At 50.7% G+C, this 66,558-nt stretch overlaps 2 protein-coding genes across 4 annotated transcripts; one reads left to right on the top strand and one right to left on the bottom strand.

Annotated features, from left to right (window-relative positions):
- The first annotated feature begins 6,151 nt into the window (after positions 1 to 6,151).
- Sphk1 (sphingosine kinase 1) lies at positions 6,152 to 11,752 on the top strand. 3 transcript variants are annotated; one of them, XM_028752879.1, is made up of 6 exons: positions 6,152 to 6,444; positions 9,220 to 9,423; positions 9,949 to 10,101; positions 10,180 to 10,274; positions 10,351 to 10,466; positions 10,696 to 11,752. In XM_028752879.1, exons 2-6 carry the CDS (start codon positions 9,414 to 9,416, stop codon positions 11,468 to 11,470), a joined length of 1,149 nt encoding a protein of 382 aa, XP_028608712.1. In that variant the 5' UTR covers positions 6,152 to 6,444; positions 9,220 to 9,413; the 3' UTR covers positions 11,471 to 11,752. The 3 variants fall into 3 exon arrangements, with proteins under 3 accessions (XP_028608712.1, XP_028608713.1, XP_028608711.1); XM_028752880.1 differs by lacking the exon at positions 6,152 to 6,444 and adding an exon at positions 6,982 to 7,323; XM_028752878.1 differs by lacking the exon at positions 6,152 to 6,444 and adding an exon at positions 7,704 to 8,629.
- A 1,174-nt stretch (positions 11,753 to 12,926) lies between these two features.
- Ube2o (ubiquitin conjugating enzyme E2 O) lies at positions 12,927 to 61,218 on the bottom strand. The gene is made up of 18 exons (XM_028752929.1): positions 60,780 to 61,218; positions 25,415 to 25,474; positions 25,148 to 25,258; positions 23,230 to 23,327; positions 22,837 to 22,900; positions 21,414 to 21,557; positions 20,899 to 21,008; positions 20,615 to 20,765; positions 19,913 to 20,385; positions 19,387 to 19,541; positions 19,070 to 19,182; positions 18,858 to 18,986; positions 18,191 to 18,280; positions 16,687 to 17,386; positions 16,401 to 16,537; positions 15,161 to 15,364; positions 15,028 to 15,085; positions 12,927 to 14,924 (listed from the first exon to the last, which is right to left on the bottom strand). Exons 1-18 carry the CDS (start codon positions 61,188 to 61,190, stop codon positions 14,257 to 14,259), a joined length of 3,876 nt encoding a protein of 1,291 aa, XP_028608762.1. The 5' UTR covers positions 61,191 to 61,218; the 3' UTR covers positions 12,927 to 14,256.
- Between the last annotated feature and the right edge of the window lie 5,340 nt (positions 61,219 to 66,558).

Raw genomic sequence — 66,558 nt, 5'->3', positions numbered from 1 at the left:
CACACACACACACACACACACACACACACACACACACACACACACGATAAAACAAGGGCCAGCCATGGGGTCACACGAGTGTGTTCCTAGCAGAAAGAGGTAAAGGAAGAGGTTCAGGAACTCAAGGTCATTCTTGGCTACATGTGATCTTGTCTTAAAAAAAGAAAAGTAAAAAGTAATAATGTTTTTAAAGGCGGGGTGGGGGTGGGGGAGGAACAAAAAGAAAGAAGACAAAAGAAAGAAGAACAAAGAAAAGAAGAGAAAAAAGCAGGAAGAAGAAGGCGGAGCTCCTCAGCACCTAGACAGGTGCTCCCTTGGTGACCACACTCCGTGCTGAACTGGGGGGAGGAAGCAGCTGGCATCATCCGACAGTGCCTTGAAGGAGAAATGACATCTCAACTCACACTCAGATGCCAGTCACGTTGCTGTGGTCAGGACTTCGGGGCATTGAGCAGAGGGAACGAGGAACACACCGCTTCTGGAAACTGGCTCCCCGACTCATGGGTGCAGTGTCATGCTCTGCTGCATGAAGCCCTTGTCCAGAGCCCCAGCTGTCCAGTGCATCCCGTGTAATCATTACTTAAATTGCTAGGCTCGTGTCTGCAAAGAATTCGAGGCTTTGACCTTCAGGAACAGAGCCTCCAGGGAAGGGGAAGTTCTATTTTGGGGATGTGGATAATGAGTGAGAGGAGCAGGCAAGCCTCGCTCCTGGCTTTGTGGTGTCTTTTCCAGTTTGGTGAATCAGGACATCTGACTCCCTCTCCCTCTATTGCCCCAACCCTCAGTAATTTGGCTACAACTGTGGCAGCCCAATAGGTCTGCATTTACACAAGAGATGTACACCCTAAGGGCAGCATTCCCAAAGTCTCTTGTGCTTGTCGAGGAACACCATCAGGTAGATGGACAGAGCCCCAGATCATTAGCACGAAGTCACTGTTTGGCTGGAGACCAGGACCAACCCATTGTCTGTCTGTTTGCTTTGGGGAACACCCAAGGACACACATTTTGAGAACCGTGAAAGTAGAAAACACTTCAAAACCAAAAGCACGGGGAAAACCGTGCACACACCCACCCACTCAGTGTCCAAGCGCTCCATTGTTTTCCTGGGACATTGCTTTTCTTGCTCCCTGACTGCAGAGGTGTTGGTCCTGCTTCTTGCATCCCCTCCTCTTTCTAGGACCTGCCCAATCAGTTGGTTTGACAAAGCTTCTCTTCCTCAGGAGGTAAAATCATCAGATTAGGATTCCTGAGCAAACCAGGAAACATCCATTCTGCTAGTATCCAGGATGTGGGGCTGGGCAAAGGCCAGGCCACAGCCCACTTCAGGCCCAAATGGAAGTTGACGTCAGAGGGAGCCTAAGGACTGTTTCCACTGAGTGACTCCCTCCAATGTCTGGGGCTAACAGTATGGTTAGCCTGATCCAGTGTTGTTACAGAAGAATAGAAACAACTGGGCTTCCAGGTCACATGACAGGAGATGGCAAAGCCACAGAGTTCCATTGGTGTCTGGGGAGGCGGGGTGTGGGGAGAGGATACTGCCCATGGGTGAGTCCTTTCTGCAAAGCAGTATTGGGAAATTTTGCCAGGCTAAGAATGGATAGGCTGGGCTGTTTCCAATCCCTTTCTCAGGCAAAGGGCTGGGGTTTTGCAAGCCTATCAGTACTACGTTTAGCGATGATGCTAGTTTCTTCCTCTTAGGTAATTTACAGAAATGGAAATCAATTTTTCTCTGGGTGCTGGATGAGCCAAAGACACACAGTCTGTAGGCTCACACCTTAGTCCCAGAAAGCCCGATTCCAGCCCCACTCAACATAAATACTTACTTTGTGGAAAAGCAAGGCCCTGGTGTGTTTGTCTGGGTAAAACCAGAGAAGGGGGAAGTTGGGAAAGAAGGTTCCAGAGCCAAGTGAGGACAGATTGACATTATTTCCCTCTGTGGTTAGCAAAACAATGGCCTCACCTCAGTCTCTGGAACCAATGAATGAACACATTACATTATGTGCAGAAGGGACCTTGTAGATGTGATTAGGAATCTGGAAGTAGCCAGGGCATGGTGCCACACACCTTTAACCCCAGCACTTGGGAGGTAGAAGTAAGAGTATCTCTGTGAGTGAGTTCAAGGCTAACCTGGTCTATACAGCAAGTTCTAGGACAGCCAGAGATACATAGTGTGACCCTGTCTCAAAAAATAGAACAAGAACAAAAAGAATCAGAGGCTGTAGTTGAGTTGGTGGGGTCCTTATGTAGCATGAAAGAAGTCCTGGGTTCTATCCCCAGTATCCTACAAACAGGGTGTGATGTCACCTGCCTGTGTCCCAGTACTTGAGAAGAGTGGATGGATGCAGGAACATCAAGAATTCAGAGACATCCTTGAGACCAGTTTAGGATGGAAGAGTAAGAGAAGGAAGAGGAGCCAGGCAGTGGTGGCACACGCCTTTAATCCCAGCACTTGGGAGGCAGAGGCAGGCGGATTTCTGAGTTTGAGGCCAGCCTGGTCTACAGAGTGAGTTCCAGGACATCCCGGGCTATACAGAGAAACCCTGTCTCGAAAAAAACCAAAAAAGAAATTAAAAAATTAAAAAAAGAGAAGGAAGAGGAGGAGGAAAAGAAGGAGAAGGAAAAGAAGGAAGATAAAGAAGAGGAAAAGGAAGAAGAGGAGAAGAAGGGGGAGAAGGAGGAAGATGAAGAGGAAGAAGAGAAGGAAGAAGAGGAAGAGGAGGAGGAAAAGAAAGGAGAAAGAGGAGGAGAAGGAAGAGGAGTAGGAGAGGAGGAGGAAGAGTCTAGAGATGGAAATTTACCTAGGGGCACCTGGTCGGGGCCGATGATCCCAGGGACCTTTCAAGAGGAAGAAGGAAGGTGGAGCCATGACTATTGAAATCAAACCTGAAGATGTATTGATTGGTGGCTTTGGACATGAAGGGTCCTCAGACCAAGGAATGCTGGTAATTTCCAAAAACTAAAAGGCCAAGTGGCACAGACCCTGGTCCACTCGGGGCTTTGGCTTCCAGAACTGTGAGGCTGAATTTGTGTGAAGTCTGATCAGAAGGGAAGACACATAATGAAACACTCCAAAACACACTCAGCATTCCTCCTTCAGGCACTAGGAGCAGTCCCATCTGCTCAGGAAGCGGAAGATGCCATAAACCAAGGTCAAAGCCACAATCTGAAGGTCAAGTAACCAAAATAGGGAGGGAGCCTGGCTGTCCACAGATACAAGCCAGAGACTGCACCTGGACAATGCTTAGCTTGCAGAAACTAGTCATACTGGTTCCCTTGTTCAAGAGGCCCAGTGTTGTTGCATTTTTCCACTGAAGGCATAAGATACCACTTCATAACACTACTAATAGCCTATTGGTTCTCCCTCTCAATTCTCCAAGCTTGAGAAACATTTCTATACAAGGAGAAGGACACATCCAAATCTAACCAACACACTGTGGGCAGGGAGTGTACCTTAGAGGCATTTACAAGGCCAGAACTTAAGCTCCAGTACCACATAGAAACATTTTATTACATAAGATATTATTCGGGTGTTAGGCTCAGTGGGTTCAATGCTTGCTGTGTAAATGTGAAGTCCTGAATTCAATTCCCAGCATCCGAGTTAAAATTGGGTATGAGGGCCTGAAGCTCCAGCACTGGAGTGGGAGTGAGGATGGAAAGGCAGCTCCCAGAGGCATGCGGGTCCACCATCTAGCTAAAATAGCAAGCTCTAGGTTCAAAAAGAGATGTCTCCAAAAATAAATAAAGCAGGAGACAGTGGCAGTGTGTATCTTTAACTCCAGTACTTGGAAGACAGGGGCAGGTGAATCTCTATGAGTTCAAGGCCAGCCAGGGCTACAACAACGAGACTCTGCCTCAAAAACAAAGCAAATGGAGATTTAGAGAAGGGACCAGAGCTGACTCTGGCCTTCACATCTGATGTACAGGTGAGCACTCCTAACCTCAAAAACCCTGTTCATATGTATAAATCTATAAACAAATGCCACACAGCAGAAATGCCACCAGGTGGAAAGAAGAGAATACCATGATCACAAAGAGATCAAGGAACACCAAAGACTCTAGGCCAAGCAGCAGAAGTCAGGAGAGTCCTCAGGGCTCCCCTTCCCCAAACCTCAGAAGATTCCAGGAAACTAATGCAAGATGTCAGGTAAGTGACTGGAATCAGCAAAGCAGCATCCTCTGTGTGTATTCATATCCGGAATGTTCTGGAATCCTAATGAGCCTGAGTTGTAGTCAAGGTCAACAAGACCTAAAGGTACAGGTATAGCAGTGAGAGTAGTGAGAGCATTTGCACATGGGAGACAGGGTCTAAAGGCCCAGTGGGACTTGGGCCCCAGCCTCGATAAAGTGGGCCCAGGAGAACAAGGGAAGTACCTAAGAGGTTGTCTTAGTGTTCTACGGCTGTGAAGAGATGCCGTTGGTCACAGCAGCTCTTACAAAGAGAAGCATTTCATTGGGGCTGGCTTAGCATTTCAGAGGTTTGGTTTGTTATCAGCATGGCGGGAAGCATGGTAGCATGCAGGCAGACAGGGAACTGGAGAAGGAGTCGAAAGTTCTACCTCTGGATTCTCAGGCAGAGAGAGAGAGAGAAATTGGAGAGACCTGGTTTGGGATTTTGAAACCCTAAAGCCCTGGGCTGGAGAGATGTCTCAGTGGTTAGGAGCACTGGCTCTTCTTCTAGAGGTCCTGAGTTCAATTTCCACCAACCACGTGGTGGCTCACAGCCATCTGTAATAGGATCCAATGCCCTTCTCTGGTGTGTCTGAGGAGAACCACAATGTACTCACATACATAAATAAATCTTTAAAAAAGAAAGAAAGAAAGCCCAAAGCCCACACCCCCAGTCAAACACTTCCTTCAACAAGGCCACACCTCCTAATATCACTCAGGACCTCTAGAAGAACAGTCAGTGCAAGATCAGATCCTTTAAAAAAAGAAAACAACTCACCCAGGGAAGGTAGCTTCAGACACGATGGGTAAGGCTACAGGCATTCTTGCCTAATGAAAACCACTTAGGCCCGTGCCAGCTTTGCAGGTGAAGGTACATGCCACCAAGCTCGACACCCTGAATTCAAACCCTGAGACCTCATGATGGATGTAGAGGACAGACCCTAGAAGGCAGTCCTCTGACCCTACACTCACACTGTGGCACACAGGTGTGCACATGGACACACACAGACACACACAAACACATACAGACACACACACAGATACACACAAACATACACAAACACACACAGACACAAACAAACACACACAAACACACACAAACACACACAGACACACAAACACACACAGACACACAAACACACACAGACACACACACAGACACACACAAACACATACACAAACACACACAGACACACACAAACACACACAGACACAGACACACACAGACACACACACAGACACACACACACACACACACACACACACACACACACACACACATACAAACCAATTTAAACTTGGCCACTTGGCAGCCTTGAATTCCTGGGTGCAGAGGCCTGGTCTAATGAATAACTTCTTGTCTCCTCTCTAGCACAAGGTGGGGGGAGGTGGCGTTGCTGGGGGCGCTTAGGTGTTTTTCTCTGGGAAAGCTGCCCAGAGGAGCCTAGGAAGGAAAACAACTCCTTTCACCTGTGAGACAGGTATGGCCTGGGAACTGAGGCTGAGCTGATAATTAAGTCAGAATTCTAGATGGGCCCAAGGAAAGGCCAGGTGGGCCTTGCTGGACAAAGGCTGGTTAGTGTGTATGTGCGTGGTGTGTGTGTGCTTGTGCACTTGTGCACATGGGGAGTGCTTGGAGCTAGCTACTGTTTCTTTCCTCTGGAGATTCTCAGGCTCCTGGATTCCTGAGGTGGCTGTTTTTGGCGAACAGTACACCAGGCTAGCCAACACAGAGTCAGTTCTGGTGGTACTTAGCCTCCTAGACTAGGGGAAGGGCTTGGGGTTTGTTATAAGCTTTGCTGGGAATTGGTTTGACAGCTCCCATAAGGCCTTTCACCTCCCAATCCTTCAAGAGACACAAAAGAAAACCCAACATCTTGTTCTCTTCCAATCCCTGCTCCAGGGCCAGCGGTGCTGTTCGGCGGTTTCTGGAGATGGGATAAAGTTCTTTAGGAAGGGAAAGGGTCTGGAAAGTTTGCCTGGGATGGGGGAGGTGAACAAGTACGAGAGAGGCAGAGACCAGAGAGGTGAGGAGGCCAGAGGATGAGGCCGCAGTGGACACAGAGGAGCCATTGTGCCGACTGGAACCAGGGCCAGACTGGAACCCCCCTCTCACTGGGTCTCTTCCGAGCAGAAAGGGAACCGGGCCCTGAGGCCCAAGTATAAAATGTCCTGCAGGCTGCTTCTGCTCTCTCTCACGGTTGCTTGCTCCGCGCTTGCCTGCCGAATGTGAGAACTTCCAGCCCCAGGCCTCAAAGAAGCGAGACCCTGATCCAGGTCGGCATTTTGAGCGTGAATTTACACACAGCCTGATCTTTCCTTTCCCATGCCTCAGTTTCTCCTATCTAGTTGCTAATGACTTCCTTTACGGGCTTGATAGACTCTCTTTCCCAAACTGTAGGAGAGCAGAAGAGGGTGTTGCCTACAGTCTGGGCAGCCAGCCCCCCCTCCAAGCTCAAAATCTCGGGGAGAATAGCCTCCCCCCTGAGTCGGCTAGATATCAATGGCAGATCTGGTGCCTAGGTCTCTGGGAAGGGGAGGTTCAGGGTAGACAAGGGAGCGAGCGGCAGGGAGCCTGGCTCTCCCGGAGAGCCCCCTCCTCCCACCGCGGCTCGCGTCCCCGCAGCGCGTGACCGCAGCACTGCGGCTGCAGAGCTGCTCTCCTCGTCCGCGCTGGATTCCTGGGGTGTGAGGTGGGAAGCCGGGGATGGGGGTAGGTGCAGGACCAGATCTTAGTGGCCACGCGTCGCGGCACCGAGGAGTGGGTAATGATGCCTTTGCTCCCTCTAACTCTTCATTTTTTTTTTTTTGATTGGTTGGTTGTTTCCGGGAGTTTCTCCACCCGTGAGCGTGTCGCTGAGTCACCTTCTCGGAAGGCACTCGGGGCGTTCATGATCTGGTCAGGCTGTCCCGCGGCGGTACAGAGCCAAGGCGTGTATTGCACTGACGCGTGCGGAACGCCAGGTCCAGCCTGCGCCGCTGGCCCTCCGGGGGACCCCTAAAATAGTGAGAAACTCGGTTGGGGACTCCAGGGTCCTCTGAGAGAGAAGCCACCTTCAAGGAGTGACCTAGTTTACTGCAGCGCTTTCTTATCTGGGTCCGCTTCCCTCCGGGACTCGCGTCTTCTGGACTTTAAGAAGCGATGCAAAGAGAGAGGTGGGTGGGGTCGCGCGGGGGCCGGTGTGGGCGCGCCAGTTCTCTGTAACTGGAGCTAAGCCAATGCAGCTTCCTTGGGAGTTTGGTGTCTGTTTTGGTGCTACCTGGGTAGGTCACCAAGTCGGATTTGGGAGCTGCTTTTTCCCAGTCTCCGCTAATAATCGTCCAGGGATTTGACTGACTCCGGTTAGTCACGGACACCTCCAGGTCATTTGCCATGAAATATATCACTTACACAACCATGCGTCTTGTCTATCTACACCGAAGCGCATACACCCCGGCGCGTGTGCATTTTCACCCCGAGTTAGCCCGAAGGGGTGGGGAGCGGTGGGACCACGCCCCCATGCTAGCCTCTCCAATCCGGATGAGAGCCCCCATTGCCCGGTCCACACTGCTGGGTTCCTCCAGTTGGTGAGTGAGGATCGTGGATCCGGATCATCCGCTGCAGGCAGCATCCCAGGCCTCGATAGTGTTCGCTGGGGGGGAAATGGAGGTTGCTGGCAAGGCTCCCTCCTCCCGACTTCGTCCCCAAACCGGTTCAGCTTTCTCCCGAAAGGCGTGCCAGACTGCTTCGGGTTCCGCGGCTGAGTGATCCGGCGGCTGCATCTGGAGCTAAAAAGTAAAGGCACCACGGAGGAGCAGGGGAGGAAGAGAAGCTCGTGGGTGGCGGGTGACCTGACCTGGCCCAGAGCCAGCAGGAAGGGTCTGGGTATGGAATTCTGATCAGGCTAGGGCTAGGCGACTCCAAAAAGGCTCTGCCTCCCTACTGTGAGCAGCGGTTTCGAGGTACAGCCCAGGGTCCGCAGCGAGCGCAGAACCACGCGTGCCCGAAGCCCACTCGAATGCTGGGCGCCGGCATCTGGGCTACGCCCCCACTTTCGCGCTCCGCCGAGGCGCTGCTTCAGGCTCGGAACCCCACGCCGTGCAGACTTCCTGAGCTGTTCCTCCAGCACGGGGGGTGCACAATCCTGTCCGGGGATCCAGCCCTTCATCCGTGCGTGGCCGAGCCCTGGGTGGCGGCGACCGTATTCGGAGCCGCACAGTGAGATCCGGAGCGTATGGGGGACCAGGGCGGCGCGGAACTCTGGTTCCACCCCGAGAGCACAAGGAACGCGGGGCGTGGCCAGGCCGGCCCAGAGGCTCAGCGCCCTCCCGCGCCGCCCCGAAGTTGAGCAAAAAGTTTGAGGCTGGAGGGGAGCGATCCTTTGGAGTCGGTGTCAGCCCAGTGCTCCACTTGTCCCTCTGTCGCGGGGCTGAGCCCGAGAGGAGCTGCGTTCCGCCACTGGCCGCTAGAGGGACAGACTGGGTAGGGACCCCTCTTCCCCCGCGCGCGCTCTCCCATAGTTGGCGGTGCCTTCGTGGGTCGGTGAGGGAGACTCAGGGTGCACCCTCGCGCCCCGGCAGGGCAGACAGCAGCTATGGGTCCACCCAGCACGGGCAGGTTTTGCGGGACTCGGGCACTGTTCTCACGAGCGCGGCGTGCACCTCCACCCCCCACCCTCTTGGAGACTCGAAGACTCCGCGACTTCGGAGTTCAGGCGGGGGACCGGGCGGCTGGGCAGGTTGCGACGGGGTTCTTCGTCCCAGAATACGTGCCTCGCAATTCCAGTTCTTTTATGCATTTGGACTCTCCACCAACCACAAAGGGTGAAGAGCCGACCCGACGAAGAGAGCCACGGGTCACTGACTCATGCGTCGGGCCCTAATCCGGTGTCCCCTGGAACAGAACGTTCGTGGGGTGGGAAGCTCAGACCGGAAAGCTAGATCCCCGACCCACGGTGATTTACTCGCATGCAGCATCCTACAAGAGGTCCGGGACCTCTGGTTGGGCACTCTGTCCCAACGTGCATGGAGCCCAGGCAGCGAACCCCACCACTCTCTCCTCCTGTCCCCCAGATCTGGCGGCCTCGGGGAATGACGAGGGCGCTCTCACAGCCCAGGGAGGTGGAGAGGGCGAGCCCCACAGCCAGTCGCCAGACATCCTCCTGGGCAACACCGATAAGGAGCTGAACGCAGGAGCTGCGGTTACCTCTAGCAGCGCGGGGGAAGCACCGGTGGCCCCTTGTCAGCTGGAGCCCCGGGACCTGGCTATGGAACCAGGTTTGTGGGGTACCTGACTGGGAGAGGGTACCATCATTTCTTTTCCCCAAGAAATGATGGAGAGTAGAAAGAAGCCTAAGGGTCACTCGAAAGAAACATTTTGTCCCGCGAGGACGGCCAAGGAAAGAGGTATTGCGGTGTCCCACTCCCAGACAACCTGTGGGCGGCCGCTTCCTCTCGCAGGGTTGTGTTGATCTGGGAGCCTCCTCCCGTGTTCCTGCAGCTCTCTTCGGCCCTCTAGCGACTGCTTGTGGACATTGCCATTCTGGTTTTGTTTTAAGGTTTATTTTTATGTGTTTGAGTGTTTTGACAGCATACATGGATGTATATGCACCACGTGTGTGTTTGGTGCTCTTGAAGGCCAGAAGAGGGCGTAGGGATCCCCTGAAACTGGAATTTGGGACTACTGTGAACCACCTTTCGGGTGCTGGAACTGAACCTGGGTCTTCTAGAAGAGCAGCAAGTGCTCTTATCTACTGAGCCATCTCTCCAGCCCCATCTGGTTTTGTCGTGTTTTGTTTGTAGCACACTGCCCTCGGGGACTGCTGCCACGGCCGTGCAGAGTGCTGGTGCTGCTGAACCCCCGGGGGGGCAAGGGCAAGGCTCTGCAGCTCTTCCAGAGCCGTGTGCAGCCCCTTCTGGAGGAGGCCGAGATATCCTTTAAACTGATGCTCACGGGTGAGTACTGACCCCGGAGGGTGAAGGGATCATTTCCTGCCAGAAAGCCAGCTCTGAGAACATCAACTCTTCCGCCAGAACGGCAGAACCATGCCAGGGAGCTGGTGTGTGCGGCGGAGCTGGGTTGCTGGGATGCCCTGGCAGTCATGTCCGGTGATGGTCTGATGCATGAGGTAAGGGCTGAGCTAGAGGTTGGCCCAGAGGGCTCGGGATGGTTTTTTCCAGGACTGAGACGCTCTGCTTTAACAGGTGGTGAACGGGCTAATGGAACGGCCTGACTGGGAGACTGCCATCCAGAAACCCCTGTGTAGCCTCCCCGGAGGCTCTGGCAATGCACTGGCAGCTTCCTTGAACTACTACGCTGGGTGAGAGCTGAGAGTCAAAGTGGGCGCCATTTTCTAAGTTCCCGTGGGAAGCTCTGCTTTCTTCTGGAGCCTCGTCCTCAGTTGACAGGCCCTACAGAGCCTTCATCTGCTGTCACTGGCTCTAGAAGCTCCCTAGGGACCACTGCTGCTCTGCTAGCCCCCGCTCCCCAAAAGGAACACAAAGAGGATGCATGGGGGCTCCTGTCCCATCTGACCTTTAACCTTGCAGGTACGAGCAAGTGACTAATGAAGATCTCCTGATCAACTGCACGCTGCTATTATGCCGCCGGCGCCTGTCACCCATGAATCTGCTGTCCCTGCACACCGCTTCTGGTCTGCGGCTCTTTTCTGTACTCAGTCTGTCCTGGGGTTTTGTTGCTGACGTGGACCTGGAGAGCGAGAAGTACAGGCGCTTGGGGGAGATCCGTTTTACGGTGGGCACCTTCTTTCGACTAGCAAGCCTGCGCATCTACCAAGGCCAACTGGCCTACCTTCCTGCAGGAAATACTGCCTCTAAGATGCCTGCTTCCACGCTGGCGCCGAGGGGCCCCGTCGACACATACCTTGTTCCTCTGGAAGAGCCAGTGCCTTCTCATTGGACCGTGGTACCACAACAGGACTTTGTTCTGGTGTTGGTGCTGCTACACACCCACCTGAGCACCGAGATGTTTGCAGCACCCATGGGCCGCTGTGAGGCGGGTGTTATGCATCTGTTCTATGTACGAGCAGGAGTGTCAAGGGCCATGCTGCTGCGCCTCTTCCTGGCCATGCAGAAGGGCAGGCATATGGAATTTGACTGTCCGTACTTGGTTCATGTGCCTGTGGTTGCCTTCCGCCTGGAGCCCAAGGACCAGAGGGGAGTGTTTTCTGTGGATGGAGAGCTGATGACATGTGACGCTGTGCAGGGCCAGGTGCACCCAAACTACCTTTGGATGGTCTGTGGCAGCAGAGATACCCCGTCTGGCTGGGACTCCCAGCGGAGGCCACCTCCAGAACCATTATGACTGTGCCTTTGTCTACTACACCTACACTGAGATGGAACCCTCCCTTGCAACCATCTCCTGGTATGGGAAGTTATTTCTAAAGCTCATAAGGAGGTGGTGGGGACCCCTGTAGAGGAAGCTGAAAGGTGGGACTACGTCTTGGAAAGAAAGGCTCTGCCCTCTAGTTAGACTGAGACCCCGGGTAGAGTCCCACTGGCTGGGCCAGTTGCATATAGAAGGCGCTCCTTATTGCTCTTGGGGCCCTTCCCTGAGAACCAAATTCAAATAAAGAGACTTTTCCAACCTGCTGATCCTATCCTGGGGATTGGGAAGAGAATGGGGTCTAAACACCAGCAAGGGCTATGGAATTGTGGTCAGGGATTGAACCCAGGGTCCCTGGTAGCTAGCTAAAGACAGTGATATCCCATGGAACAGTCATGTTGGTGCTGGGCACTTCAACTCCCTAGGGACTGGTGATCAGATCCACTTCAGCTGCAGAGGCCCTCAGCCTGGCCAGCAGCCCTACCTTACACATGGGAAGATTCAGGTTCTGTGCTCCACCTCTAACCTCAAATACAGGGCAGTCAGAGTGGACAGAGCTGGGAACTGTTCCTGAGTTAGAAGGCTCAAGGCGGGTCCTGTTGACTGTGAACCTCAGATCAACTGTGTCTCCTTACTATGTACTGTCAATTGCTGGGTTCCTCACAGAAGCTGGAACTTCCCCCAGGGCCATTTACACACAATCCTGCCCTAATTTCAAGTGGTCTTGTCAAGTGCTAGAGCATAGTATGTGGTGGGTGTTCCTGTAGCTACAGGGAAGCCATCATCCACCTGGGTAGGCTGTGTGGATGTTCTAGTGTGGTTGAGTCCCCTGTGCTCCTGCCCAAGGGGGAGCTTTGGTGGACCTGCACTTTGGTATGAGGGGAAGATCTGCTTACATCTCAAGGAAGGGACTCTTCTGACCAAACCGAAAGATGACAGTTACACCCACCAGTTATCTCCAGGCTCACCCGGGACACCTCAGCTTGCACTTCAGGAGTTTTAGGCAGGAATGGAAAGAAAGCCATGGGACAGGGCAGATGCCAATCCCCTAACCTGGGCAACCATTCTGGCCTGGAGCCCAGAACACTGACACCTGACCATTGCTAGATGGTCATCAGTTCCCCAAGAATCCTGAAGGAGCTGAATAGCCAGTTGTAGGCTACTGGCCTCCGCTGCCCAGTGTTGAGAGGTGACTGCTGTCTGGATATTCAACGCCCACCCCAATAGACTCCATGATAAGAGATGAAGGCATCAGGCCGTGGAGGCCAGGACCCACCGCCAGAGTCTCCCTTGGGGAAGTGGTATGGGAGGGCGGGTCCTGGCACACAGAAGGCAACAGCAGCCTGAATGAATGGCAGAGGCAGGTTTAATGGTGCCATCTTCTTTTGTTAATGAGCTAACCCCCCCCCCCAAAAAAATGCAAGTTAAAAAAAAGTTTAATCACACAGCACTTTATACAGGTATTGTAAGCAGTAGGCATTCACATCGCCACGTGAACAGTGGCCTGGGCAGCACAGCCCCACCAGGCCCCATGTCAAGGTACCGGTTCCTGGTGAGTGTTCCAGTTTCTGCCTGTCTTCCCAAGGCTCTGCTGCCTCGGTAGTCCTGGCACAGCACAGGTGTGGAGCCCACTTAAGGCTGACAAGACGCATCATGCTTTGGCTTTTTTTGTGTGTTTTGTATTTTGTCTGTCTTTTTTTTTTCTAGTAAGTTATTAGCATCTTTGCTTTTGAGATTTATTTTTCAACCTTAAATATTACATACACCAGAAATGACAGAGCTGTAATGTGCTCACCGGCATCCTCTCTACCTGGAGCTTCACATTATCAAAAGCTTAGAAACTTGTAAACCTCTGGGCCTGTGGGGGTGGGGTGGAGCGCCTGCTGCCGTCCAGCCTCCTCCCTCAGATTGCCCTTGCAGAGAGTCTATAAGCCAAGGCTGACTGGAGGCTGAGCCACTGGATGGGAGAGGCCCTTGTCACTGGCCTGGTTTGTGCAGATGCTCCTGTCACCTCAGTGGGGATAAAATGAGGTTGAATGGAGCAGATGACAGAACAGCCCACCCATACAGGCGGGTCTGGGCAGGACTGCCGCCATCTTGGACTGGAAGAGCAAGGCACCTATAGCCATTTCTTTCCAAGCAGCACAATGCCCTCAACTGTTTATGTGAGGGTTACCACCTTTCCTGGTGTCACTCTGAACCTTAGCTTACTCCTAACCTCTCTTAGAGAGTAAGTGCAATAGGCCTAAGGGCTATAACGCACTGGCGGCCACAGCCAGCCACAGCAGCCACAGCTCCAGGGGATGGAGGTAAGGGGAACAGGACCTGGTGGCAGCAGGAGGGTTGGGACGTGGGGAGGCTACTGTCAAGCTGGAGAGGAGAGGGACCGGGAGCATTGCAGGAGCAGCCACACTTCATGCAAGGCACGTCCACCCTCCTGCCATCTGCAGGTTCCTCAACACCCCGCCTCTGACCTGAGAAGGGACAGCTAGGGAACAAGTGCCAGGACACTCTGCCTGGGCCATGGGAACCTGAGTTCCCAGTGCCTCAGGTGCCTGCCTCTGAAACATAACTGAGGGACAGAACGCAGCATCTTGGGACACTTCTTGCACTTCAGCATCAAACTTGCCGCAGGGAGGAGAGGGCAGCAGAAGGCTCCAACTGGGGACAGGAAGGGGCAGGAAGAGGGACAAGATCTCAGGAAGGAAGGGAGCAGGCAGCGGCTGACCTCTCCCACCATGACACTCCCTTTCAAGCCAGGGTAGCTACTTGTCCTCTGTGCTCTCCGGCATGCCTGCCTCCAGCAGGGCAGCACGGAACTGTGTTAGGACCCCCCGGATGCTCTTGATGAAACCCTTGGAGAGTGGGAAGAGGGGGAAGCCGATGTCAGGGTAACCACTCTTCTCAGGCAGGAAGCTGCGGTAGCTCTTCCTCCTCCTCTTTGGTCTAACACTGGGAGGTGCTGATGCATCAGGGGCTGTCTCAGTCTGCTCTGTGTGCTCTCTGCTCACTGAGGCGGGGCCCTGAGCACCACCCTCTGAGTCTGAGCCCTGGGACGCTTCCCCAGGGGCCATCCCGACATCCTCAGGCTCTTCACGGCCGGAGTCTGAGAGTTCAGCGGCAGCCTGGGGCTCCAGAGAGCTGCTGTCTTTAGGAACCCCATTGGGCACTGCCTGGGCCCTCTCCAGCATGGCGTGGGTTTCCAGCCAGGACTCAATTCGGTTCACCAGCCGCCAGCCACCCACACTGAAGTGCTGCCGGATCTCCTGCTCGAAGACCTCCGGAGGCCGTCGCAGCAGCTGGGTCATGGACTGCACCACACGGATCAGCGCCATCTCATTGTAGCAGCGACTGTTTTCGTAGCCTTCCTGCAGGCCCCGGTCACTGTCAAAGCCGGCTTCGTTGTAGTACGGCTCATTCACCAGGATCAGACCTGCCACAGAGAGTCCCTTAGTGAGTGGAGGAGGCCCACGAGGGCAGGCTCGCCTGGGACCCTCAAGAGAACAGACTGTCAATGTGCCCAGAGTCCAGCATACCTTGGATGGAAATAAGCACCTGGAGAAGACTAGATTTGCTTGTCCACCTCTCTGTCCCCTGAAACACAAACAGAACGTTTAGGTCTGTCCCACATGGACACCAGCTCTACTGGGCAATGGGGCCCACACTCACCTTTCCAATCCAGGTACCTAGGAGGCTGACACACACTTTCCCATTGTCATACAGGTTGGGATTCAGGCGGCCACTGCACTGGGAGAGGTAGCAAAAGTGGGGGGGCACCGCAGGGTAGATGTTGGGAAGCTGGATGTCAAATAGGTAGAGGCCATCTTCATAGGGAGTCCGAGTGGGGCCCTTGATCAGTGCCGAGAAGAGGTCCTGGAAGGATCACAGGAGGAGGGAGGGCGTGTGGAGTCTGCTCTCCCTTCCTTCCAGAGCACTGCGCAGATCCGAGGAAGGAGGGCAGCACTCCAGAGCCAGAGCCAAGGAGACAGCTAAGTCAAACAGCACCTGCTTTGGGGTGGTGTTGGGGGTGGGGGTGTAGTGTCACACTGGAGGATAGGGGTGGGGGTGTAGTGTCACACTGGAGGATGGGGATGGGGTTTAGTGTCACACTGGAGGGATGGCACTGGTACTGAGCATCTACTGAGCATCTGAGCTTGAAGGCAAAGACTGGCAGAGGTCAATGGAGCTATGATATCCAGGAAACAAGCATTGTGTCTCCATGTGTGCACCCTTGCCAGGGTACCAGAGTAGAGCAGACAGTAACTGGGAAAATGGAGAGAAAAGGACCCTCGTATGGGGTCTGAGGTGCCCTTGAAGACGCCTTGAGGACTTTGGAAAAGTCTGCTTTGTTTTGTTTCTCTTACTCCCTCAGCTGAGCTGTGCCAGGCTGGGGACTTCCTAGAAGAATTTTCACTAAACCCAAGTAAAACCGATGTCCCTGGGGTCCTTAAGCAAGGCTGGGCCTGTAATCCCAGCACTTGGGATGCTGAGTCAGGAGGACCACTGTGAGTTTCTGGCATGGATTTACAAGGGCAGTTGTGTGTAATGACGAAGTGCACAAAGGACCATGTGCTGTGGTAATACCAAGAGGGCAGTGCTGATTCAGAAAAGGTCCTCTGGAAGGAGCTGCTGAGGGTGATCAAAGGCCTTGAGTTTGTGGGAATGGAGAAGGATAGCAAAGGCGGCGGAACTCCTACCAGGTCCGATCTTTCAGAACTACATGGATACAACCCTTCTTTTAAAAGGATGGACCACCTGGCTCCTACAAGGGTGTCCATGTGGCTGCAGGGCTCTGATACCTCAGGTGCCTGAGCCACCATGTCTGGAAACATGGCAAGGTAGTGTTGCTACACCTTAGTGTCCCATGGCCTCTGTGCCCGCCTCCCTAAGTTCCCAGCAGCCCACTTGCCATTCTGTCCTCAAAAGTCTTGACCATGATGCCATCAGGCAGCGAGGTGGCCAGCAGGGCCATCTCCTTCCGTACGGTGCTGAAGAACTTCTTGGCTTCTGGAGGCTGGAACTCAATCTTCTTGAAAGAATGGTTTGCTGCAGGGGAGAGGACAGTCAGACCCGGATGGAGCGGAGCCTGGGGGTGGGGCCTCCCACTACTATCCCCCAGGACCAAGGTGTGCCAGCAGAGACAGGAAATCTGGGGGATGGGCAAGGACAGCCATGCATGGTGACTGGTGACTCACAGGGTGCGAATTCCAGCACAGAGAACACCTCGCCCTTGGCGCTGGTGAAGGTGACGCCAGGTCTGCCACCACACTGTTGGCAGAGCACAGGTGTTTCACTGGGCCACTCAGCTTTCACTGGTGACTGCACCTCAGGTTTATCCTCCTTGCGTTCTGTGTCGGGCGCTGCCTCCATCTTCTCCTCCTCGGCGATGGCCACGTTGTCCAGGGTCTTCTTGAGGTTCTCCTGCAGCTTCTTGATATCGTCCAAAAACTTCTTCTCTCGGGTTGGCTTCTCGGGCTCCACGGTGGGCGAGGTGGGGGAGCCTGTGAGCAGCTGCTCCACGGTCATGTTCTTGAGGCTCTCCAGGATCTTGATGGCCTCCTTCAGCTCCCGGAAACTCTTGGGAGGCCCATCCTTGCCAGCCTTCTCCATCAGCCCTGCCACAGGGGCAGCCATGGCCACAGCACCCTGGATGGCAGCCGTGGCCGCCTCTTCACTGATGACCACCCCTTTGTCCTCCTCGGGGGCAGCTGGCTGCTCTGTAGGCAGGATGGCGGCCAGCTCTTCTATCTTGGGGTGCTCGTCATCCACAAGCCCGTTGTCGGTCTCCCAGCTGTCACTGTCGTCCTCCCACTCATCTGAAGAGGCCCCACTGGTGCTGCCGTCCACGGAATCGTAGTCTGACTCCTCGATCTCGGACTCGATGTTGTATAAGTGCTGGGGGGGGAAGAGGAGGACATCCAGACAGAGCTCACCTGCTGAGGAACTTAGGGGTCCCAGCTTTCCTATGTACAGCTCACTGAGGCCTGGGTGATGCCTTCCCTGCTTCCCTGTTCTCAACCTTTTATCTGAAATCCTGTCTCTGCTGCAAGATCCCCAGGTATCTGTAAGGGGCCCTTTGCCCAACTTGCACCCCAAACAGTACACAAAGGTAAGTTACCGTGTACCACCTCCTCTTAGGCTCTGGGCAGCAGGAGGGAGGGAGGGGCACAGGGGGAACCGCAGCAACATCAGCCTACTGCCAGGACTCAGGCCAGGTACTGACTTGCTTGGAAGGTCTTTGTGGGCTGCAGCAGGAGTGAGCAGGTAACTTTACTGGCAGGCAAAGTAGAGGCCCTGGAGTTGGCCACACTGCCCTGCTTTCCCCCAGAATGGCTGGCCATTTGGCCCATCCCCCTGTGTCCACCAGGGAAGCAGAGTTGGATGGTGGGGTCAGCACAAGTATGGCAGAGGGAAGAAGACCAGCTAGAGACGGCTAGGACCAGGGCCAGCTTTCTCCTTCTCTTCCTTCTCTGTCAACAACTGTCCTACAAACAGTGGCAGGAAATACCCAGCATTCCCCCAAAACATAAAGTGGAGATCTAGAGGTTTGGGAACCTCACACACCTGTGAGATTTAGAAAGCCCCCGTCTCTGTCCTTGGGGCTTACGGGGAAGAGCTACAGAGCACCTTCAGGGGTAGCCACCAGCCCAGGAGGCCTGGGTTCTAAGTGGCCAGTGGTCTGGGTCTTGGCAGCCTCACCTGTGGCAGGATGATGGTTTTGGAGTTGTCAGCCCACACCACTTCCACTTTGCTGCTGATGTCGACTCGGGCCACCTGGCCCACTGAGGGCTGAAGGACAGAGGGGATGGGGTCAGATGAATGTGGGGGAAGCCATGAGCCCTGAAGGATGTAAGCACCAGTGGGTTCTGCCCAGTCACCTCCAATTCCCTGGACTGGCAGCAAACACTAAATGTCTTCTCCCAAGTCTGCAGCAATTCTCTCCCACAGGCAGTGTTCTGGCCTCCCTGGCTTGGCCCTCTTCCCAGCATGGGTACTCTGCCCCCAGAGTTTGTTTCTGCCCCTTCTGTCTAGCCTGTCTTGACCTTTCCCTACATCCCCAGCTCTTCCTCCAGATGTAGCTCATGCTCCCTCTCTAAGCCTGCCTGGGCTTTGCTGCAGTTGACTGTGTGGTGCTCACAGCTGCAATGGAGTGTAGCCCCCTAGGGAACCTAACTGCCAGGGTCCACGAAGCCTGAAGCCTTCAAGTGTGTGGGCTCTGTCTCTAATGTAGGCCATGCCAGCCATCCTGGGAGGCAGAATTGTAAGACTTTCAGGTCTCAGCTCCTGAAGGCACCTGGTGGCAGCGTAAGGGACTGCAGCCACTACCCAGACAGAAGCTGCAGTCCAGAGCAGCGAGCACACCTACCTCATCCTCCTTGGGCAGAGCCCCATCCTCGGTGTTGCCGATGCGGATGACAATATCAGTGGTGCGGAAGCGGAAGTCAGGGTGGTCGGCGATGTCATAGACGCTCACATCTTCCTCTTCTCCAATGAGCTGGGGCGAAAGCCGGGCTGGATGAGCCAGGGATTCATCCCTGTCGCCAGAGCCCACCCAAAGGAAGCAGAGGGCATGCTCACCTCCACATCGTCCCCGCTTGGTCGCAGCTTGAACCACTTCACCATGCAGGTCCGGCCAACATGGTCCCCGGACTGCACCACACCATAGACGGCAGGGTCCGGGCAGCTCTGGACTAGGGAAACCACAAGGGACCTGACTAGCTGTACCACACCATAGATGGCAGGGTCCGGGCAGCCCCGGACTAGGGAAACTACAAGGGACCTGACTAGCTGAAGAGCTCTGCGGTGCCTGCCTGCGAACCTCTGCTGGCCTGTTAAAAGACCTTCAAAAAGTCCTCCTGGACCAAGTCCCACCCCCACCTGGAGACCAGCACTACCTCGCTTGTCCACCACAAAGTCTCCAGGGCAGAACTCGTTGTTGTCCAAGTGGTGCACAGGGAAAAGGTCATTGGAGCGGATGTTGCATTCCACAGAACCATCTTGCCACATCACATCAGCTGAGGTCATTGTGGTCACCACCTCCACAGCCACCCTGTCAAGTGTGGCCAGGTCACAAAACATGCTTCTTGTAGATAGAGGAGGCGACCCTCCACCCCTTCCCAGCCTACCTGAGTCTCACATGGGCAGGGTGAATGTCTAGTGTGTAAAGCCCACCTGTGTCACACCCCAAATGTGATACAATCTCAGGCTAGGACCCATAAGGGAGCACTTAAGCAAATGTGGGCCCAGAAAGCCAGGGGAGGGAGGGTTAGCTGCCATCTTAACACCATACTTCTTCCGTCTACCCAGGCCTACCCCAGCCACCATCGTCTGGGGATGGGAGCACCATAAGCTCTTCCAGGGCACACAGAGCCTGGGCTACTGAGTCTACACGTGATGAGGAGGAACACACTCGGAACTCACCTGTCTCCAGGCTTGAAGTCACGGGTGATCTTATTCTTCTTCCTCTTGTGTTTTCGCTTTAAGTTTTTGATGGACAAGGGAATGCTCTTTTTACGACCAGTGCCACTGCCACTCTGGGAGGAGGTAGTAGAGCTGGCAGAGGAGGTCACCGAGCTGGTGTCGTCTGTGTCGTCAGCGGCCTCATCATCTGCATCCTGCTCTGCTGAGTGTAGCCCGTCATCTCCACCCTCCTTCAAGAGGAAGGGGGGCAGCGGCTCGCCTGTCTCCTGAAGCTCCTCTGACCCCTCGTCCTGCATTTCCACTGGACTGGCTGATCCATCAGGCTGTTCCTCAGGACTAGCAGACCCTACTTCACTCCCGGCTCTGGCTTCCCCTTTCTTGTCTGGGTCCTCCATGGAATGGTCTCTAGGACACTGGGTATCTGGGGCGCAGGACATTATTCTCACAACCTGTTTCTTCAGTAGGCGCTTCACCTACAAGAGCAGAACAAAAGGGAGGGAGTTGTAGACTGAGGCAGACAGGGGCCCCCCTGGCCCCAGGAACTTCTGTCTTGGGGAGCAGAGCTATACACACCTAAGTGGCCAGCAAGGGTCCTCAGGGCTGTTCCCTAAGGCCTAAAGCCCAGACCCACCTTGCTGGCTGTGGAAACGGCTCACAGCCAGTTCTTTTCACAGCCCACGCCCGCCCACCTCAAGGACATACCTTCTTGGCCATAGAGCCCTCCCCCTGGGCGCAGTTTTTTTCTGGACATTCCCAGGCAATCTTGGCCGGCTCTACCTTGGCTGGGAAGACATACAGACAGCGTTCCCCAAGCTGCCGCTGAGCATGGTCAAAGCATCCGAGACGCTTCACCCTGGAGAGAAGAACCGGGAGTTTGGCAGCACTTCTGAGAGCTCGGTGGGATGCTTGGTCCTCCTGTGCACTTATGGCCAGACCAAGACATGCTGAGGGTGAGTGCTGGGGTTTTGGGGTGGGGGAATGCTCACCTGCCTAGGTTTTCCTGAGTGATGACGGAAGGTGGAGGGCTAACGCTGTCCGTACCCCCAGGGCAGAAACTCTTGGTAATCCACGTGACTTTCAATTCTACAACCTGCACCTGAGGACAGTGGATAGGATACTCTCTTCAAATAGCTGCCCAGAGCTACCCAAAGCCCACCTCAACACAAATCAATCAACCAATCATCAGGGTTAGGGTTAGGGATGGATGGATGGATGGATGGATGGCCAGAAGTAGACGATGAAGGTCTGCAGCACCACACACAGATATACTGTAGCCACCCACCCATTAGGAGTCAGGGTCTCTCCTGTCTGCCCAAGCAGGGCAAGCAGAGGGATCACAGCCAGTCAGCCACCCCATGACTAGAGCCTAGGCTATTCCAATGCTCAAATCTCATTCAGGTCACCAGGGTTTGGGCTCTGGGGAGCAGCCTGGAGGGCAGCAGTTTAGCCTTAGGACCTGGAGCTCACAACTCTGCCCTCACCCCACCGGTTATGTCCTTACCTCCTCCACCACCACACGGAACTTGCTCTTGGTGCTGAGGACAGGCCTGACCCCCGAGAGCCACTGGACACTGGAGAAGATCTTGGCGGGGCCAATAAGTACTTGGCCCGGGTAGAAGCCATAGGAGTCATCAAAGAAGAGACCCTGCAGGGTTTGAGGGTGGAGCAAAGTGCACATGAGTTGGCTCTAGTGCAATTCACCTTGTGTACCTGATGCTGTAAAGGATGTCCTGTTGCTAGGAGACTGGCCGTTTAGGAATTTTTAGCTGTTAGAACTGTTTGACACTATGACCTTCAGTGTTGGTTCCCTCTTGGATTTCTGGGAACAGGATACTTTAAAAAAGCCAGGTGAGGCAGAGAAAAGGGGAGAGGGGCTTGCAGAGTGAGAGGAGAAGGCAGTTGGTGCAAAAGACTTGTTAGGAGACAGATGAGCCAGAACAGATAGGATACAACAGTTGTTATAATCTGGAGCTGCTGGTATTGGGAAAACTGGGAGAAGGGAGTGTTAAGCAGACTGTTGGGGAACCAAGTGGGGAACGGTTGGAAGAAACCTTTGAAGGGGCTGGGCTGGAAACCGGGAGGAGGGCCGGTAGGGAGTTAAGGAACTTGTTACTGTTTTTAAAAGCCAAGTAGATGGCCTTGGCTAGTCACATGACACAGCCTCCAGGATGGCTAGAGCAGTTTGCAGAGAATATACTTTCCAAGCCTGGGGCAAACCAGGTGCCAGGAATCATATTAAACGCAGCTGCAGACTGTTCTAGGCCCTAACAGGGTCTCAGGCAATGCATTGCTGGTGGTCAGGGGTCACACAATCAGGAGCAAGGCTCCAGAGAGCAATGGCACACACCTGAGTAATCATACATCTCTAGTACAAACTACCTCCATGTGATACTGTGCTGGTACATCCTGCTGGACATAGTAACTCCACACACCCAAAGGCCCACAGCATGGTGGCACACCAGCAATCCTAGCATTCAGGAGCTAAGAGTCTGTGTTGGAAGCTGGCCCAAGCTACAGAACAAGACTCTCTCAAAAACAAAACAAGTGGCTGGAGTGGTTAAGAGTGCTGGCTGCTCTTGCAGAGGGCCCACCCACATGGTGGCTCACTATCTCCTCTCATTCCAGTACCGGGGAGCTGACCTTTTCTTGCCTCCACATGTTCCTGTAAACACAGGTGCACACTCTACATTCTCCTTTTCTCTCATTTTCTCATAAAATAAATCCTACACCCTACCCTCAGTCAACAATCCAAGTAAGACTACTAACAAAGATGCTGCTAATGTTTTCTGGCCCTGCCCAAGCCTCAGGCTGCTCTGGTGCCCTCTTCCCCTTGCCTTACAGTCTTGTCTAGCCTCGACCAGTCCTTAGGCCTAAGTAGCTGAGTAGCAGGCAGGGGTGACTCCCTTCTGACAAAGCATATGTACCGAGTCGCTGACGTGAGGGCAGACATCATAGAGTTTGGCACCATCTTCTGTGTTCATGGAGCACCTGAAAGAGTAGACAGAGGCTGGGTCTCCACCAAGTACAGTAAGCACCAAACATCAGGGGTCAGAGGCTAGAACATGCCCTAAAACACACCATTCCTCACACGCAGAGCAGAGCACTGCCCTCACAGATACCTAAGTGAAACATGCTACCAAGCTCAGGAGCCTAAAACCTGAAGAATAGCGGGAGAGAAGAATTAGCAGCAGGATACAGGTGCTGAATGCCAGCATCATCCAATACTGCCTGGACCACAGCTGACCTCACAGGGCTGGAGAAACTCTCTCGCACCCATTCTGGTTGCACCCATTGTGGAGCCCTCGGCTGACACCCACCTGGCACCATTAGACAGCTTGAGGATGATCTGATTCTTCAAGTCGTAGACTTTTCCCAGCCAGCAGTCATAGGCGATGTAGTCTCCGTACATGAAGGGCTGGAGAGCCAGGAGAGAGCAGTGAGCAAGGGCACACCCCACAGCCTGGGCTCTTCTTTAACCCATTAGGATAGAAATATTCTAAACAATTTATCTGCACTGCATCCCAAGTCCCTTTCCTCTGAGTAGGCAGCAGTAGCCTGTGGGCTGCCTAGTGGGTGGGAGTGTCCCCCAGCAGCAGAGGACAGTATCAGGAGGCGGGAATGGGTGGGAGGTTGGTATAGGTAAAGACCATGAGTAAAGGTGAATCCGCCAGGAACGCTGAGCACAGTGTTTTCACTGTTGAAAAGAGTTCAGCAAACAGAAGCTAGCCCGAAGGCGCGTCCTCGTTTGGGACAACTGAAGCGAAATTCGATGAGAGTACTGAATTATAAGCAGTTGAATAAAACAGAACTCTTGTGTACACCTCATATAAAAATGAATAAGCAAAGAAACAGGGTAGTAGGCACAGCTCTTCCACAGAGAAGAATGTCAACCAATAGAAATAAGGGAACAGTGACTTAGGGAAGATACCACATGTGACTGTCAGAGCCGCGGCCTGTTTAAGTAGCACTGTTCTCAAGACTAAGGCTTGCAGATGACAGTCTGACACGGAAGCTAGTGCTATGTGGAACATAATCGTTGGGGGTAAAGGACACTCTTACAGTGCAGAGGGCTGTGAAGACCAACATGGCCTGAGTGCAGAGGGAGCAGCCCCAACAGCACAGGAGCGACTGAACACTCAAAAAAAAAAAAGCCCAGACACAGCTGCACAGCACAGAGGAATGCTGGGAGTGAGTCTGTCCATGAGACGACATCAGGCATGAGCTTTTCCAGCGTCACCGTTCAGGATGTGGTAGGCCATCCCAGATGGGAAAGAAAAAGAAGAACTGACAGGTAAACGCCAGGTATGTTCCTGGATAGGCTCAGGGCCCAGAGGGAAACGACAGCCGAGCAGTCTGAGGCTCAGGCAGTCTGGTGTCACCACTTACTCCCCTGTCTACTGGCTGCATCCAAACTTTGGAAAGTACAAAACGTAGTGGGCAGGGGTGCTGGGGGCTGTATGTGTAGCTTGCTTTCAGATGGCTCAGGAGATGAAGATGACGGGTCGGGGGGGGGGGGGGGGGTCAGGGGGAAGGGTCAGAGGGGAGGTCGGCTGCACACACTGGAGAGTGGGCACACAGACTTAGCACTTCTGAGTATGTTTAAAGAAATGATTAAAAAGGAATCTGTTTTGCTGCTACTTTTATGTGTGTTACTTTGCTGCAAGTGTGTGTGTGGGCTATGTGTGTGCCTGGTGTTCTCAGAGGCAGAAAGACAGATCCTCGGGATCTGTGTCCTTAGCAAGAACAAGTAGTCTTGCCTGTTGGACCATCTCTCCAGCCTTCCGAGTGCTGAATGGAGATGGAGAGATGCTCAGCAGTTCAGAGCACTGTCTGCTCTTGCTGAGGACCTGGGTTCCATTCCCAGCCCCCACATGGTGGCTTGTGCACAGTTCTCTCTGTTACTTCAGTTCCAGGGGATCCAATTCCCTCTTTTGGTATCAGACATGCAAGCGGTACATAGACCATATGCATGCAAAACACCCCCACACAACCAACAAACAAATGTCTGTGTCTGTGGTAGATGAGGAACAAAGCAGCCATGATCTTGCCATGATCTGTGCTGATCACAGCAGAGCACTCCCACCTCCTGTCTAGTAGCTCCCAGGCAAGGGCAACGCTGAGGCTGCCAGGAGCAGGCTGGCCACAGTGTCTAAGCACTGAGCCATCTGACCCACTAAGACTACACTTGGCAGGAGCAGCACAGAGACCATACAGCCAAGTCAGGAGGCCACTCACCCAGATGTGCTGGAGGTCCTTGCTATTGACAGGGTAGATGATGCAGTTGGTGCCAATGAGCTTGACAGCACAGTCAATGTTGACATCTATCACCGTGCCACACTGACTGTCCTGGGGGAGGAAGGACAGATTCCACACGGTTGCCATAGGACACCCCACCCAGACAATCCCTATGCTCTCCACTCCCCGAGCAAGGAGCTCTCTTCCAAACAAGAGTGGGAGCACAGAAGCTCAGGAGCCGGGACGGGATGGGGATGAGGGACTCACAGTTGAGCGCATGTGTCGGACCACATCCCGGGGCACCACAGAGCGGTCCTCTAGTTTCAGCTGTAAAGAAAATATCAATGAGAGGCCTGGAAACAGCAGATCTGAGGCAGAGTGCATTCCACCCAGGCACATCCCACCAAAGGCAGACAGAAGACCTTTGTATCTGCATCCCTCTCGCCCCACACAAACTGGAGATATTCTTGTGGACTGGAAAGCATAGCTATACCACACAAGGGCTCACTATACCACACAAGGGCTCACTCTAGTACAGGGTTTAGCTCACCCTACAAAAGCAAACATCTTGAAGAGTTAAACCCTTCTCAAAGTGTCTACCCTCTGTCCTTGCTTGGCTCATCAGTGCTCAGGAGTGGTTGAAGGACTGGCATGACACTGGGCAGTAGGCAGACCCTGAAGCCAACTGTCACTGGAGATACCACCCTTCTAATCTGGGTTATCCTGCCTGCCCAGCTGCAGCCTGCTCCTTATCTGTGGCATTGCAGAGCCTGTCCTGACCCAAGGGAACCCCCAGAACTGCCACCTACTGCCACTGGGCAGCCTCTATGGCCCGGGCAGAGCTGCTTCTCTGCAAGGCTGGTTTGTCTTCTCTGGTCTTGTGTCTCCAAATCTGGACTGCTCTGCCATTCTCGGGCAACCTGTAAGTGGTTGCTGCATCCCCACTGCTCAAAGACTGGCAAGCACACATCAGGGAGAACTACGCCTCAAACTCTCCCCAGTTCTCAGTAACCTCAGCCAAGGCCTCTCTGCTCTCAATTGTGAAAGGTGACTGCCAGAGGAGAAAGACAAACGCTCAAAAAGAAGTAAAGCTCATTAAAGCTCTGGTAAGGATAACTAAAACAAGCTCTAGAGGCAGGCAGTGACTTAGAGGGAAGCAATGAAGCACAGCAGCAAGCAGGAATGAGTGCATAAACTGCCTGCCACGGGGACCCAGGACCTGTTCCAGATGACAACACCGTGGTTGGTGTCAGCCTGCTGTTTCCATGTAGACACGGTACCTAGTAGCCAACACTGGGACCCGTGACAGGACTGAAGCCACAAAGGTGGCACTGGCATGCACACACAGCTAGTACACCCATCCAAGGCAGCCTGACTCCCCGTCCTCAGGGACATAGGCTGAGGTCCTGAAAGGCTGGCTTCAAGGCACTGAAGGGAGTGTGGAGTGGCCAGTGCCCTTTCTAACTGTGAAGACAGACACTTTGTGCCTGTCCCACCCTCAGCTTCACCTCAACTGCCTTCTTAGCTTAGAAGGCAAAACACCACCAATTGGGGCCTAAGTCATCACAGAAAACAGAAGCTGCATATGGGCGGGAAATTCAAGGAGTAGAGAGGTCTTGAGGAGAGCCTTGAGCGGAGTATGTAGACCATGGCCCTGTTGGCCTCTGTCAGGTCTAGGCACTGTCAGGGGTGGGGTTGGGGTGGGGAATGATCCACTTGTACAGGCCTTGATCGAAACCACCTCGTACAGGGCATGTAAAGTGGAGGCCTAGCTCTATGGATGAAACAGGAGACACTGTGTATCCGGAGGGATCCTATAGAAGTGTGCCCCCCATCCCCTCACACCGTCTTTAGGAGCTCTTCTAATCTTGTCATGGCAAGAAGCTCCAACTCCCCAGAGCCCTGCAGGCACTTGGAGCAGCAGGGAGGAAGTGACGGGGACAAAGAGGGGTAGGGTTACTGTGTGCCACTCTCCTGGCCTCGCCAGTCTTGAAGGGGGACAAGCAAGGCTCTCCTCATCCTCTGTGACTTTCCTCTTCACTCCCTTGTCTTTTCCCAAGACTTTCAAATATGCCAGTGTAGCTTGGGTGCCCCGACACTGCGTGGCTCTACCCTAGTGACCCCTTCTTTTCCTTCTAGCCCCAGCATGGCTATCTGCTTCTCAAGGCCTCAATGGCCCACTCTGTTAGGACCTGCTGTGGCTCTCGGGAACTTCCCCTGCACTGCTCACTCTAGGTCCCAGGCTGGTTTCTGAACACTGCATCTGTTACCCTTGAAGTGGCCACAACTCCATGAAGTACATGCTACCACCATCTTGACTGTCAACATTTTTACAGGTAAGCAAGCAGACACAGAGAAAGCCACATGGTCAAGGTCACAAAACTCACAAAAGCGACACAGCCTGGACCTGAATTTGGCAGCCTGACTCCTGTCTTTCTTTCTATCTATCTATCACACAGACACTTATCCCTCCCAAGAGATGCAGAGACAGGACCAGGTAAAACACACTTCCAGTGGGTCCACACATTTTCAAACAGAGCTTTGCCGTTTTAAAAAGCATCTGAGACATCTGGAAGACAGCTGTGCAGGGTCTGACTGCAGGCCTCACAGACTCCCTGAGGCTCCATCCCTGGGTCACAGGCACTGTGCTGGCTCTCCATTTCCCTTTCATCTAGAAAGGTCAAGTACTTACGTCACAGGTGCAGACATCACCAGGAAGTGAGCACTGCACCTGCCTGAAAGGAGATTCCAGGCGATATAGAGTGGTGGCTCAGCAGTCAAGAGTACTGACTGTTCTTCCAAAGGTCCTGAGTTCAATTCCCAGCAACCACATGGTGGCTTACAACCAACTGTAATGTCCTCTTCTGGTGTGTCTGAAAACAGCTACAGTGTACTCATATACATAAAATAAATATATCTTTAAAAAAAAAAGAAAAGAAAATCCCAAGTCCCTACTTCCAAGGAGTGTCCTGAGCATTGCCACCACAGCACCGACAGAGCTGAGAACGCATGGCTGTGACTGTATACACAGCCTCTGAAATGCTCCAATGTCTTTCTGCTGGGCACCAGCCGCTTCCTGTCAAAATGGGCAAGTTCATGAAACCGTGGAAAGTGATGTCTGTCCTGGCTGGACATCTACTCCAGTTGCAAAGAACACTGATGATGGCACCTCAGACTGTCCTTAACGTGACCCCCGAAAAGTGACAGCTGCCATGGGCAAGAAGACTGCCAAAAAATCCAAGATCAAGTCCTTTGTGAACGTTTGTAACTATAATCACCTCATGTCTACAAGTACTCTGGCTATCCTCTCGGATAACTGTTGTCAACAAGGATGCCTTTAGAAACAGCTCGAAACGCAAGGCTGGGGAGGCCAAGGTCAGTCTGAGGAATAATACAAGACAGGGAAGAACAAATGGTTTTTCCACAAGCTTCACTTTTAGGTATATTTTTGTTTCTATCATTAAAAATTAAAAAAAAAAGTAAGGAAAGGAAGGGAAGGGAAAAAGGAAAGGAAGGGAAAGGAAGAGGTGGGAAAGGAAAGGAAGGGGTGGGAAGCTCAGCACCTCAGCGTTTCCTAGTGAGCATCTAGCATTTCCTGGAGAGCATCAGTGAACGTAAGTTTTGGAACAGCAGAAAAGAAGCCGTGACACCAAATGCCAGGTTCTGTCTGGAGGAGTCAGTGTCCGTGTTTTCTGGACGGTTCAGCCTTAAAGCGGAACTCCCCTCCTCCACAGTATGGCCCTGAGTTGTTTTCAGAGGAGGCAACAGAGACTGCCCCTTGCCCTGTTCCATGCCATTACATGACCAGTATAGCCCCTCTTCTTGCCCACCCCCACCCCCAGTTAAGACAGGGTCTTATTGTGTAGCTCTGGCTGGCCTGAAACTCAGAGGTCTACCTGTCTCTGCCTCTTGAGTGCTGGAATTAAAGCTATGTGCCACATGCGCGCGCTCTCTCTCTCTCTCTCTCTCTCTCTCTCTCTCTCCCTCCCTCCCTCCCTCCCTCCCCGCCTCTAAGATTTTAGTATTTATGTGTATCTGTGTTTCTGTGCACTCATGTGTGTAGTGCCCATAGAGGCCAAAAGAGAGTGTTCAATCACTTGAGATTGGAGTTAGAAGCAGTTGTGAACTCCCTGACATGGGTGTTGGGAACCAAATTCAGGTCCCCTGGAAGGGTAGTCATCACTCTTAACAGCCCAGCCACTGCTCCAGCATATTTTACTTTTTTAAAAATTAAAAATAAAAATTATTAAGGCTCCCCAGCACTCACATGGCAGCTCACAACCATTGGTAACACAACCATTGGTAACCCCAGTTCCAGGGGACCCAATATCATCTTTGACTTCCTGGGCTAGTCATCACATATACTGATGCACACATATACATGCAGGCAAAACAACCATACACATAAAATAATAGTAAAGAAAATGAAGACTGACAGGAGGATACCGGCTACTAGCCTCTGGACTACACACACAACTGTACAGAGATGAGGGAAGGGCAGAGGCAAGGAAGGCTGTAGTCCCAGAAGAAGGCGCTGCTGTAGAGTGAGCAGGCGCTGTTGTCATTGGTTTGGGCTTCCAGACACCCATCTGCTAATGAAGTCACGTCCTCCGACTGTCCTGCTCTCAGTCTAGGGGCTCATTCATTAAACTGACCTTGGTCAGTCAGGTGTACTAAAAGTCTCCTGTATAAACCTTCCAGGACCCTGGCTGAGAACAGAAGGGAGCTCAAGACAGCTGCAGAGGACAGGCCCCTCACCCGAGGCAGAGCTGCCAGGAGGCCAGAGGAGTCATTTAGACATTTTATTTTTAATTCTGTGCATCTAGTGCATCTGTGTGTGGGCATGTGCACGTCCGTGTGCAGGTGTCCACAGAGTCCCTGAAGCTATAGTTATAGGCAACTGTAAGCCACCTGATATCAACTCTGGGAAGAAAACTTGGGTCCTCTGCAAGAGCCATCTCTCCAGTTCCCACAGGAAAGGCTTTAATGGGCCTAAGCATGTATGTCTGGAAAAAAGGAGCCACCAGCCATCTTGCTGCCACTTACCTCTTCAAAACCAGTGAAGGCCAGAACAGGAGGTGTGGCCAGGCTACAATCTCAGAGCAAGAAATCTGAGATTTCCCAGGGCCAGAGGTGTATCCAGGACCAGGTCTTTTTTTACTTGGGAGGGAACAGGAGTACCCAGCGCCAGGCAGGCCTCACACCTGCTGAAGCTTGATAACCAAGAGTCCAAAGAGAAACTGCCTGCCAGGCCCTCACTGCATCCCTGGATGAGGAGTGAGTGGAGAAACAGGGGTAGTTTGCAGTGGACCCTGTTTTAGACTTGTGTTCAAAAAGTGAGGTGCTCCTCTGCCCCCCAACTGACCGAGCTAGGCCACACAGGGACTGAAGCTATTCACCTGGCCAAGACTCCAGTTACTCCCTGAAGGGAACACTGTGCCAAGCTAGCTCGAAAGATTTAGTCCCAATCTGTTTGCTACTTCCCAAGGAGCTAAGTAAGCCACCCACTGCCTGCCCTCCACAGCCTGAGCTGGGTCTGAGTCCCAGACACACAACAGAAAAGAGAAACATGGACTAGGGATGTGTTAGAACCAGGACTAGCATGTTCCCTCCCTAGCGTTATGTTCTCAAAAACTGAAACCAGACAGTGAGTGGTCAGCCAGGGGGGCCGGGGGGGGGGGGGAGAAGAGAAGGCTTTGCTCAGCCTACTGTAGGTCCTGGCAAAGGTCCTGCCTCTAGTTCTGCTGTCCCTGAAAGGGCCTCCTGCTGCTGCATGTCTGCAGCCCCACTTACAGCATGCTGCCCTGCCTCGCTGTAAGGGCTGCTTCAGCCTCGCCCTCATCTAACTAAGTGGCCTGGGAAACTCCTCATGCCAGACTGAAGGGTCCATTCCTCTGTGGAAAGCTGAAACAGAAATCCTGTCACAGCAGACTCTCCTGTGTATATTACATACACACAGGAAGGGTAGATGCTACTTGAAGCCTTTTCAGTTGTATGTAATGAACACATGCATGTCCTGTGTCACAAAATAAACTGTTTACTGCGGGTCACTGTCAGAAAGTTTGGGATGCTTGAGACTCCTCATTGCACTCAAGTCTCTGCCTGCCAACCACGCATGGTCAGCCCAGCAGAGAGAGAGAGAGAGAGAGAGAGAGAGAGAGAGAGAGAGAGAGAGAGATCCCCTCACCAGCAACCAAACACCCACAACTACAGCATCTATTTGTTTACACTTAGACACTTTTCTGTGGAAACTTTGAAATGTCCCCACGTTACCTAGAGCAACAACTGAAGGAGTGATAGAAAAATAGAGCTTTCTGTTTGCTGAAGCCAGGCCTCTCTTTCAGTGTCTTCCCAACTCCACACTAGAATGGGCACGTGACTGGTCCAGGATTCCAGCTTGTGCCAGAGTAAGGGCTTTTGGGGGGTAGTTAAGCACCATGTGGCACAGTTGGTGGAACTCAGCTATCAGCACCTTGAAGTGAGAATGGAAGACTTGACTAGCAACACATACTTGGCCAGAGGGCCTCAAGTGCTTGGGAGAGGGGATGGGGGAGAGAAAAAAAAATGCTGGCCAAGTGTGGTGATGTACTCCTTTAACCCTAGCACTTGGGATGGGAGCAGGAGGGCTTCTGTGAGATTGAGGCCAGCCTGACTTATAATAGTTCAAGTTTCAGGGCAGCTGAGACATCATAGTGAGATCCTACCTCAAAAACCGATACATACATACATACACACATACATACATACATAGAGATAGTTTTAAAATTATTATTATCATTATTCTTATTACTGGCATCTTTGACTAAACCATGACAAACACACAATCCAGGAACCGCTCCACAGAGGTTCTTTAGGCACAGGCTGGAGTCCACCAAGTCAGTCAATAGTCTTTGAATGTTTCCTATCGATTCAGTACGAGACAAGAAGACAGACACGAGAGGTGGCGCTCACTTGCAAAGCCTAGCATGCACAAAGCCCTGGATTTGAGCCCCCATAAAAGGAAGAACGGAAGAGAGAAAGGTGGAATGTTTGAAATGATGAGCACAGGGACTTGGTGGCAGAGCTAGAAGTGAAGAATATGCAATCAGGAGAAACTGGGCTCTTTTGAAGAAGTAAAAATGAAAGACGCATGGTGGTGTGCAGCTGTCCTCTCAGCACTCAGGAGTTGGGGTCTTGGGTATGCTGCTACACAGAGAGACTGTCTCAAAACAGAAGAGAAAAAGAGGGGGGAAGATTAAGGAAATAGCTGAGACTGTATCCCTTGCAGCTATGTTCCCCAGGAGGAGAGGGAACTAGAGATCCAGGCTGAGTCAGTGAGCAGAGCTGGTCCCAGCCACCCTGTATGAGAAAGCCCACCTACCGGGACATCATTGGCTTTACAAACACATACTTGCTATTTCCAGGCTAGTGAGAAGAAAGCACCAGGGCATCCCAAGGTAACAACTACTGGTGAGCAGACACCAGAGCTAACCAAAATGGCTTCTGAGGGGTGACATCACTGCTTAGGTGAATCACTAAGTCCAAAGACTTCAAATAACCACCTTTCCACCTCCATTTCTTCTAGAACATGGCAGCAATAAGTACCTCAGGATAGAGAGCAGAACAAAAGCACCAACTGAAAAGTACTCAGAATACCTGGGAGCAAGTTCTGTCTATTCCTCAGGTAGAGAGACAAAACCACAGGAGGCAAAGTATACAGGGAAAAGTGGGATTCCAGGCATGGGGGAGGACACAAGAACCAGGTTTTGCTGAGGACACAGCACTGCCACTCCAAGTGGGTACCAAGGTATATCCTAGAAACCAGAAGTCTCCCTGTGGACAGGACAGCCCTGGGCTGGATGCACTCTTCCAGGTGCAAGCCCAGAGCTTATGTTCCACAGTCTTCAGGCACCCTGAGCGCCACCTGCCTGGCATCTCTTCTTGCCATAGGCCATGCTTCTGCTTTACTACATGAGTGGTCTGCTTGAGGAATACATCCCTACAGAACCCCCAAAGTAGGCCAGCATGGCCCTCAGGGACTAGAGCACCAAGGCAGGCTTTTGAGGAGCTAATAGCTCAGCTGGAGAAGCCAAACACTCGTGAAAGCACAAAGGCTGGAACGAGATGCAGAAATAATAGTTGTATCATGACTTCAGTGCATTATTAAATTGGAAGGATTTTAAGTCTGTCAGGGAGAGTCCTGAGTAATGGCCACAATGAACTGTGTAGCATTAATAACCTTCTAGGTTATGTGGTCCACACTCTCTACCTAACCCCTTTTATGCACTGGGATGCCCCCATCCAAGGGACGGCTTACGGCCAGAGGTTGAATCTGAGCATATCGGAATACAGAGAGGGCAAAGTGTGTCTGTCTTCACAGGTTACTGCTAAGACCCCTCAACAGGATGACAAAAAGCTCTTGGCTACAGGAAGAAACAGCAACACTCAAGCCCCAAGACAGGAAAAAGGTGCTATCTCAGGCCCAGAAGAAGTAGCTGAAGGAAAGAGGACAAGTTGAGCTTTGCAGCTGGGCACCTCAAGGGGAGGTCTGGTCCCAACCACAATGAAGTGAGCTTCACAGCCAGGTCCAGCCAGGGACAAGATAGCAGGCTGTGGCACTCTGTAGGAACAGGTAGAACACAGACAAGAGTACCAAGACCAGAACCAAGGAGCCCCCTAGGAGTGCCCACCTTTTAGAGGATTCTTTGATCTCATGAGCTCACCATAAACCTGACAGCGGATATAGGTCCTGAAAGCACCAGCTGGGTTTCAAGATGCTGCATTTTACATTAAGCAACCACAAGGTGGCGCATGGCTGACCACATGCTGTTGAGCCGCTTTTGAAGAGCAACTAATTGGTGGAAACAGACAAGGGACCCCTTAAAATGAGAGGAGTCTGGTAATGAATTCTGATTGGCATCAGTGAGGTCACAGAGAAGTGAAAACCTGAGGTGGCCAGAAGAGCTCTCAGGACCCTGGGGGGGAAGGGGGTGTTTTGGGTGGCTGCTGATCAGAATCCCAGTAAGTGCTTTAAAGATTGTTCTGGCACAGGAGATGGCTGGCTCAGCAGTTAAGACCACTGACTGCTCTTCCAGAGTACCAGGGTTCAGTTCCCAGCAACCATATGGTAACTGACAGCAGTCTGTAATTCCAGCCCCACTGGATCCAACACCTTCTAATCTCTACCAGACATACACATGGTGCAAGCCACTAATACATGTATAGTATATATAGTGGTACGTACGTGCCTTTAATCAGCATTTGAGAGGCAGAGCCAGAGTTTGAGGTCATCCTGGTCTACATAAAGAAAGTTCCTAGCTAGCTAAGGCTACACAGTGAGACCCTGTTTCAAAGAAGAAAAAAAGAAAACAGAAACAAGAATAAATTTCTAATTAAACTAGAATTCTCATTTGTCACTTCAAACCTACTGAATGAATATGTGGATGAAGACAGCAATGTTCACATAGTCCCTCAACCCCCACTCCCCAAGGGCCTGGACACCAGACCCAGAGCATGGGTGGCACACTCCACCGCTGACATAAAAATCCATTCCTTTTCTTTTGTTTCTTTCTTCAGGCCTCACTACATAGCCCAGAGACACCTGACCTTGATTCATGATCTCCTACCTCAGACTCCTGAGTGCTGTGATCACAGGAGTGCGCTATCACACTCCACTGGGACATTTGTTTTTAATAGACTGGCCTGCAGATCAAGGTGTTAAAACATGGTGGCTTAAAATAATTAACACCATGCACTACTCAGAATTTCCTGACAACTCTTTCTGTGGTTTAGCCTGGGGACAGACACACTGGCACCAAGTCCTCAAAGGATATGGCCTCAGCTTTGAGAGACTGCTCAGGAGGGCCAGTACTAGGGGGATGGGAAGTGCTGAGAATGACAGATACAGAGGCAAGAACTGGGCCCAGCCAGCTGTTGCCATGGAAGCAAAGATCAGATTCTGCCAGTGCGCAGAAGACACTGGCTACTCTTAAGCCTTCCAGGTGGAAGGGCTTCCTGCACAAGCGCACAGTTTAGAGGTAGGATCCTGGTCATGAGTAAGCTGTGGCTCTGGAGGGAGGATGTGGTCTTAATCACTGGGACAGCCCTTGGTGCCATCTTGCAGGTGTGCCTCCTGCTTTGCCCCCAACTGTATAATGTGATCTTTTGGTAGTGTCAAGCCACCACCCTTCCCGAAAGGCTGAAGCAAAGAGCTTCACCCAGGCAGGACAGTGACTTGCTGTGGCCATGCTCTCCAAAGCTGCAAAACGACAGCTAATCAATAGCCACTCCCACAGAGTGCATCCTGCCTTGCTAGGCAGGGTCGCCTGAGAAAGGAGTCACTCAGCACTGCTATTTTTAAAACTGAAAATATGGTAAGAAAAAGCCGTTCAAACAATCCATGCAAGCCTTGATCCGAGGCTGTGGGGGCAAAGGAAGGTTCCTTCCCACTGACGTATGAGGTGCTCATCTTCCTATGGCACTCGGTTCCTGAATGTTCTTCCTTTTGTTTTTAGATCATTCCTGGTGGCCAAAGAAGACGACACTAGAACTTTCCAGTGACATGCAGCTGAGCAAACTCACACACAGGCAGGGAGAGTACTCATGACCTACCAGAATGACTGTGAAACAGCACTGCCCGTCCTTTTGTGAAACAGGCACTGCAGCCGTGCCTGCTGGGACTTTTTTTCCACAGGGAAGCAAAAGCTTGGGAAAGGCATGGAAAGCCGTGGATGAGATGTAAGATCCCAGGGATGAGAGTAGCTGGGACAGTGCCAAAAGTCTGTAAAGTCTGGCACATACCAGTGCTGTCCTCCTGCCCATGGTCAGGCTGGCCTTGCTGAGCGGCAGAGGTACCTGAGCACTCATTCTCCTGGGCTCTCAACACTCACCTCTAACCTTGTGTCTTCCCTCCTTCTAGCTCCCCAGACTACTGGAATTTGGTCAGAACAAGAAAAGTACCTTCTAAACCAGTGTTTCTCAACCCGTGGGACAGGGTCACATACCAGATAGTCTACATTTCAGGTATTTACATTATGATTCTTAACTAGCAGAATTCAGTCATGAAGTAGCAATGAAATAATTTTATAGTTGGGGTCACTGTGGGACTGCGTAAGGGTATCCTGGGTCATGGTTGAGCAGGTGCCTAGAACCCCGAGATTCTGCGTGGAATTCTGCGCAAGAACTGGCAGGAGTGCGGTGTTCCCCCCCCACCCCCCATCATCCAGGATCCTGAAAAGCAGTCACGGTCTCCATAGAGTCACATAGGCCAGGCTATAGGCCTCAGGCCCTAGGGATTTACATACTAATGAAGGCCAGAGGGCAGAGCAAATTAAACATGCCTCCCCCAGATCCTCCTCCTTTCTCCCTCCCTATATAACTCGGGACTGCCCTGAGTTTTTGGGGGTACACCTAGATCCATCTATTATCCGCCATGACAATAAACCTTTTTGGAACCAAGGACTTCCTTGTGTTACTGGGGCCTGCCGCCGCCAAGGCCCTCAGGCCGCTGGAACCATAGGATCCCCTCCCGAATGTGGGACCCACCAGGCGGCGGAAGCCCCTGTGGCGGCCTTCTTAAATTTTCCCCACAGGTCACCACTAACTAGTACATTACCACAGGTATTGTATTAAAGGGTAGCAGCATTCTCAAGGAAGGTTGAGAAACACTGATCTAAAACAAATTAAATATAAACGTGCAGCAGTCTGAGGTGACTGGCAAGGCTGGGCAAGCTGTAGAGACTGGTCACTACCCACCTGAAAGCAGGCAGGCAGGGAAGTCCCATGGATGGGTGCTGTGGACTTTCTCCAGCAGGCCTTTTTCCCTGGCAGAAAATGGGGAATGTCACACCTGAACCCAACCAAAGAACAACACTAAACAAAGAAGAGCAGCCAGCACTCTAGACTTAGGCTGACCCACAATACCACACTCCTCAGCCTCATCGAAGCTACCAGTACCCAGGTTTGAGGGCCAGCCTTCTACTCACAGGCTAGAGTCAGCCGCACTGGGGAGGCAGACAGTACAACTGGCATGTAGGGGCTCCAACCCTGGAAGGAAGGTATAGAATGCTTTGGTAGTCCCCTCTCCTACCTGGGTTGGCACTATTTCCCTTATTCCTGGGCCCTGAGGGGCTGGAACGGGGGTGGGTGGGTGGGGGACCGGATGGGATGTGTGCACACAACAGGCCTGGAAACTAAAGATGACCAGAAGGAGCACCAGTCTTGAATGGCCCCATACCCAAAGACCACCAATTGTACTCCAGAAGGATGAGAACAGAATGCATCTCAAGGGCCCCTTAAACCTGTCTCTTAAGGGAGAGTGGCCCAGCTATACTAAGCCAGGATGTGTGCTATACTAAGCTGGGAGGCGCTGCAAACAGAGATTCCATCTTTTGCTCTCCCATGTATCCACCCCTTTCCAAGTAAGGCAGACAATATGCCCAGTTTAAACCAAGGTACAGGGGTGGGGTATGAGCAGGAGGCATCTAACATTAACACAGTAGTGTCCAAGCTCACCTTTCCTCCCCAAAGGGCTGGGCAGAAACACGGTTACCCAATAAGAAGTCTCAGCTCCTGCTGGCTGGCTGGCTTTCTCTCGTTTTCTATGCTACTCACTTGCTCCAGGGCACACTGTCCATTCATCTAGTCAATCCAACACTACTGGGTGTCTATGGGTTCCACAGACCCTGTCCCAGATGCTAATGAGACACGGAGAGACTAGCTCAGGCAAGCACAGGGTGGGAACATGCACTCCACATGTCCAACATGGCTACACTCATCTCCTGCCCAGATGTCACTTCTCTGACAGCTCTGTCAAGAAGCACTCTGATGTCCCTGACCCTTGCTTTCCTTTTCTCCACAGCACTTTATGGACTTTGATTCCCTGTGTCTCTGGATGTGTATGGATCCAAGTGTGAACCCCATGTGGGTAGGCAGTGTCCTCACAGCATCCCCAACACAGGAAGAATTACCTAAGGGGCTGCTGCAGACACAGTGCAGGGGAAGTCCAGGACAGAGGACACGTGTCAAGAGTGGTAAGCAGTACCCAGTGCGGTGGAGAGACCCAGTGTCACACTCAACCCAGAGGGTGGTGTGAGAAGAAGCCTCACTGGTGGGGCTAGAGAACCCGGAAAAGAGGGATGGGCTCATGTTCCTTGGAGGACTAGGACCAAAAAAGAGGGGAAAGGAAGAGGCAGGTGAGGAAATGCATAGGCTGGAGAGGTGGCTTGTTGTTAAGGCTAAGAGAAAGCACTTGCAAAGGCAAGAGTTAGATCTCAAGACCCACATTGGGTGGTTCACAACTGCATGCAATTCCAGCTTCAGGAGACCTAATGCCCTCTTCAGGTCTCTGTGGGCACCTGAATGCATAAACATATACATATACACAGAACTAGAAATAAGATCAACTTTTTTAGGTGGCTAGACAGGAAACTGCAGAGGGAAGCTGGGATGGACAAGCGAGCCATAGCTCTCGGAGGCAGTCTAGAACACTGTCTACACAGAACCCGAGCACAGGAGGAAACTAGGTCCATGTCAGTGGGCCTCAGTCAGAAACTGCTCCCTCTGGAAAGCTGGGTTTCCAGTAGGCTGTTAGGATTCCCACGGCCAGAGCAGTGCCAGCTGCTGTCACCTAAAGAGGCCACGGCAGTTTTACAGCAGTTTTACACCTTAAAGGTGGACAAGCTTTCAGGTCCCCAAAAGGCTCCTGCAGCAGCCCCTTTCTGCTATATCGGTTCCCCTCAAGCAGGCCAGCACTGGTCAGGGAGAGTGGTCCCCAATGGCTAACTGTTAGTAACCCACACTTATTGTATAAACTAGCTATCAAGTTGAGTCCCTGTGTTCTCAATTGTTACTTGTTGTGCTGGAGACCAGGCTGGCAGGATTATAAATGTTTTCTCGATTCTTCACCTGCCCTAAAAGAAAGCACACTGCTGGGGGAGAGGTCACATCACCTTCAATGCCAAAAGGCAAAACAGAGATGGACAGTAGTGTGCTGCTGCTGCTTGGCTCAGCTTGGTTTTCTGCATACTAAAGAGCTGGCACTGAAGCAGACTGAGCAGGGCAGGAAGGGAGAGCAGAGTAAGGGCCAGGTGGAGACAGTGGCAGGGAAGTCGGGTTAAGTCGGATGGGCTAGCTGAGGGACTGCCCCAGCAGCCTGACAGGATACAAATATTTTCGTGTATGTCATTATTAAGCCCCAAGTGGGATCCTCCAAGAGCCCAGCAATAGCTGGCCACAGCAGGCACATGAACCTATGCACAGTTCTGGCCGATGTCCTGGCCCAACTGTTTGTCTTCCATATTAGCTACACTCCCACTGCTGTGAGACAATGTATAAAAGTGCTTAACTGGGCTCACCGTTTCAGAGGGTTCGAGTCCAGGACGGGGAGTAAGGCCAAGTCTGTAGGAACAACTGAGAGCTCACCTCCTGATCTATCCACAGCAGGCAGGGAGAACATACTGGGAATGAGGCAAGTCCTTTGACTCACTTCCAGTGACACCTCCTCCAATAAGGCCACACCTCCAAATTCCCCAACATACCACCACCTGGAGTCCAAGTCTCCACACACAGGGGCTTACAGTGGCCATTCTCATTCAGATTACCACACCTTCCATCCCACCACTTGCTCACCTACCTAGTGGACTACGTGACTGTATGATCAGAGTCCATGGTATGGACCTTGTAGCATGGACCCTGTAGATGGAGTTGTGCTTGGACCCTTAAAACAATGATTTTAAATCTGATGGTTGAAACCAAGTATCTATGTAGGATTCCAATTCAGAAAGAGACCTTTAAATTCTTAGACGGCCATGATTCCTAACTCTGCAGGTATAGTGAGTGTCACACTTGCAAAGGTGAGAGATTCACCAGTCTCAGGAGGCCTGTTTAGTCTCCAGAAGGGCCTGTCTGTCTATCCACTGCCAGCACAACAATCCCCCATTCTAGTGGACAGGTGAGCCTGCTGAACACTCCAGCTGGGTGAGGGCTGAACACTCATGGGGGCTGGACAGACAGGAGATCTACAGGGGACAGGAAAGCCAGCACTTAGGAAAATGGGAAACTATCTTGTTAATATTTTTACCTTCACAACACTGATTTAATTTGTAGGGGGAGAGGGTTATGTGTGCCCATGCGTGAGCATGTCCCATTGCACGTATGTGTGTATATGTGTGTGGAGGCCATAGGTTAACCTTGAGTGTTTACTCATTCCTCAGCAGCTGTCCACTTAGTTTTGAAAGGGTCTCACTAAGACCACAGCTTCTCCTATGGGCAAGGCAGGACAGCAAGTCCCAAGGATCTTCCTGTCTCCACCTCTGGTGTATGGGTTCTAGAACTCACCACATCTGACTTCTTCACATGGGACTGAACTGGGATAAGTAGTTTTCTGTCGCCTCACTCCTGCTTGTTGTTTAAGACAGGGTCTTGCTATGCAGCCCAGGCTGGCCTGGAACTCTCAGTCCTCCTGACAGCGTTTAGACTGAAGGGATCAAAGGCATGCAACTTGGCAGTATTCACTCACTATGCATTCAAACTATAGCCTAGCTATATAAATGATGAACAGTAGTTCTCAGCTCGGGTGAGCTGTTGGTGGCAGGGGACTGCCTCAGCTTCTCACATCCTGTTCTAGAATGCTAAGATCAGATAAGATCAGAGTCTCTAGGGGTAACCCAGGTGTTGGGTTTTGTTTTTTGTTTGTTTTGAAACAGGGTTTCTCTGTGTAGCCCTGGCTGTCTTGAAATTCACCCTCCAGACAAGGCTGGCCTAGAACTCAGAGATCTGCCTGCCTCTGCCTTCCAAATTGTTGGGATTAAAGGCATGCGCCACTACAATTTTCTTACTTATATATTTTTATTTTATGCCTATGGGTGTTTTGCCTGCATAGATGGTCTGTGTGCCACACCCATGTCTGGTGCCCACAGAGGCCAGAAGAGGGTGACAGACCCCTTCAACTTAAATAGGTGCTAGGACTTGAGTCCAGGTCCTCTGGAAGAGCAGCCAGTGCTCTAACTGCTGAGCTATCTTCCCAGCCCCCAAAGCATGGCTTTAATTGATATATATGTATCAGTCTATATGCTTCACGTATGCAGGTGAGACTTTCTTGCGGGCATAGATAGTCAACACTTTACACTTATAAGATTCCTAAATGCTAAACTAAAACAATCCTTACCATAGTCACCCAACATAAATAGCAACACATGTGCCCTGAGCACAGCTGCCCCTGCATGCACTAGCAACCAAGACCCACTGGGGAAACTCAGGACCTCCCACCCAAAGCACAAGGCAGGGTCCTCCTTTCCTGTGACTGTCAAGTGCCAAATGACCCAGGAAAACTGCACTTCCTGAAGGGCTGTGGTCCTGCCACGCAACAGACAGTTCATGCTACTCTTATGAGGGTCGTACTCCAAACTTCCAGAGGCTACAAACCAGGCCTACGGCCTCTGCCTCTGACAAATCAACACTGGGCATGGCACATTGCAGTCTGAGTGACAGTATCCTGGAAAAGGCACACACCATCTAGAAAGACCCAGGGAAGGTATGCAGCTCAAGATTTAGAACTAGAGCTCTGTTGCTAGGAAGATTTGAGGTTTACTGCCTTCAGTTGCGCAGGGCCAACAGTATTTATAGACAGGAACGGGGTTTAACTACCAAAGTGACACAAGACACCGGCACACAAGTGGCGTGACTCGAAGTCAGACAGGTCTCAACTCACAGCCTCACAAGCAGGCCAGCAAAGAATCCGATTCAAAAACAGACAAACGAGGGGGCTGAGAGAAGGCTCAGTGTTTAAGAGCATAGGCCGTGCCGGGCAGTGGTGGCGCACGCCTTTAATCCTAGCACTTGGGAGGCAGAGGCAGGCGGATTTCTGAGTTCGAGGCCAGCCTGGTCTACAGAGTGAGTTCCAGGACAGCCAGGGCTATACAGAGAAACCCTGTCTCGAAAAACCAAAAAAAAAAAAAAAAAAAGCACAGGCCAGTCTTGCAGAGAACTTGGGTTCAGTTCCCAGCACAACCAACGTATCTCACAACCATCTGTAACCACAGTTCCTGGAATCCAACACCCTATTGTGGTCTCCATGGGTACCAGCATATAATTGATACAAGACATGCATACAGGCAAACACTTTACACAAAATGATCTTTTAAAAAAGCCAAAAAAAAGTCCCCCCCCCAAAAAAAAACCCACCAGAATTCTAGCATTAGAGAGCCAGAGGCAGGCAGTTTTCTAAGTTTGAGGCCCAGCCTGGTCTACAAAGTGACCAGGACAGCCAGGGCTACACAGAGAAACCCTGTCTCAAAAAGCAACAACAAATCAAAGCAAAAGCAATCTACTTAAATACTCACGTGTTCAGCAAAACCACGCACACAAACAAGGAACAACAGGACCACACCAGGAACTAAGGAAACGCAGCTCTATCCCAGTGTGGGCGCCCTGGGTAAAGGCCCTGCGGCTCCAGCCTGGCAAGTGGAGTTCCAAGCTCAGAACCCAAGGAAAAGTAGAGAGAAAAAGCCAACTGGACAGTTCCAACAGGGGCAAATGCCAAGGGAGGGCTGAAAGAATGTCAGGGTATTGATAGAAATACACTGTCCCTCAAGCTAATCGTCCCCTCCCCATTCTAATTCAAAACAGCCCTGACTCATCAACCCCATCTGTGGCACCAGAGGCTACTGATAAAACAACACCCCAAGAGGGACCCCAGGACTCCCTAAACAGCAGAGCCAGCCTGTTTCCCGAGGCAACACTGAACCGGACCAGCTGAGCAGACTGGCAGCCACATTTCAGAGAAGGAAGGAAGGAAGGAGGGGACATCCTAAACAGCTCTAAGGGATAGGATGGAAACCAAAGGCTGGGCTGAGCCAGACCCAACTATGCAGGTTCAAAGCAGTGACCTGCAGACTGTACGGCTTTATGTTACAGAGAAAGCTTTACGCATAGAGAAGTAAAGACAAGAGATACGCAGTGACATGGGCTGAGGTCCCCAGCTACTTGGGAGGCCAAAGCAGGAGGCTCATTTGTATGTAGGATAAATTCTTTATGGTCAAGACCACAGGGACCAAGAGAAAAGAACTCTGTGAGGCAAGGGCTGGCTGGTCTGAGTGTTTGAGCCCAGCATGGTCTACATAGTGAGATCCAGGACAGCCAGGGTTCTAGAGAGACCCTACCTCAAAACAAACAATTAAAAACACGGGTGTGGTGGTACACAACTGTACTTCCATTCCTTATGAAGCTGAGAAAGGAGGACTGTGATGAGTTCAAGGCCTGCCCAGCTACGTAGGGAGAGCCTAAAAAAAAAGACAAAACCCCAAAACTACAGGTGGGGCCTGGGGCTGGGAATGTGGCTTAGTGGGTAGAGTACTTGCCTAGCAAGCCAGAGCTCCAGGTTTGATTGTCAAAACTACATAAAGCAGGGATGATGGCACACGACAATCTTGGCACTCAGGATGGAGGAAGCAGGAGCTGAAGAGTTCAAGTGTTATATAAAACAAGAACAGGAAAATAACCCAGACATATACGCCAGAATATGCATATCGGGACACAGAGCCCATCTCTGGTGAATGGAAACAGAATCATGAACATGCTCTTCTGGCCTTTTTGGAATACTGTGCCATTTCCATGTATCTGTTAAGACACGGGAACACGGGCTGGAGAGATGGCTCAGCGGTTAAGAGCACTGACTGCTCTGCCAGAGGTCCTGAGTTCAGTTCCCACCAATCACACGGTGGCTCACAACCGTCTGTAATGGGATCTGATGCCCTCTTCTGGTGTGTCTGAAGACAGCTACAGCATACTCATCACATATATAAAATAAATAAATAGTAAATAAATAGATAAAGACATGGGAACGTAAGCCAGCCTTAAGTCTAGAGATCAACAATGTGCTCTGCATATTTCAAAAGCCTAAAGGTGAGATTTTGATAGTTTCCATCAGGAAGAAACATCAAAAGGGTTTCAAGTGTAGTTCAGTGGGCGCACACTTGCCTAGCACTCAAAGGCTCTGAGACTGATCTCCAGCTCAGCCAGGAATAGTTTTAAGGAGCAAACCAGCAGTAGTCCGCTGTACCTTCAATCATACTAAGTGGGCTTCCAACCACAAGTGGGGAGAGAGAGACAAGCAGAGGAAACTGTCCCATAATGTCAGGTGCTCTGCTCAGCACCTCAAAGGTTATTCAATTCTCAGGGAGCAGAAATCTGTCACTTCTAGTTGTCATGGCAATCACCGCTCTTGCTGCGCATGCTCCTCCCGGCTCACTTCACCCCCTGGTCTATTTGTATGCACAGGGCCGTATGGCACGTAACTCAGGATGCCACAGACCAACCAATCTGTTGGGAAAAAGGGTAGCCCAGCCCAGGGTGCAGGCAGCAGCTAACCAGCTGTGGCCCAAGCCCTCTAGATCCTGCTAATGAGCTAGGGGTCTAGCATGTCACCCCAAATCCTCACCACCCTGCTGGGTGGCGGGCACTACCTACTGAGATGACAGAAAACATGAGCCAAAGGTCTTTAAATGGACCCAGTAATTCCATGTTGAAATTTATCCTAAGCAAACTAAGGCATAAAGATGTTAAAAGTGGAATGTCCAAGTGTACTGAAGCAGTCCCCATCCCTTAAACTGAGAGCACCTGAGCAGGTCCAGGAGGAGGCAGACCAGACAGACCCTCTCTAAGGGCACTGCATGCACTCAGCAGAAGCCCTGTAAAGCTGCTTTTCTAGGGCCTACGTGGGCAGCTCAGTCAATAGTGTGCTTGCCAGACGAGCATGAGGACCAGAGTTCACATTCCACAGCTCACTGGCCAACCAACCTAGTTCAAATACAAGCAGCATTAGGCCAAACCACTACGGAGCCCTGTCTCACAACAGTAGGGAGAGAATCATCAGGAAGACATGAGACAACCTTTGATTCTACATGCATGCTTGTGCACGCATACACACACATACATACATACACACACACACACACACACGTGAACAAACCAACAGTGCTCTTTTGAGGCAGAAAGGCTTTCTGACACACAGACCCCTCCACCCATGAACCTCTATCTCAGGATCACTATGGGAAAAGAAGGACCCAAGGGGCCTCTGAAAGAGCAGGATCACTTCACTCTCTAACCTGTGCCAAGTGCTTGGTCTACATGGTTGACAAACACTGACCGCACTGCATCCACTACAGCAAAGGTCCTGTGTACTGCAACTGCCCTTCAGAATGGAATCTGATTATGAATGTCACCAAATAGTATTGTAAGAAACAAGCAGGAAGTACACAGGGACACTTCAAAGCAGGCAGGAGGAAGGAATCCCGGCAAGGGGTCAAGGAATGACCCTGACAGGCGGCAGAGGGTGACAGTCCACATGCTGAGCTCTAATCTGCAATGTCATCCAGAAGGGGTCAACTGCACCAAAGCAAAGCTGTCGTGTCAGTGCATTCTAGAACACTCATCAACAACGAGAAGGCTAAGTGATTTTTCAGTCCCCATGGTTAGACAGACGTGCACAGGGTATTGCAAACTTGAGTCCCTCCCTCAGCATGTGCCAACAGTCCTTTGGAACCTGACCCTTTTGTACAGCTTGTTAGGTGGTAAGGAGAGATTAGAGCTAGGGTACAGTGATTTTTTTTCTGAACAGGAATATTTAAATACTTGTAAAAGATTAAAATAAACATCTACTGAAATATAAAAAGCAGTTAACCTCAGTGGTTACATTACATTACAGGAAACTTTTAAGCCTATTTTCTTTTTTAAAGATTCTTGGATTTTTTTTTATTACAGATTGCGTGTCACTGTTCCAAAACTTTGAAATGCTATAAAATCTGAAACATGAACACAACCCTCAGAAAGGTTTGGATTCAGAGAGTAGAGAGATGGCCCAGCAGTTTAGAGGCACTGGCTGCTCTTTCAGAGTTGAATTCCCAGTCTCACATGGTGGCTCACAACCTTGTGTATCTCCATTCGGGGATCTGATAGGTGTGGGTATCAGGTTCACAGACATACATGCAAGAATACACAGACAAGAGAATATATACATATATAGAATTATGCTGCCACAGTGGCACACACCCTTATTCCCAGTACTTGGGAAGCAGAGGCAGGCATATTATATTCCTTTGAGTTTGAAGCCAGCCTGTTCTAGAGTTTCAAGCCAGCCAGAAGGCTACATATACATTGTCTCCAAAAAAAAAAAAAAAAAGGTGTTGGGGAAGTGATTAAGAAAAACACCTAGTACTGACCTCTAACCTCCCATGCTGTGGCACGTCCAAGCATTGACCTCTAACCTCCCATGCTGTGGCACGTCCAAGCATTGACCTCTAACCTCCCCAGGCCTGTGGCACGCCCAAGCATCCACATGCACATATATCCACATACACACCACACATGCAAACTCAAGTACACAAAAAGAGCACAGACTCTCCTCCCTACACTGGGGTCTTCTGTGCTCGCTGCTCTGCTCTTCTACAGGAACATGCACACCAGCGCTGGGTCCCTTGTTCAGATTCTCCTAGCAGGGAACCATATGTTTATAGTGAACATTTGTTTGTTTTGTTGTTTGTTTGTTTTTAGATTTGTTAGTTATGTGAGGGGATACTCACAGAGACCAGAAGATGGAATCAGACACCTAGATAGCTGGGGTCACAAGCTAAAGTCTACTTCTATAAAAGGTTTTGTGGGTTTGATGGAGGCCAAGTCCCAGGCAGGATGAGAAGGCTGCGGTGGAGGGTGATGGCTGAGGGATTTGGGGATGCATACCATGCTGTGTTTGCTCCAGAATGGCACCTCATCTCTGCTGTGGTGATCCTCTGAACCATGGCGTAACTATGACCACCGTTCGTACCCCACTATGACCACTCCCAGCACACCAGCCTCTCCTGTGCGCCATGCAGGGAAGGCCTGTTACTACTCAAAGCCTTCCTTTCACGCCTTGGTTTTCCTCTGGCAACGCTTCCAATTGCCCTGTCTTCTCCTCCACCCACACCTCTCACTCTCATTCAAAGCTTCACTACTGTCCTGGGTTCTAACTGGAGAGTTAGGCCTAAACAAAGCATCAGTGAAGTTAACCTGGGAAAGCCTTTCCAGTCTATCAGAAGTCCAACATAGGCTCTCTTCCCTGGGTCCCAGAAGTTGCTGGTTCATAGTCGGAGTCATTTTGTTCTAAAATCCAACACACACAACACTCCATGCATGTGATATCATGCCTATGAAATGTCCTGAGATAGCTCATCTGTGCTGCGTAAGTTTCCTAACGGTCTGCACACTCTCCAGCTGGCTACTAATCCACAGCAAGCCACTGTTGGGTCAGCTATTACCCTCTGTAGTGGCTCTTCACTAGCTCCTGAGTCTGTCACCCAGAGTCCTGCCTATATGCCACAGAGCAAGCATGCTGCAAAGTCTTCTAAAGAACAGCTGACTGAGTAGCCTGGGGACACCACCCAGATTTAACCTGAGTTCTTCCAGGTTAGCCTCATGATCTGTCTGCATCTGTAAAATAACACTACCTACTTCACTAGGCTCAGTCAAGAAGGCCTCAGAGTGAGCGGAGGACTGAGAGGTGGCTCTGGGGTTAAGAGCACTTGCCTACTTTGATTCCCACACAGAGACTTACAACACACATGGTACACAGATATGCATGCAGCCAAAACACTCACACACATAAAATAATAGTCAAAAATGGTTTTGAGTAAAGGTTTGTAGAAGACACTACCAGCCGTGCCTAGAGCAGAATAGGTCACAGGGAACTGTGATTGTCACTGTCTGGTCAGAACCAGCATCTCTTAACAATAGTCGCCTTCCATATCACTTCCAGCTCAGTTCTCACAACACAATGCCAGGCCTGAGACCTTTAGAAAGTCAAAACTTTCCCTCAAAACTCCATCAGAGAAACTCCCTCAGCCTCTCCAAGTGTGCTTAGCTTTACTCTGACTCCACCTGCAGAGAAAAGGTGACGCCCCTTTTCATTCTCATCAGCACACAGATCGGCATGTGATGATGTCATTGCTCTTATAGTTGGTAGAATGCACATCTGATACTCTTGTGTTCTAAAATTTATTTTAATATATTTTACGGCAAAGCATTAAGAGATGCAACCCATATAAATAAAACCCCAATGAGGTTTACAACAGCCTTTTTTTTTAGGTTAGAAGAATTCTCCCCCACCCCACCCCAAGACAAGGTCTCTCTGTGTAGCCCCAGCTACTCATATAGACTAGGCTGGCCTCAAACTCAGAGATCCATCTGCCTCTGCCCCCTGCGTGCTGGGATGACAGCACCTGGCTGGTTAAAAGAATTCTGATGCCCAAGTTTAGTTTAGTTTTGTTTTGTTAGACAAGGTTTGCCTGTGAAGCCTAAGCTGGTCTCAAACTCTCCATCCTCCTGCCTCAGCCTCCCAAACGCTTGGGGTTATAGGCATGTGCCAGCATACTCACCCCCAGTTTGGAACAGCTAAAGGAAACCATTTCTCTAGCATGCTTCCCAGCACCTCTGCCCCAGCTGCCCTTCCACTCCCACTGCTGTTCCATGCTCTTCTCTTTCAAGGGCTAAAGTCCTCTCCACGATAGACAGTTCTTCCTACCCCAAGTTCCCGCACCACTGAATGTGAAATACACCCTCCATATAGGCTCAGCTTTTGCGGTCTTATGTGCAGGTATGCATTCTCTTCCTTAGCAAACTTCCCTGAGCCAGTGTTATATAGTTACGTAGTGTCTCATATAAACTTTGTCTCAACAAGCAAGCAAGCAAGCAAGCAAGCAAGCAAGCAAGCAAGCGAGCAAGGCTGTCCTCAAACCCAGAGATCCACCTATCTCTGCCCCCTGAGTGCTGGAACGACAGCACCTGGCTGGTTAAAAGAATTCTGATGCCCAAGTTTTGTTTTGTTTCATTTTGTGAGACAGGGTTTGTCTCACAAGCAAACAAACAAAAACTTTTATTGGGACTCAGCCTGACCATTCATTTGGTATTCACTTGATTATCACCCCTAAGTGTTTATGTGCAGAACTGAGTGAGGACCAGAGAGGAAGACAGTAAAGCCCACAAACCTAGAACATTCATTTTCAGCCCCTTCCAGAAAGCTTGCTGCTCCCCAGTCTAGGGTGGGGAGTGTCTTCTCCCTGAAGCACCTGGCCTAAAGTAAGAAGCATTAACTAATTTCATCAACTCTGTACATAGCAGCACAAACAGGCCTAGTTTCAACTCTGGACTCTGTCTTGGGCTAGATATGTGGCCTTGGGCAAGTTATAAAAACTCTTGAGTTTCACTCTCCATCTCTAAAATGGGGCACTAGCCACTTTGGGGGAGTAAGATGGCATGTAGAAAGCATGTGCTCCCCAGCAGCCGCCCAATGAGCCAGTCTGCATCGACAAGCAAGCCCATTAAAGTAACTAGTATTTCCTCTCAAGTGTTCACACTCAGAAACCCCATTTGCACCCTAAAGGAGCAAGCACCCTGTTCTAATGACCACCAGCAGCAGCAATAGCAAAGGGAGGAAAAAGGGTGGTAGTCATCACGGCTACCTAGTCAACAGTCAGTCTTTGGCAGCCACATTTTAGTGATTTCTGGTTATTCACACACATACTGGGAAAAGAAATACTCAAAGTCAACCGCATACTAAAACTTGCGGAGAGGGATTAAAAGGTGAACCTTTGAAGGCCCCACATGGCACCAGTGTGATTCAGAGGAAGTCCTGGCTAACAGAAGCATCACTGGAGCTTTTTAGACCTGCAGACTCTACCTCCTAGCTACTGGGTAACCTGCACTGAGGAAAGGCCTACATGTGGGCAGGTATATCTGTCTAGAGCTAGCCTCCCTCCACCACTGACAACTGTGGTAGTTACGTCCATTTTTGATATGTTTTTGAATTTCTCAAGTTGCAGGCCTGCCGTAATCACTGCAGGTACAGGCTACAGCAAGAGTGTCCATGCAGGCAGCACATCTAACTAGAGCTTTCAACACATGAGCCACGCTGACCACCAAGGAGGAAACACACACTGTGACTCTGCCAAGAGCTTCTAGAACTTAAAGCTACTACAGGGACAATAACCCCAGGTGTGCTCAGTGCCATCCCGAGCAGCACTGTTGAGAGGCCTAGAAGGTAACTCAGACCAACAGGTGACTTTTCCCTGGGTGTGGCATCCTCAGTTCTCACCCAGCCTCTCTGGGAAGCCTTGCAGCCAAGAATGTGTGCGCTGAAGCTAGCTGTCCTAGCTCTCTCCATTGTACTCTGCCTGAGAGCCTTGTGATGGAAGCTGTCAGGATAGTAAACTGCAATCTGGTGTCTTATGACTAATCCGCTCCTAGTATTAGGATACTCGTGTGGGCTGCTCCCGGAGTAACTCCTGATAGTGCTTTCAAAGGAACTCAGCTTGGGCGGCAAATGACATGGTCAACCTGCCAAGCAAGAGTGGAGATGGGCTGGCATGAGGAGCAGGTAAGGAAGGGGCCCACAGCTCCAGCACCATGAAACATCTGAAGATGAAGGGTATCTGTAAAGACAGCGCAGTAGCAGAGTGTTTAGTTTGTGCAAGGCCCTGGGTCAATTCCCAGCACCAGAAAGAAAGAAAGAAAGAAAGAAAGAAAGAAAGAAAGAAAGAAAGAAAGAAAGAAAGAAAGAAAGATGATTAACCCCGAAGACTCCTTCATGCGTGAGTTGAAGGAATAAACGCTAGTCATCATATTTCCCGGGAATCTGCACACACAGCTCTTTTGCTACCCTTGTTGCACAAGAAAGAAGGCCAGTGAGCCACAGGGCATTGGAGACACTTGTGAACTGGGGAAAGCAGTCAGACTGGATGGAGACAACTGGGAAAAGGCTGGTCTGAGGGTGTAAGTCGTCACCTGCAAGACAACTTGAAGCTGTCTGGGATGGGCCTGAAGACAGGATACCTAGGAAATGTCACTCTAGACCAGGAAAGGAACAAGCCAAGGCTGTGGGGAGGAACTGAGCAGAGCAGCCAGGTCTGGTGCTGCAGGTTTGTAGTACCAACTACTCCACAAACTGGGTGAGCAAGCACAGGGGCGGGTACCACAGTGAGTGCAAGGCCGGCCTGGGGTAAGACTTGTCTCAGAATCAAAAGGCAAGAGGATGTGTGTGTGAGATCATTCTCCTACCTACCTTGAGGTATGAGGTCATGGTTCAATCCCAAGTAAATAAGGAAGGGGAGAAAAGAAAAGGCCAGCACAGGAAACAAGTGGCTCAACAAGACACTGATGGCAAGGGGGTCAAAGTCTGAGGGGAGCCTCATTATCGTGCCCATGTTCTGACTGTCAGAAGCTGCGAGCATCAGCCCTGAGAGCACACTGCCATCCTGTCACACTTAACTCAGCAGCGGCTCCCAAGTACTCACTTTCATACACACAAATGAAGCCAGATGACCGAGTGACCAAGGCTGCTGACTCACAGTGGCTGGCGGTTAGTTATCAGTGGGCTAGTTCTTCAGTTGTTCTGGATGTGTGCAGTGTTTTCATATTAAAAAGCTGGGGGCATGTTTTTAATCCCACAGACTTGGAGAGGGGAGGGCAGTCATAGCACAAGACTTCTTCACACCACAAAGTCTGACATGCTAGATGGCTTGCTAGGATTTACAACAGGAATCTAGGAAGGTGATGCATTCATCCAGATGCAGATACCAGACGCACTCAGAACCCAGGAACGGAGAGAAAGGAGGAGACAGGAGTAGAGGGGAGGGAAGGAGAGGCTGAGCAAGGCTTCTGGGGAAGAAAATGAAAAGCAAAAAGAAAAAAAAAGTAAGTCAGATATAATGGGAACCCAAGTCCCTTAAGAAAAAGTCTCCAAGGGCATGGCTGGTCAGGCTGCTGAGATGGCTCAAGGTGTAAAGGGGCTTGCTGCCAAGTGTGACGACCTTAGTTTGATTCCTGGAACCCGTAAGGTAGAGGAGAACTCTCACCAGCTGTCCTCTGACCTCCAGAAGTGTTTCATGGCACACACACATGTGCACACACATAAACACCCACTAAATGTCAAGAATAAGGGAGCTGAGCATGAAATAACTGCATGAAATACCATCAAAGGCCCGACGACTAAGACAGTCAGCAAGTACAGTGGCCAGGAGTTCCCTAGTCATTTAATGACCTCTGAGGAGACATCATATGCAGGGTGACAGGCCACATGGAAGGCCAAAGGTGAGGGGTTATGAGGAAATGGGAGGCAGACAGCCAATTCCACCAGCACAGGACTGGGATGCCCCAGAGGCCAGGAGAGATGTCATCAACCTTCAGGGCCCTCCAAGTCCCTTAAGACACCAAGCAGAAGCAGACAAATACTGGATGCTTCTAGCACCACATACGCCTGTAAACTTCCCAGCCAGCCTTCAGGGGCCAGCAAACGCACTGGGTGAGGAAGCTATCAAAGCTCCTTCAGCAATCCTGCACATCCCAGCAGAGGCTCTCACAAAGGCTCAGAGATGAGACAGGCAGGAAGACTGCCAGAGCCCAGGCTCTAGCTGCAGTATGCAAATGAAGGATGCTTTCTCTGAGGGAGCCTGCAGGAAATCTCTGTCGGTGCTAGCTGCTGTCTTCATCTTTCTGGGCTGGTTGGGTAGGGTTGACTGGCCCTCCCCCAACCTCCCAGCATGACTCAGTATCTTTAAAAAAAAAAAAAAAAACCTTTAAATTGCCTTAGTCAGACTGTTCCCCAGATGTGGCTATGTTATCAGCTTGAGCCAAAAATGACACAGCAAGTGTCTCAGTCCCTTGACCCAGCTGTAGAATATAGCAAATGCTGCTGCTGCAGTCTTTCAAAACAGGCAAACAAACTGACTTTGCCCAATCATATACAAAACCAACAAGATCTAACCCCTAAGGGGTAGCCATTCCAAGTTTACTGCTCACTGGGTCCTTGTAAGGGGAGGAGCGCTTGCCCACGCTGAGAGGCCAGACGGAAGACCAAGGAAGACCAAAGGTAGGAGGCCATTAAATCATGAAATCTTGCTTTGAATTCTCCCCTCCTGGAAGAACACCACACGCTTATGGCTAGGACTGTAAGCAACTTGGACACACGTGACCAAGGCTTCTTTCAACACAGTCACCCTGAGTTGAAGGGCAAATAACCTTGGAACAGATAAATTCAGACACCCATTAATGTGATTCAATTTTACTCTGATCTTAAAAAAAAAAAATTCCAGTAAGCACTTGCCTCTTCCCTGTATAACAACACATTAGGGGGATCCTAATAGACCCCTGGGGCAGGCTGAGATGCCAGGTCCAGAGGGGTTCTGAAGGACACTACTGCTCTGCAAGAGAAGGTTCCGGGGCTGCTGCAGCACTGAAGTCTCCACCACTGGCCCCCTCCCCTTCCTGTCCACCCCAACCCCCCATGCCATTAGACAAAACCTGAGGAAGGAGCTAGTCAAAAGTACCAAACTCCTACTGAGTAAGGACAGTGACCTAAGCTGGACTGCTCTTAAACCTTCCCAGGGGCTATTTCCTCACTTTAGACGCTCAGGCCCAATTAGCAGTCCCAAGAAACAGGCCAGTCACAAAGCAGGGTCTCAAAGCTCCCATGGACCTAACAGGAGCTTAGATCATGTTGTCCTGGGAGAAACCCACAGCAATTGTTCTGACTCCCACTCTGAGGGGACCATCAGAGGCAGCTGACATGGTCATGTGTCCATAGTCATTCACATTACACACGATAACTGTACTTTTTAAAATTGTGGGCCCCAAACAGGTTCCAGGGTATTCCATGAGGCCCAATGTTGTGTAAAATAATAAAAGGGAAAGCTCTTGATCAAACAGAAATGAGAAAAGAAAAAGCAAGGACATCAATGAAGAAGGGCAGGCATGAGACACCTTACATGTCCTGAAGCAGAAAGCACCACAGGACGGAGGGAAGAAAGGAACTGAGGAAGAACTCAGTCTTTCCAAGGAATCTTTCTTGGCCCTGATTCATGAGTCAGCATTCTCAACAGCAGGGGGACAGCAAGTCAGGCTGGAGTCCCACTGCTGATGGTTTTCAGGGGATACAGAAGCCCTCTTGCTTCTGGAGGTAGAAGGTGGCATGTGGTCAGTAGGTGCTGGACTGAGGCAGGTTAGTGGTGTATTCATTCAACAGTCTAGGGAATCAAAGGTTCCCCAGAAACACAATGTGTTTCGATGGTTCTGAGGATGACTGAGATGTTAGTGTGCTCAGAACAGTATATGGACTGCCCCCTACTCACTTCACTTGGGGCCACTCCCTGCCTGCTACGGCTTTTCATTTTCAGTAAGTGGATGGCTGTGCCCTCCATGTATAACAGAGATGGAGGAATCCTGAACCTTTATAGTCTCAGGGAGAACAAATGACATTCCCTTCAGTCTGTTCTCAGGTTCCTCCACTTAGACAGTGTGTGGTTAGATGAGTCCCTTGACCTGGCTGGTCCTCACTTTTCTCTGATGAACCACAAGGTCGGTAACAGCATCTCGATCAGACAGTTGCTGTGAGCACCAAGTGCCTGGGGCGCAGGATCACAAACAGGATCACAGTCGGAGCTGTCATCCTAGGCCAAAACATCATTCTGATCCTTGGGATTCATTTATTACCTCTCTTTGGGAACTTCAGAAGAGATCTTCCAGTGAAGCACACCTTTAATCATACCATTTGGGGAGGCAGAGGCCAGTCTGGTCTGCATGCTTACACAACTCTGAGTTTCAGGGTAGCCAGTGCTACATAGTGAGACTATCTCAAGAAAAACTATCGCTGGTGCTGCCGACAATGACAATGACAACCATCTCGACTTGAGGAACTACACAGAGTCAGCTGTGTACCTGTAGATTTATTCTGCCCGCTCCTTAGAGGAGCTACATTAATTAGGGATTACTAAATGTCTTACAAAGTCACGAAGTCATGAGATTTCATGAGCACTGCTGGAAAAGGCTCCCAAGTTACACCTGTCACCACTACTCCCACCCCATGACACAGGAGTTAGGAATTCCCGTGTCACCAAAACAAGCTTCCAAGGTGTCTCTTTGCTGTGGCACCACCATGCGACAGAAAAGCAATATTCTGAGCATCAGGACCAAGAGGCCATCTCAGGCACAAGAAGGACTGCACTGCTGACCACTCCACCAGTGCAGGCTCACTCTAGGGGCTAGAGACACCTATCTAACCTGCCAGTGAAGTGAGCTGAGGCAATGACTTAGCCAAGGTCAACCAGAGCAAGTGCCAGCCAAGGGAGCACCCAAGGGTTTTGACTTCCAACTGCAATACAAACACACATCTCTCATCCGGCCAAAGTGCCCTTGAGTAAGGGAATTACCACACAGAGACACAACTGTGGCCTCAAGGCCAAGGAGTTAGGAGAAAATCAAGGGACAAAATAAAAATCACAAGACAGCTGTTGAGAGTCTCCAAGCTGTGATTCTATCTGAATAGAATGCACTTTAGAACCACTTAGCCTGCATCTTGTTTTAACCTTCTATAACTCCTTCCTGCTACATCACTAAAAACAATTCCTTTTAATGGGCCCCTGCACCTGGACAAGTGAGACAAACTTCTTGGGCTATGATGCTACACCTAAATAGCTTTCCCCATGGAAATGCTGGCCTGAGTAGGAACCAAAAATAAACTGCAAAGCCAATTCCAGAGGGACCTGTCATCAGGGAGATTCACACACCCCACTCTAGCCTCACAGAAGCAGTGTAATCGCAGGCAGCTTGAATTTAGAGACAGAGTGTTGCGGCAACTTAAAAGACAACACAGAGGTGGGAAACCAACAGTGGGGTGTGGTGGCCCACATCTGCCTACATTCCCAGCATTTGGGAGGTGGAGGCAGAAGGATCAGAAGTACAGAGCTGTCCTCTGCTACAAGGTGAGTTTGAGGGTAGCATGGGTGAGATGAGACCCTATAAAGGGAAGGAAGGAAGGAAGGAAGGAAGGAAGGAAGGAAGGAAGGAAGGAGAGAGAGAGAGAGAGAGAGAGAGAGAGAGAGAGAGAGAGAGAAACAAGCCAAAACAAGTACCTCTAGAAAGAATCTTGAGCTTGAATTGACTGACAGCAGTCTGGCTCTTTGCTGCATCCCAGCATGACAGGTGGAAATGAAGAAGACCTCCCTGTCTAGCCAGGGCTCAGAGCAGCTAAGGAGCTGTTGCTGTTAGCTCTACTTCAGAACAGTACTCAAAGGGTGAGCCAGCAGTGCTGGGAAAAGGGCAAGCTTCCTCAGAGAACACTCAGGCAGGTGAGAAGCTCTGAGCCGAGGAACGGGCCACCAGGGTGAAGTCAGAATGCTGGGAGAGAGAGCCTGGAGCAGCTTCTGGCTGCTAAGTTCTTTTGCTGAGTTGAGGTTTGGGGAAAGGTTTGTTGTTGTTGCTTGTTTGTTTTGTTTTTGTTTTTTAAAACTGGGTCTATATAGCTCTGGCTGCCCTGGAACTCACTACATAGACCAAGCTGGCCTGAAGCTCTCAGAGATGGAGAAGGATGCTAGGACTGAAGGTGCATGCCACCACGCCTAACTGTTCTTTAGGTTCTAAAGAAGTTTAATCTTGGCTGCAGGGAGCTTTGGGAACAGCCACAGATTCCATGCTTTGTGGAAGAAACGACACTGTCTCTGCTGCTCACTGACAGTTAGGGGACAGGAAGGAACTAGGGCTTGTTGCCCACCCCTTCATCTTTCCTTATCAGTATGTTTGTTAAAAACTTAATTTGGAGACAGGTATTAGGGCTAGAGAGATGTGCCAGCAGTTAAGAGCGCTTGCTGTTCTTCCCGAGGACCGAAGTTCAGCTCCCAGCACCCATGCCCTCTTCTGGCTTCTGCACCCAAATTTACTTGCATTCCCATATACCCCTACACAGACATATTTATATGTACTCACACACATATTAAAGAACAAAAACAGATCTTTTTAAAGAGAGGGAGGTGTTAAGCTAGGCATGGCAGACACACTGAAATCCTAACTATTTGGGAGGCTGAGACAAAAGGCTGTGTTTCAGGTCAGTATGTACAATAAAGAGTGTTGGGGGGGGGGAGGGCTGGAGCTGGAGTGCTGGCTCAGCAGTTAAAAGCACGTCTGCTCTTCCAGAGGTCTTGAGTCCAATTCCCAGCATGGTGGCTCACAACCATCTATCCTGAGATCTGATGCCCTCTTCTGGCATGTAGGTATACAGATATAGCACTCATATACATAAAATAAATAACTAAATCTTAAAAAAAGAGAGTATTAAGCCAGTATTCATGTTCAGCTGAACATGTAAACTACAAAAACACTCCAGAATGCGGGAAACTGCATTTAACTGCTCCATCAAACAGGCACCGTTAAAATTATTCCAATAGCTATCAATTTCTTTCTTTCAATACAAAATCTACAATCTCTCTGTGTAGCCCGGCTATCCTGGAACCGACTGTGTAGGCCTTGCTGGCATTAAAGAGATCAGCTTGCTAGGATGAAAGGCATGTACTGCTGCTGTCACCTAAAAACAAAAACAAAAAAACAAAAAACAAGCCAGCTGTGTTGTACACTCAGGAGGCAGAGGCAGGCAGGGCTCTGTGAATTACTGGATGAACTACAAGCTGTAAAAGTAAAATAAATTTTTTTGAGTTAATTCCTTCTCAAGTTGTTTTTGGTCATGGTGTTTTATCACAGCTATAAAAAAAAAAAAAAAAACTATGCCTTAGTCCCAGCATTTGGGAAGCATAGGCAGGCAGATCTAACAGATCAAGTTCCAGGACAGCCAGAGCTACAGAGACAACCTTGTCTCAAAAAACCCCAAATAATCAAAACAAACAAACAAACAAGTTCCTAAAAACTGTCACTGTAGCTAATGTGGTGGTGTATGTCTTCAATTCCAATGCCTGGGAAGCACAGTCAGGCAGACCTCCAAGTCTTCCACCAGGCTGATGTGCACAGTGAGTTCCAGGATCGAGAGCTTTCGCCTACAGACTGCCACTAGCAGTGTCCTTCGCTCTCATAACCAGATTCCTAATGAGCAGGACGCAGACACTTTGCTGTAGTACACTGTCATCCTGAGGTGAGAATGAAGGAGGTGAAGGAGGGGAGGACAAGCTCCCTAAATGTAGTGCTGCAAGGTTCCAGGACCCACCTCTGCCCCGTGCCCACAGCTGGTGGTGACAGACACCTGCCATATGTAAATGTACAACCTCCCCAAAACATGTACTCTTTTAGTCCTTCGGACAGCCCAGGTCTTGTGGCCTGCATTGGATACTCTCAGCCCACCCCCTCCTTGGAATCCCTTTGCTAGAAGCTACAAAGATTGTTAACAGCAGAGGAAGCACTACCAGAGACAAGATGGGCTCCAATGCAATCCAACCAAGTTTCAAGAGGGAATCTTCAAAATCTACCCAAACAGAGGCCTTTTCAAGGTGTTTTTTTTTTGGGGGGGGGGGGGTTTCGAGACAGGGTTTCTTTGTATAGCCCGGGCTGTCCTGGAACTCACTCTGTAGACCAGGCTGGCCTCGAACTCAGAAATCCGCCTGCCTCTGCCTCCTAAGTGCTGGGATTAAAGGCATGTGCCATCACCGCCTGGCATTTCAAGTTGTTTTCTATGTAACTCCAAATGGGCTTTTCAGGTCAAATTTTGGTTAAATTTTATTACATGTTGTTGGGGGAGGCAGAGGTAGACCCATAGCCGTAAACAAAGTTAACCACCAATGTCACCAATGTCATGATGAACAAAACAGACAAAAGAAAATGGCAGTGCCCAGTGGCAGAGCTAGGCCACTAGCTCCCTCAGCCAGGGTGGGAGTCAAACTTCTGGAGTACCTGGCTGACAGAATGTATTTTTTGAACCTTAAAACCACTGGTCCCACAATTAGACACAGAATGAGAGCAATAACCCTTTTTCCCAGACACAACACTGATGTGTGTGGTTTTTTTTTTTTTTTTTTTGGTTTTTCAAGACGGGGTTTCTCTGTATAGCCCAGGCTGTCCTGGAACACACTCTGTAGACCAGGCTGGCCTCAAACTCAGAAATACGTCTGCCTCTGCCTCCCAAGTGCTGGGATTAAAGGCATGCGCCACCACCGCCCGGCTCTGATGCTTTTTAATAAGCATTCTGCTGCAAAAATTTCCAGACACTTTTAAAAATGAACTCAGTTTTCCTAAGAATCAGAAGCTGTTGCCTGATTTACATGCTTCTGAGGAGAAGCTGAGACTATGTATGTATGTGTGTGTGTGTTGTGTGGATGTGGTTACACACTGCTTACGGAAAGAGAGATACTGGTATCAGCAGTCACTCCTGAACAAGAACTAGATCACAGCCTCTACTCAGGAGTCAGGCTTTTTCCTACCTGGTCTCCTGCCATCCTCCCTCCGCAGTGTCTCCCTTCTTAGGATGATGGCATGAAGCCATGTGCCTCTGCTGTCCTTTTTATCCAGTGTAAGAAACCTTTCTTATTTGTTTTCTTTTTGAGACAAGGTCTTATTATATAACTTTGGCTGTCCACTATGTAGACCGGGCTGGCCTCAAACTCAGATCCTCCTGCCTCAGCCTCCCTGGTGCTGAGATTAAAGATGTGAGTCACCATACCACCATATATTAACTTCTGAAGAGCCTCCTGCGATAGGTTTTGTGGTGTGGCTCCTTTAATCCTCCGTACTGTCTAGGATGAGGTGAGAATATCTTAATTTCCAGGCTAATTTGGACAACTTGGTAATCTCAAAATAAAGTAAAATGGTTTAGGATGAAGCTCTGTCAAACTGTTGGTCTAGCACCAAGTCCCTGGGTTCAACCCTCAGCACTGCAAAAAATAATGAATTAACAGCCTTTCCTCCAAATCAGACCTCTCTCGTTCCAGGGACCTCAAAGGAAGCAGGCCTGATTCATGCTTAGAAATGTTTCCTCATGGGGAGGGGCAGGAGCTGTAGAGCTGTGAGGTAAAGATATGTGAGAGACAGATACAAAACACACACTCAGGAAAACAAGCCTGCAAACCAATCTTGGTTTAGGCTTATGATGTCAGTCCTCTCTTGTAGAAGTGCTCCATTCACAAGCCTCTTCCCCAAACAGTGGGAGAATGTGGTATTTGCTTAACAGCCCCAGGTATACACACACACACACACACACACACACACACACACACACACACACACAAAGACGAGACAGCTTTTCCCAATGGTCCTTCTCTTCTATCCACGATTTCATAGGACACCCCACCCCAAGAAGTCCTTAGACACCCAGTGGCAGCTGCCACCATCTCCCTCAGTACTATTAATACCATGGCCCTGGACTGTTCATCCTTTCCTCACAAAGTTCTCCGCAGCAATAGAAAGGATGCAAGCGGAGGTAAAACAAAAAAGACGTCGGGCCGCTGCCCCACCATGCATTCCGTCCGCATCTGCTCAACTTCTTGGGTTTTCACCTCTATCTTTGTTTTGGAATACCCACAGGCAAGCCCTCCCCGGCACGGCCTTCCCTTCGGGAAGCACAATGCAGCACGGACCTCCTTTAGCGGTGGGGGTTGTCAGCAAAAAAAAAAAAAAAAAACAAAAACGCCGCACTAGTGTAACACTGAACGCGCCTCAGCGCCCTAGGAGGTCCCCACGGGCATCCGTGCGCGTCCATCACCCCGAGGCCAACACCACGGCCGAGCATCGTTCGCAAGGCCCCTCCCCTCGCCCCGAGCCGGCAGCCCTGTCGGCGTGCGCGCCCAGGCTGGTGTGATGACGGTGCACCGGGCACTGAGGCGGCGTCCCCCCGCTGAGCCCTGCCGACCGCCCCGGCCCGCCTCACCTTGGTCTCCTTCACATGCTGCTTGACGCCCTCCGGGTACCACTGGACGCGTACGTAGCCGCGCCGCAGCGGGCTGGCCCGGCCCTCCTCGTGGCCCGCGCCCCCGGCCTCGGAGCAGCCCGAGCTGCCGCGGCCGTCCTCCTCGCCCTCCGAGTCCGAGTCCTCACCGTGGATGAGGCGTACCAGCCCGAAGTGCACCGAGCCGCGGTAACGGCCCGACACCAGGTCGTGAGAGAACAGCAGGCGCTGCGAGCCCGCTTCGGGGCCGGAGTCGGAGGACGGCCCTGAGGCCGAGTCCGTGGTGGGCGCGGGCGGCGGGGCGGCGGCGGGGGCTGCGGCCGGGGTCGGGGCGGCGGCGGCCTGGGCCTGGGCGGGAGCGGGTGCGGGCGCGGGCGCTGCGGGATCCGCCATAACTGCTCTGCGCGAGTCTCGGGCGGCGACGGCAGCGACAGCGGCGGCAGTAGCGGCGGCGGCAGCCTAAGGCGCGGGGAGGCGGGGCCGCGGCGCGGGGGCGGGGCCGAGCGCGCTGACGTAAGCCTGCGTGCCGCTGTCGTTAGGGCGCCGGGATGCTGTTGCTAGGAGCCGCCGCCCGGTCGCTAGGGGACGCTGAAGCTGCTTGGGGCGGGGGCGGAAGGACTGCCGCGGGGCGTGACAGGGCTGCACGAACGAAGATGCAGAATCAGGGGCCGGAGGATAGGTAGTGGTCTACTGGAGTTGAGGGGCGGAGACTGCACGCTGGGCTGACTATAATTTCTTTAAAAAGTTATGCCCGGGTCTGATGTGAGGGCCACGCCTTTAACTCCAGCACTTGGGAGGCAGAGGCAAGCCGATTCTTGTTTTAGGCCAGCCTAGTCTCAAAGCAAGTCCAGGTTACACAGAGAAACCCTCTCTCGAAAAAACAAAACAAATTAAAAGAAAAAAAGAAGTACGGTTTAGTGGTGGCACATACCTTTAATCCCAGCACTTGGAAGGCAGAGGCAGGAAGATCTCTGAATGGTGGCACACATGCCTGTAATCCCAGCAGCTGAGAGGTACAGGCAGGAGGATCAAAAACTCAAGGTCATCTTTAGCTCCACCAGAAGTTTGAGGCAAGCCTGAGCGATAGAAACTCCTAAAAACGAAAACAAACACTGCTAAGAGACAAGTTTTCATTTCCTCACCTACAAAGAGCAGGCGGATGCCCTGGACCAAATACTTAAGTACAAAGTGAGTTTCAGGACAGCCAGGGCTACAAAGAGAAACCAAAATAAATAAATCAAATTAATTTAAATTGAAATTTATTATGATTTTATACATATGTATATGATGTGTGTGTGGCACAAATGTGCTAAAAGCAGTACAGTTTAGTGGAGTTGGTGCTCTCTTTCCACTTTTATATGGCCTCTGTGAATTGAATTCGGGCCATTAGGCTTGAGTGGCAAGTGCTTTTCCTACTGAGCCAACTTTTTTTTTCACTTTTCTATAGTAATATATTTTGTTTTTTTCCCAAGTGAGTAATGGGATTAAAGATGTGTGCCCTCGTCCTTAATCAGTCAAGTTTAGCAAGCCTCCCAGTCAAGTTGTAGCCCTGCAGAGTGACAGCATCCTGTCCTCTAGGTGCCCACATGTGTCCACACTCATATACACAGATATAATCACAATAAATTTTTTAAAAGTCGTTGTCAGCTGGGTGTGGTGGTGCATGCCTTGAACGTGTGCCTAGAGGACATTATAGTTGGGCACATAAAACAAATACTCATTAAATACCTGAAAAAGCAACTCTGAGGCAGCTTGTAAGCAAGGCTGTAATAGGTGGGTACAGAGTATGTAGAGTCTCAAGCAGAACTCGGAAGGTCATGACCCCTTTAGGAATTGCTCTAGAGGATGTAATGAGAACCCAGAGGCAAAAGAGAAAGAGCAGCAGTCAGAAGAAGCACCGGTGGTTTGCTTCCAAATCCCCTCTGGGATCCAGATCTCAGTGAGGCCTTCTATACACAGCAAAAAGGGGGAGTTGTGAGTGATTAAAAGTAAGAACCAGGCGGATCTATGTCAGTTCAAGGCCAGCCTGGGCTATGTAGTAAGTTCCAGGATAGCCACACCTACACAGTAAGACCCTGTCTTCAAAACAAAGCAACAATAGAAAAGTAGGAGCTGTGACTCTAAACCTTGGCTGTTTATTGATTGCAATGGTTTGTATTTGCTCGGCCCAGGGAGCAGCATGATTAGGAGGCGTGGCCTTGTTGGAATAGGTGTGTCACTATGGGCATGGGCTTTAATACCCTCATCCTAGCTGTCTGGAAGCCAGTCTTCTGTCTGCCTTTGGATGAAGATGTAGAACTCTCACCTCCTCCAGCCCCACATCTGCCTGGACACTGCCATGTTCCTGCCTTGATGATAATGGACTGAACCTCTAAACCTGTAAGCCAGCCCCAATTAAATGTTGTCCTTTATAAGAGTTGCCTTGGTTATGGTGTCTGTTCACAGCAGTGAAACCCTAACTAAGACAAGGACCATAGCTCAGGCTAGTCCCTTCCCGAACCATCATGAGGACCATAGCCGAGGCTGATCCCCTCTTGCACTATCAGATTTGCTTTCCCTGGAGGGTTAGCATGAGGGGTTAGCATGAGGGGCCGTAAAACCCAAACTAAGACATTGATGATGTATGAAGACAAGCAACTGAGTTTCTCTAGTCCTGAAACAAATATTTTGGGGAGTGAAGAAGCCACCGTGCACATCTGGAAGTCGAAGGAGAGCTTGCAGGGACTGTTCTCTCCTTCCATCAGTGGGATTCTGGGATCATACTAGGGTCATTGGGGTTGAGCACTTAACCCCCTGAGCCTTCTTGACAACCCTTTTCTCAATTAAAAATTTTATTAAATTTGTACTTTATATGATGTGTGTGTGCATGCTCACACACACGAGAGAGAGAGAGAGAGAGAGAGAGAGAGAGAGAGAGAGAGAGAGAGAGAGATTGATTGATTTGGGGGCAGGTGCATTCCTGTAGGAGTCAGAGGACAATTTGAGAGAGTGAGCCAGTTCAGGTTAACTTCTTCTCACCTCAATTTTCTTGCATGTAAGATAGCAATACCTGCATCAATGCACTGCTGAGATTAAATGATAAAGAACAGGGCCTGGCATGTAGCTCTCTCAGGAACATTTGATCACTACTGTAACACTGAAAGCCCCCTGCCTAGACTAAACTACAGGCTGGAAGAACTGTTACTCTGCTATCCTATGGTCAGCTCCTTATTACCACTGTAAAATATAAATAGTAATTCTATTAATTTGGTGTGTCACCTTGATAAAGTCCTAAAGGTTAGACACATTCTCAGACATAGGATTTTTAATGGGTTGTTTAAAGGAAATTAAGAATACTCAAGATCTGTCCCTAACCTTTCCCAATCAGAAGCGTTTTTCACACATTTCTCTAACACCATCAATGGCAATTAGTCAGGTGGTGTGTTTGTTATTACAGTGTTTAGGCTCTTCAAACAGGAAAAGAGGCAGAACCCTGCACATTGGGTAATTTTGGGGATATTGGAAAAACTAACATGCCCAGGGCCTGAAGAGGTGGTTCAGCGGTTAAGAGCACTGGCTGCTCTTCCAGAGGGCCCAGGTTCAATTGTCAGCAACTAGTTGGGAGTTCACAACTCCAGTTCCCAGGGATCTTATGCTGTCCTCTGGCCTCCTCTGGCACTGTATACTTGTAGTATGCAGACATACGCACAGAGAAAACACCCATACACATACAATTAATTAAAATTTACACCTAATATGGAGGAAAACACCCTTAATCCTGGCACTCAGGAGCTGAGCCAAGGTAGGTCTATGTGAATTTGACACCAGCCTGATTTACAAATCAAATTCCAGACTCTGTCTCAAAAACAAATAAAAACAAATTTACAAAAATTTAAAAAGAACCAGGATAGAGCCAGGTACAGAAGATGCCCTGGACCAGATACTTAAGTACAATTGGTGTAATTTTGGTCTCAGGCAGGTTGTCCATGGACCCAAAATTTGAAACTTCGAGTATTAAACACATACATGCACACACACACACACTCCCACCCCTGTCGCTAAAAGCTGAAGGAAAGCTGGGATATGATTTAGAGGCAAGGTTGACTCTCAAGTCAGGACTTTTTCCTCAAGGTAGCATGGTCATAAGTTAATGTTAGCTGGGCATGGTGGTACATACAATTCTAACCCCAAGAATTCAGGAGCCAGAGACAGGGGGATCTCTGAGTTTGAGACCAACTTGGTCTACATAGTGACTTTCAGGACAGCCTGGACTACAAAGAGAAATGCTGTCTCAAAACAAACAAACGAAAAAACCATAAACAAACAAAAAGTTAATACTATTTAAGAGCTGGGGATGAAGCTTGGGTGGCGGTGGGCTTGCCTACCATGCAGAAAAACCTGGGCTCCATCATCACTGAAGAAAACATGGTGGCACACAGGCCTGTAATCCCAGCAGCTGGGAGGTACAGGCAGGAGGATCAGAAACTCAAGGCCGTCTTCAGATGCACAAGAAATTTGAGGCAAGCCCAGAGCGATAGAAATTCCTAAAAAAAAACGAAAGCAAACACTGCTAATAGACAAGTTCTCATTTCCTCACCTACAAAGAGCAGGGCAGTTTTACAGCTGTAATAGAAGCCTTTGAAGAACTATTTCTGGGGCTGGAGAGATGGCTCAGCCGTTAAGAGCACTGACTGCTCTTCCAGAGGTCCTGAGTTCAATTCCCAGCAACCACATGGTGGTTCACAACCATCTGTAATGGGATCCGATGCCCTCTTCTGGTGTGTCCGAAGAGAGCAACAGTGTACTCACATACAAGAAATAAATAAATAAATCTTTAAAGGGAAAAAAAAAAAGTACCATTTCTGTTAGCTGGGTGAGCACAATGTCTCAGAACAAAGCCCCGTTTCTTCACACTCCCCCATAACTTAACCTAATGTTTATTTGGCATATATTTTTGACTTGGCGTTGTGCCAGGCTCTTTCACATATGTCATCACAGCATGCACAGGCATTGTCAACCCACCTTACTGACACAAGACTGCAGGTACCCACTGCCTAAGGTTGCAGGTACTGATGGCCCCAAGCACAGGCAGCATCTTGAGGTTGTGCCTCTCTGTCGGATCTCCCTCTGAGCAGCTCCTGATGCCAGGGCGTTATCCACATCTCCTTTTGTCCTAAGAGGTAGACGTGTGAGGAAGAAGGCTAGTGATGTAGGTAGAGCAGGGCAGGGCCAGAGCTTCCTCTTAATGTTACGAATCCGAGTGAAAGCACCAGAGAAATGGCTTAGCGGGTAAAAGACCAGCCAAACAAGTGTAGGAGCCAGAGTTTGGATCCCTAGCATTCATGGCAATGCTGGGCAGGAGTGGTGACCTACCTGTAATGCCAGTGCTCAGGAGGTGGAGAGAGGGGACAGCCAGAGCAAGCTGGTTACTAGACTAGGTAAATCAGTGTGCCCTGGATTGTCGTGGGACCCTGTGTGCCGGGTAATTTTATGTCAGTTTGACACAAACTAGAATCATCTGAGAGGAGGAACCTCCATTAAGAAAATGCCTCCAAACGATCCAGCTGCAGGCAGCCTGTAGGACATTTTCTTAATTAGTGGTTGATGGGGAAGGGCCCCACCCATTGTGGGTGGCGCCACCCCTGGCCTGGTGGTCATGGGCTGTATAAGAAAGCCGGCAGAGCAAGCCATGAGGAGCAAGCCAGTAAGCAGCACCCCTCCATGGCCTCTGCATCAGCTCCTGCCTCCAGGTTCCTGTCCTGTTTGAGTTCTTTCCAGACTT

The sequence above is a fragment of the Grammomys surdaster genome, unplaced genomic scaffold, assembly GCF_004785775.1.
Source record: "Grammomys surdaster isolate TR1022 unplaced genomic scaffold, NIH_TR_1.0 125940, whole genome shotgun sequence".
Classification (NCBI taxonomy): Eukaryota; Metazoa; Chordata; class Mammalia; order Rodentia; family Muridae; genus Grammomys; species Grammomys surdaster.
This window is presented reverse-complemented; position numbering and strand designations above follow the sequence as displayed.

Excerpts from the sequence above, each read along its gene's own strand:
- Ube2o (XM_028752929.1), bottom strand. The coding sequence starts at position 61,190 with ATGGCGGATCCCGCAGCGCCCGCGCCCGCACCCGCTCCCGCCCAGGCC. Across the intron at positions 22,901-23,229 it reads AAGCTGTCTAATGGTGCCAG|GTGCTCCATGAACACAGAAG; the intron begins GTGGGTGTCAGC and ends CTACTCTTTCAG. Across the intron at positions 21,558-22,836 it reads GCCCTCACGTCAGCGACTCG|GGTCTCTTCTTTGATGACTC; the intron begins GTACATATGCTT and ends CAAACCCTGCAG.
- Sphk1 (XM_028752879.1), top strand. Across the intron at positions 10,102-10,179 it reads CTTTAAACTGATGCTCACGG|AACGGCAGAACCATGCCAGG; the intron begins GTGAGTACTGAC and ends CTCTTCCGCCAG. Across the intron at positions 10,467-10,695 it reads TCCTTGAACTACTACGCTGG|GTACGAGCAAGTGACTAATG; the intron begins GTGAGAGCTGAG and ends TTAACCTTGCAG.